We start from the raw sequence: 72089 nt of genomic DNA on the forward strand, positions 1-72089 counted from the left end.
AAAAGGAGGCTGTAATTGTGGAGACCAATATGGGGGTGAGAATACAGTAACTGCGTACATTGTTTTAAGGAGAAGAAGGTAGGGTGTGATCGTTTAACATGTAACATATGCTGAGATGTTAAAACTTTCATTAAAGAGTTAGAAGGGTGGTGGTATGCAAGAGAAAGACCTCCAGAATATAGATAATCAGTGACTATAAAGAGAATCAGGAGGAAACATAAAAATAGTGAATGGTAATACAAATATATTTGTAGGATTAATGGCAGGAACTTAGATACTATTTTCTCTGTAAAGAGATTTGAGTTTTTCTGTTGCTAGAGAAAAATTTGTAGGGTTCAATGCTTAAAGAAATTGGAAAACAATTTAAATAGCTATTGTGAAGAATCTGAATGAAATAGATGATTATCCCACAAGATAGGGGGCACAACTGAGGATGAATCCTCTGAATTCAAACTAGCAATCTGTTTAAAATTTTGTAACAACATACATTTGGAGTTCCCATGACTGGAGTTTTGCCAGGTGACTTTAAGGGAAGGGTAATGTGAAATGAGGGTTTACGTTCTTTTAAGACTGTACCTAAACTGGAAAGCTAAGACATACATAAATAGAATTGTTGGCAACAATAGCAAAACAGAAACAGAAAACTTAGGGGGTCACAAAATTGGAGTTCTCAAAGTTAAGACAGAAAGGTAGTAGGGGGTAACTGAAGGAGAAAAACATGGAACTATAAGTTTGAACATAACATTTTAAAAACCTACAACTTCGTTATTAAAAAGGAGAAAGATCATTGAGACTGGCCAACTAGGGAGAAAAAGTGAATGCAACTATATCAAGTAACTAAGGCTGGGTGTTCTTTGATATTCTGGATGGAATATCAGCAAAGTTGATGGCAAATCTGCAAAAAGCATGGAAGATATAAGCTAAGTTCCAAAATCAACAAAATTGAAGTTTACTTGAAAATGAAGAGAAGAGATGACCGTAGCTGAGTAGCCTTTCTCTCAATGGGGCCCAGCTATTTAAGGATGGGCAGGGAGGGGCTGGGGAGAAGTTTAAAAGCAACAGGGCATCAAGCTGGGCTCAGTCCCCACCATCCAGAGAGGGTAGCAAAAGCAGCAGCACAATGAGTCTAAGTTACAGCGAGGAGAAGAAACAAGTTAGGAATTCGAGTTTATTTTCTAAGGAACAGATGTTCCATAGATTTCAGAGTACATATTGAAATTATTTGGGTGTAAACGAGAAAATATTTGTGTGACATGAAAGGTATTTTAGAATGATATAGGGATGCAAGTGTGAGAGGTGATGACAAATTTAAATTATAGTGCAGTGATTGTAGTTTGGTCAGGCAACCAATAAGAATCTGGCCTCAGACACATTCCTGCACCACTGAGAACTTGAACTCTCTTTGAACTATTGCAAACCCAAGGACACCACCAGGCATATTTGGAGAAACATCCACCAGCTGCAAATTTATGTTCTCAACGTCCCCCTTAGTTGGTTCAGTTCAGTTGCTCAGTCATGTCTGACTCTCTGCTACCCCGTGGACTGCAGCACGACAGGATTCCCTGTCCTTCATCAACTCCTGGAGCTTACTTAAACTCATGTCTGTTGAGTCAGTAATGCCATCCAAACATACCATCATCTGTTGTCCCCTGCTCCTCCTGCCTTCAAGCTCTCTCAGCATTAGGGTCTTTTCCAATGAGTCAGTTCTTTGCATCAGCTGGCCAAAGTATTGCAGTTTCAGCGTTAGCATCAGTCCTTCCAATGAATATTCAGGACTGACTTTCTTTAGGATCGAGTGGTTTGACATCTTGGCAGCCCAAGGGACTCTGAAGAGTCTTCCCCAACACCACAGCTCAAAAGCATCAATTCTTTGACATTCAGCTTTCTTTATAGTCCAACTCTCACATCCTACATGACTACTGGAAAAACCATAGCTTTTAGTAGATGGAACTTTGTCAGCAAAGTAATCTCTCTGCTTTTGAATATGCTGCCCAGGTTGGTCATAGCTTTTCTTCCAAGGAGCAAACGTCTTCTAATTTCATGTCTGCAGTCACCATGTGCAGTGATTTTGGAGCCCAAAATAGAGAAAATAAAGTCTGTCACTGTTCCTCTTACTACTAGGCAACCATTTCAGGCCCCAACGAATCCTAGCTTAACAAGGTCCTTTACTTGTTGCCAGCTCCAACTATGGCCTTCCAGTTGGCACTAGTGGTGAAGAACCTGCCTGGCAATGCCAAAGATATGAGAGATGTGCATTTGATTCTTGGGTCTGGAAGATCCCTTGGTAGAGGGCATGGCAACCTACCCCAGTATTCTTGCCTGGAGAATCCCATGGACAGAGGAGCCTGGTGGGCTACAGCCTATAGGGTCACAAAGAGTTGGATACCACTGAAGTGACACATGCACACATAGCTCCAATAATAATTCTTGACAAACAACTTATTTTGCCTTTATAAGCTGCCTCCATTTTTTAATCCAGGGGAGCACCATTCACGTGTTTCTGGAACTTGTGTCTCTAGGTTACAGCCCTCACAGACCCCGAATAAACATCTGTTTACTTTACCCAGGTCTTTGTTTCTAAAATTTTGATTACAAAAGGGATGTAAAATCAGAGAAGACCCCTCCAAAGATAATAAATATAGATATCAGGAATATAAGGTCTGGTAGTTCAACTGCCACAGCACTTTTTCGAGTACTAATCAATAGTATTTAGGGGGATTACAACACAGGAGGATGTTCAGGACACTCACCAGCAGTAACCGGAATGGGTGGACCCATGGTGGTAAGAGAAATTCCTGCTCACTTGGCAGGGCAGTGGTGTGGATTCGTGGCTTGTCTAGTTGTGTACCAGACCATTGTTAGAGCCAGCATTTACTGCTGCTTATATTCAGGCTTGTGGGGTGCGGGCTCATGTTCTTTCACATCATATATCTGTCTTTATCTGCACACTTTATTCTTTACTTGATATAAATTGACTAAATTTGGTGTGTCTCAAGTTACTGTTCAGCCATAATTTTTAGTTGTATGTACTTAGCATGACTTTTTTTAGCCTCTTTCCCTAGAACATCATCTAAGCACTTCAATTCTCACTGCTAATTAGCACATTCTTCCCATATTTCTTTGTTTAGAGACTGAGAGACCTAGCTCCTTTTCACTCCTTGCTGAGAAAAAAAAGGCCCCGGCAATCCATGGTAACCCTTAGGTTACATCTACTCAAGTGAATTGTGTACAAAGCACAGCTTTAAATCACAGCAAAGCCTAAAGCCAGGGAACATTTTGTCATAGACCTTCAGATCAAAGATAAAAGAATTCACATTTTAAAATACCATATAGAGGATAACGTTTTTGTATTGAACACACTGCAAAATTAGAATTAGACCAAAGCCAGTACCATGGCTTGCAAAAGCTTTAGCTATATAGACTTTTTTTTTTTTTAGAATAATGAAGCAAATTGAGAAATTAATAACATTATCAGATTCCTGGCAGAGGTGGATAAAATAATTTTTCAGGAGGTTATTGTCCACCTAACTATTAATCTGATGGAGTATCAGCCCAAATCCGAAGCTGAATACAGTTTTAAGCTCTCTTATGACTGGATGATAGAAAAGCCATATTCCCTATCTTTTTCAGAGAACACATATTTTACATTACTTCTACCTGGAACTTGTTGGAAACATTTATTTGGGGGAATCATTCTATTAACAATTGCCACTAATTTCTTCAAATAATCTATGTATCTGTTAACGTAAGGAGGACTATAGAGAATTGTGTACAGGCATCTGTTTCCATACAAATACATTTAGTGAAATTCATTTCATGTTAATAACTTTCAACAAAGTGTGTTATGAGTAAAAACCCTAGATTAAAAATCTGTTTCTGCAATAGGATGTTCTTGAAAGAATCATTCTTGCATTTGCACAGAGCGTATCTAATGAAAATACAAGACAGACTTTCACTATGGTATTTTTAAAACTTTATGTATACTGAGAATCATACAACACATGCTGTGGAAAACAAAGCTGCATACTCAGAATTTAAAATAAGACTGTTTTCTGAGAACCAAATACAATAAAACAAAAATAACAGTGTGAGTATATGTTGTCTGAAAGTCACTCAGTTATGTCCGACTCTTTGAGACTCCATGGACTATACAGTCCATGGAATTCTCCAGGCCAGAATACTGGAATGGGTAACTATTCCCTTCTGCAGGGGATCTTCCCTACCCAGGGACAGAACCTAGGTCTCCTGCCTTACAGGCGGATTCTTTACCGGCTGAGCCACAAGGGAAGTCCGAGAATACCGGAGTGGTAACCTATCCCTTCTCCAGTGGATCTTCCAACTTATTGTCTAAAGGAGTTTATTTTCACTCTCCATCAGCTACTAAGAGTACATGGACACCACACAGCAAGTTTCTCTGGCAGACCCTCCTGACTGTTCACACCAGATGTTCCTGGGCCAAAGCTAATCCCCACTTCCCAGCTACCCTCATGGTCACTGTGGCCATGTGATTAGATCTTGCCTTGTGATATTTGCAAAAGTCCAGGCTGAAATTTTAAGGAAGCAAATGTGTCTCCCACATTCTTTTGTCATTGGCCTTTAGGATACAGATGAAAATGAGACCTTAAGAAATGACAGATAAAGACACCACTTATGATCCTTAAATAATCCCTCCCCCCTCCAAATTAGCCTTTCCACTTGCATACAGGCCTTGGACTCTCATGTGAAAGAAATAGTCACTATCCTGCTATGCCCTGATTTGCCAAACTAATTTATTTTATTTTATTTTTTTAAATGTATTCATAGATAAGCTTTATTCCAATGTTTACATAAAAATGAGCTGATGTTGAACAGGAAAAGGTTTTTACAAAGGGTTAAAATTTATCAAACAACAGAACTTGGTTCTTCCCTTTAGTTTGAATTCAGTTGGCATCTTTATTTGTGTCCGCCCTCACTAATCATTATCACACACAGTATCCAAATGTCTTCGGGCAGTTTAAGAGACTTCCAGGGAAATAGGAAGTACCATAGGAAAAACTAATTTATTTTAAAGTTTCTTTTTGATAGGAGAAAGAGGACTGTGACATCATGAGAAAGGGAAAAGGAGGCTTTATTAACACACAATTCTATCTTTTATAAGATGTGATTCTTCCTTCACAGACCCAGCTTCTCTTTCGTTGCTCACTAGAAAAACCTTATGTAAATAGATGACGCATAGTAGGTTCTTACAAGTTCATTGCCTTGAACACTCCAGTTATTAATGCCAGCTGCTAATAAGATGGGTGTTAATTTTGTTTTACTAATCATCATAGTCAAATTTAAAGACTACAACTACACCTGTTAAAGGCATTTTGTTTGTTACACTTAGTCTTTCATGTTACCTTCTGGACCATCTTCCTTTTGTTTCACAAGTGTCATTTTGTTTTAGGTCCATGTTTTGCTATTAGTTGCCTTTACACAAGACGACTAGAAATAAAGCATTTGGTTTCTTCAGGTAGCTACACATTCTACAACTCAACTCCTGTATGATGGAGTTCTCCAGGCCAGAATACTCAAGTGGGTAGCCTTTCTTTTCTCCAGGGGATCTTTCCAACCCAGGGATTGAACCCGGGTCTCCCACGTTGCAGGCGGATTTTTTACCAGCTGAGTCACAAAGGAAGCCCAAGAACACTGGAGTGGAACTGAGCTATCAGGGAATCCCCTAAAACAAAAAACAAACAAACAAACAAAAACTATTATAGATAATTCAAAATTCATTCTGGGAACTTTCTGCAGTGAAAATAGCAGAGATCATGACACTGACCAATAGGAAAGACAAAAAAAATCCTAACAATATTTGTCTATGAAGTAAGTCATATTTAAATATCATGGTACTACAGGGGAACATCACCAAATATCCACTTTTTACAACCAATTTTTATTTCCAATTTAGAGAACATCTTGGAATGTCCTGTAGTGGTTATAATTTTGACAAAGTATAATTACAGCTGTAAGCGTCTGGAAGGTGAAAGGGAATGAGGACTCATTATAAAATGAGAACTGGAATCTGTGGTATATATAAAAGTAGAGCTTTAGTTATATTATTTGAAGATGAAGTGGGACCTGTGAGAAAATGAAAACTATTAATGTACTTCAAGATTTTTTTAAAAAGGTGGAGGGTAGGGTAAATTTTAGCCAACTTTTCTATATGTATATTTAAAAGAACTGTAATTTAAAGAAGGCAGTAAATTTTATAGAACTAAAATATGGCCCAAAGTGCTCACTGCTAGGGAGTAGGTCAGTGGGTAGTGAGGATAGTGATTCTCATTGCCCCTTTATTATATTAATAATATGGTATGAGAATGTGTTGCTGTGATCATTCTCATGGGGATAAAGAGAGACTGGAAAAATATTAATGGATCTAAGTTTTAAGATCAGTCTTTGAGAGATGTCCATTGAGGTTCATAGTTCAGTTCAGTTGCTCAGTCGTGTCCAACTCTATGTTGTAATACCTGCTCAACATTTGAACACATCACATTTACATAAGAGAAATCTGCCCTTGACCTTCAAGGGTAACTTCAGCTTATCATTGGCTATAGATAATACACAGCTATATAACTTCACTATATAAAGGTAGGTAGCATTTTGTGTATGTACAATAAGACTAAATTTATTTTGAAAATTATAACCAATATTGAAAAATATATTTTAATAATTGAACATTGAATATAAATATTTAATAAATATTATAGACATCAGTTAAAACTCTTCAAAAAGGCACATTCTAAACAAAATGTAGGGGTCACAATAGTTTAATAATTTTCCACATTCCTACAGCCTATTTCTATTGTTGAGACCCATAGCATCATAAGTGTATTCTAGATTAATTTGATGAAAAGTAAACCATAACTGGGAGGGGGGCCAGGAAACAACCTGGTACTATTGTAAATACCTAGAAATATAGAAAGACTTCCTAGCCTAGCTGATGAAGACCAAGAGACTGTTTCTTAACCATTAAATACATCTGTGCATTTCCTACCTAATCACACCAAGGCCCTCATGTTAAATGAGAATTCACACCCTCATTAGAACAGCTAGCCATTGCGAGACTCTTCCTGTTACAACGGTACTACACAGGTTGCATGTTTTCCTGGTTCATTGATGGGCGGGTTTTTCTTCAGACTCACGTGTATTGTCAGTACCTCAATAAAAGAGACAATGCTTGCTCAGATTTGCCAGCTTATTTGACATGTACCAGAGCTCTTTTCACCTGATAGAATTCATGATACAGACATGTATGAGGGTCCAACCTAAATACTTAGAGTTAACTAAAATGGATCTTTAATAGTTGAATAGATTGTATCTATGTCTGTTAGTAGAGTAATAGTATTTCCTTCAGGAGGACACTAGAAAAGTTCCAGCCCACATTTTCTCTCAACACGGCATTAGGATCCTCTAGGTTTACCTAATGTCAGACTGGTGTAGCTCAAAAAGTGAAAAGCAACTTCATCTCACATTTATAAGGGATTCTGTGGTTGGCTTTGATGTAAATTGGGCATGAAATAAATATCTTACTGCTAAAGCAGAGAAGCAAAATCTATTATGAACTTGAAATGGATCTCAAAATAGCAAATTATTTTCTACGGTATAGTATTTTCTCTGCTATTGTTTTGCTTTATTCATTTTTAAAGCTTTGCTGAGAAGCAGTTATGTTACCTTTTCTCTTTGCTTTCATTACTTATGAATTCGATATTAACTTCTACTTATTACCACTTGGTTTTATTTTTAAAGAACTATAAGAATTTTAAGGACATTAAAGGCTTTGTTGACTAGGTGACTGTTAATATATTGTCTTTTAACTATCTTTTCACAGATTAGCATGGTCTGAAATTCTTAATACCTTAAAATGCACAAACAATTTAAATTTGTAGAAGAATTCCTTGATGATTACTTAATGACACAGTTATTTACAACAGATGTCAAAAGTAAACAAGTAATCACATTTCCAGAGATTTTAATGTTATGGTTCCTAAATAGCTTTTTGTCATAGTGTTAAGATAACTTATTTAAAATGCAGCAGGTTAGTGCATTTCACTGAGTTTATGTGAAATCAATATAATTTCAGTTTCATTTTTTGATGTTATGAAAAATCAGATTAGGCATTCATGTATATATAAAGTACACCTCCTTCAAATGAGTTAAAGGTACACTAAATTTTAATGATATGTTTGTGATTATGTGAGAAAGTCAAATGGTCTGAGTTTTTAAATTCATTAAAGGAGTATAGGAGTTTCTGCTCTAATATTATTTAAGTGCTTTTGGAAAAGTCTTGGTGAGGAAATACCAATAGATTAGAGGGTCAAAGTTTGAAATCTATGAAACTTTGTATCAGGAGCAATAGCAAAATCGTAAATCAAAATAATAATGCAATAACATTTCTAGTAAATGAAGAATATCCTAGTAAATATAGAATTTATCTTCAAAAATAGACTATGAATTTTGTTTGATAGATAGGATGATGAAACAGGATTGGAGCTGAGAAAAACAAGAGCAGAAAAACTTCCCCAGAAAGGACAGGTGGAGCAGTACTTTCTTTCACACACACAAATGGTGAAATGAACACTTCCAAAGCAGAATGTAAAGTTAAACTAACCCACGGAGATCTGTGGGTATGACATCATGCCACATTTCTATTTCAGTGAGATTTTACTGCCTTTAGCTGTCTGAGGGAAACTTACTTTCAGCTACAGGTTCTTTGTAGTAAAATGCTTGAATGTGCTGAGAAAAAATATATATGAATCAATGCTATTTCTGAATTATGGTGTCACTCATGTATTGTCAGTTGCATTTTATATTTACCTTTTTCTTTGTTGAGTTATGCATTGTTGAAAAGCACACTGTACTTGTTTTACGGAATTAAATTGCATTTTCCTCTTTAATACAAAAGTACATAAGAATTTCGAACAATTTTCAAATCAATGTTGGACTCATACTTATGTTCCCACCGTACTCTCAAGATTAATAATGCTCTTACATTAACTTTGTTTAGGAAAAACTTACCTGAGCAATGTTTTAAAACCTCTGTAACAAAAGCTCTATGTAGGCAATGTCATAAAAACATACACCAATTTCTTTAATACTTTGACTCTCTGTGAAGCACCTTCATGCTCGCTGATAAAGTCAGTGTATACTAGGGTTAAAATTTCACAATACAGAGAAATAGTTATTAACTCAAAAATTTTTATTAATAAATTACTTCTATATTTTTAAATTGTACTATTAATTAGAGATAAAAATGAGTAAAGGATATTTCGACACTCAAGATTGAAAACAAAAACAGATATCAAGCAAACAGTAATTGTAAGAAAACTCCTGCATTTTTTTTTTTTAAAGAATCTTAAAGTACACTTCAAGACCATGAGAAATACAGAGATAAATAAGGTCATTTTGGAATGAATAACCTGGTCAAGTTGTTTATGAAGTTACTAAAAACTAAGTATTTATACAATTAATTCAATTTCAAAATAAAAATGGATTTAAGGAGGGATAAATCCATAGTTACTCTAACATTCTTCTTTCAATAATTTATTCAATGAGTAAATAATCTCTAAGGATATAGAATATTTGCAAAACACAGTTAACCAATTTGAATCAATTGCATTTAGGACACTACACCTAATAGTAACAGAAAACATATCCAGTTTAAGTATACAGATAACCTTTCTCAAAAGAGACCATCTGCTGGACCATTAAGTAAATCTCAATAAATTTCAAACCATACTGAAAGATAGGAGCAAAGTCATATAGATGTTCTCTGACCACAATAGTGTTAAATTAATCAGTAAATAAAAGATGTCTAGAAAATCCATAAGTGTTTAAAAAGCACACCACATAATTTTAAGAATCATAAGAAAAATCACAAAGCAAATTAAAAAAAATGAAACTAAATGAAACGAAAGCACAATGAGTGAAAAATTGTCTCTGCAGATAACTCATTCTATAGAAGGAAAAAGAACTTTCTAGACTAATATGAGATGAGTGCATTAGTTTCCTACAACTACTCTAACAAATTAACACAAATTTAATAACTTAACACACATTTACTCTCTTACAATTTAGGAAGTCAGAAATCCAAAACCAGTTTCACTTCACTGTCCAGAACTCACAATGTGGGCAGGGCTGTGATTTCTCTGGAAGCTTTGGGGAAAAATTCATTTCCTTTGTTTTTACAGTTCCTGGTGTTGTATTATTTGTACCTCTGGCTGCAGGGTTCCTGGCTGTTCTTCCATCTTTAAAGACAGAAGCGCAACACTTCACATGGCCTCTATTTGCCTTCCGTCTCTCTAGTACCACCCCCACCTGCCCCTCTCTCACAAGGATGCTTGTGATTACATCACTGAACCCACCTGGATAATCTAGGCTCTTCTTCCCATCTTAAATCATTAACCCTAGCACAAGTATAGTCCCATTTGCCATGTAAAAGGTAACATTCCCAAGGCCCAGGAAGCAGGACTTGGATGGATGTCTTGGGGGTCACTACTCAGCCTACCAGAGGAGGCAAAGTGGCTTTAAATTAATGATCCAAGATTCTGTAATAGTATGGCAGATAAAAACCAAAAAGAAAAGTCACAATGAAAATAAAAACAAAGATGGATAAAATAAAGGCAGTCATTCAAAACAATATATTAAAGACAAAACTTATTTCTTTAAAATGGTTGTTAATAAACTCTAAGAGATTCACAAAGACAATCAGGAAAAAAAAAAAGAAAATAAGGATGGTACTGTAGATCTGTCAAAGAAAAAGAAAAAGAAAATACTGAGTATGTCATAAGCAAATTAAAAAAAATAAATTTGACAACATAGATAAAATCATTAGTGTTTGTGTTCTTTAGTTATTTTGGAATGTGTTTGAGTTTGGCTATTTTTTTAATTAGATATAAAATAATTAGAGAATAGGAAATGAGAGTAAAAAAAGTTCAGAGGTATTCATGTTTCATATATAAAGACCATCAGGGATCCACCTGTAGATTAAAAGTTCCAAGAAGCCATTCATGCATCACAAGGGACCATGAACCATCTCAATTAAAGGGTGATATTCTATGCAGAGGTCCCCAAGCCTTTGCGTATGGCCACAGCCTGTTAGAAACCTGGTACAGAGCAAGAGGTGAGAGGCAGGTAAGCAGAGCTTCATCTGCTGCTTCCCATAACTTGCATTATCTCCTAAACTACAACCCCCAAGCCCCACCACCCATCGATGGAAACCATGTATACCATGAAACTGATCCTGGTACCAAAAAAGTTGGGGACCACTGATTCTGTAGGGTTTGGGTTTGCACTCAGTGGTTTTGAGTAAGGTTTAAAAAAGCAAACATTTCCTCTGATATCAGAAAGTTGGGGTAATTTCATGACTAATTTCCTAATAAGGTTCACCTAAGAGACATGTGACATGAATTGAGGCTAATGTAATTGGGAAAGGAGTTTTTCAGCACAGGGAGCCAAAATACAAGGATGTTTGGTTACTTTTACAGTTTTCACAGTGTTCTTGTTTCTGAGTTTAGACGTGATTACAGAGTGAGCTGCTTTTGTTCTGCTCCTACACATTCTTGGACTGGTCTGTCTTAATGGCAGCCTGCGGACTTTTCCACATTAGTAAGGAAATATCTTGGTGCAACTGTTAGTGTTGTCAGGAACCAGCTGACAGCTGTCATGGCTGCCTTTTTTTTTTTTTTTTCCTCTCAGAGGCCTGAAATGTCTAGAAGCAATGAATACATTGCATTTCCCTTGTGGCTCAGTGGTAAAGAATCCACTTGCAATGCAGGAAATGTGAGTTCTACCCATGGGTCTGGAAGATCCCTGGAGAAGGAAATGGCAACCCACTCCAGTATTCTTGCCTGAAAAAATCCCATGGATAGTGGAGCCTGGCAAGTTACAGTGACCCATGGGTCACGAAAGAATCTGAGGCTGAGTTAAATGACTGAATGACTAAATAACAACAACAATGAATGCACTGCTTTCAAAAGTAGAGAAATATTTTCAAACACTAGAGAAAGGAGAAACCCTGTGGGTTTTAGAGCAAATTGAAGGTTGAATGGGGTGGTAGCTACATGGACCATTAGCATTTGGTGACATTCACACTAGTTTAGTACCTTCCCAAAAGGTTCTCGTGTCCAACCTGCAGATAATACATTAGACATTATCTAGAAGGAGCTGTGAGGCTGGTAACAAAGAGCATCAGTACAGTAAAGAGTGTGAAAAAATCAGTTACCGATGGCTTTGAGCTGCTTCCTGCTACCCTATTAACATGTGGGCAATTTTAAGACAGAAACCCAAAATTTAGTGGCTGGGGAGAATCTCTATGAAAGACTGTGTTAAGATCTCTTCTATCTCAAGGATTTTGGAAGATTTGTAATCAGAGATTAACTGGTCTCCAAAACAAAAATTACTCTGTGAAACAAAATAAGACAATATGATTTTTAAAAATTTCTGTACAGTGCAGCAATGCCACTGCTGGGCATACACACCGAGGAAACCAGAATTGAAAGAGACACAAGTACCCCAATGTTCATTGCAGCACTGTTTATAATAGCCAGGACATGGAAGCAACCTAGATGTCCATCAGCAGATGAATGGATAAGAAAACTGTGGTACATATACACAATGGAGTATTACTCAGGCATTGAAAAGAATACATTTGAATCAGTTCTAATGAGGTGGATGAAACTGGGGCCTATTATACAGAGTGAAGTAAGCCAGAAAGAAAAACACCAATACAGTATACTAACACATATATATGGAATTTAGACAGATGGTAACGATAACCCTGTATGCGAGAGAGCAAAAGAGACACAGATGTATAGAACAGTCTTTTAGACTCTGTGGGAGAGGGTGAGGGTGGGATGATTTGGGAGCATGGCATTGAAACATGTTTAATATCATATGTGAAATGAATCATGAGTCCAGGTTCAATGCATGATACAGGATGCTTGGGGGAGGTACACTGGGATGACCCAGAGGGATGGTATGGGGAGGGAGGTGGGAGGGGCGTTCAGGATGGGGAACATGTGCACACCCGTGGCAGATTCATGTTGATGTATGGCAAAACCAATACAATATTGTAAAGTAATTAACCTCCCATTAAAATAAGTAAATTTATATTAAAAATTATAATTGTAAATTTGAAGTCTAACCAGATAAACGCACACAGTTCACATTAGATGATACTTGCCAATTTTACATGCATTTATACTGTATATCCCCTGGTAGCTCAACCAGTAAGGAATCTGCCTGCAAAGCAGGAGACCTGAATTCAGTGCCTGGATTGGGAAGATCCCCTGGAGAAGGGAAAGTTTACCCACTCCAGTATTCTGGCCTGGAGAATTCAATGGACTGTACAGTCCATGGGTTTGCAAAGAGTCAGATTTAACTGAGAGATTTTCAGTCACATACTGTATATAATGGATCTTCACTAAGTCATGAGGTTATTTTGGGAAAGTCAGTACATTTCTATGGGCTTTAATTATGACACCTCTAAAATAAGATGTATGCACTAATATATCCTTTGTCTCTATTCTTTTGTTGATATATGTACATTGGTATCTATATTTAACTTCAAATGTTTATTCATATTTGGAAGAACCACAGAAGAACAAAACTCAGTTCCTGAAAATATTAAGCTGTATTTTGAGGCTGACTAGAGAAAGCAAAATAATTTTTTACCCAAGAATAATTTTAAAATAACATTAGCCAAACATTCTATAAATAACCCAATGTCTTTTTCTTCCCCTAGCTACAGCTTTCTCTGTCTCTCCTTTATAGACATCCTTACTGTTTAAAATCAAGACTAATAAAAATGGGTCAACAAAGGATTTGGGAAAGTACATCACTAGCGTCCCCAGCAAAATTGAGTGCATGCTTTTGACCACCTCCTATCTTTCACTCATGGCATCTTAGGAATTTATAGCACCAGAGCACGGCTGCACCATCATATTCCATGTATTTTCTGAATCTACATATGCTATCAAATTAAAATGCAACTAAATGTGTGAGAATGTTAAATGTTTTATTAAGTAAAAATATGTTTATTGTATGAATAAAGGAAATTTTATAGCTCATGAAATTATAGAGAAGAGACATAAAAATACTGACAACATCTATAAAAACTTGATTTGCAACTGATGATTATGAACTCTGTAAGGGAGGTGGCTTGAGTGCTCAGTTGCTTCATTCATGTCTGATTCTGCGACCCTATGGATTGTAGGGGCTAGTCTTCTCTATCCATGGGATTCTCCAGGCAAGAGTACTGGAGTGGATTGCTATGCCCTTCTCCAAGGGATGTTCCTTACCCAGGAATCAATACCATAGCTCTTGCGTCTCCTGCATTGCAGGCTGATTCTTTAAACACTGAGCAACCTGGGAGGCACAAGGCAGGTGGCAGATGGAAAAAAACTACTTGCAGGCCATGGGGTTGATTATTGGCTATCTACCACTGATCAGGTACATGACCCTGGATGGGTTATTTTACCAATTTTCTCATTTGTAAAATAAAAATGTTAATATATACACCAGAGTGTTCTGATTTAAAATTTAAAAGCACATGCAAAGTGATTAAATTATTTGGCAAATAGCAAGCACTCAATACCTGTCAGCTATTAGATTGTTCCTGCCCACTTCTGGCCTCCATGGAAATTCATTTTTCAGGTTTGTCCTTCCAGTGTTTATTTACATTCTTTTTGGCTTGACTTCCTTAGATCTTTGACACTTTTTACGTGAACCAGGAATATTTAATATAATATAAACACTCAAACAATGAATATTTTTAGATAAACCAAGGGGAAAGAAAACAATGGGGTCATCTATTCATTCTATCAGTAGAGTTACTGTTTAAATTCAGTGATGTCAGCTGGTCTGTCCATAATATAATTCACATGCCTCTATTGCAGATGACAACGGCAGCAATGAAATTAAAAGACGCTTACTCCTTGGAAGGAAAATTATGACCAACCTAAATAGCATATTAAAAAGCAGAGACATTACTTTGCCAACAAAGGTCCATCTAGTCAAGGCTATGGTTTTTCCAGTAGTCATATATGGATGTGAGAGGTGGACTATAAAGAAAGCTGAGTGCCAAAGAATTGATGCTTTTGAACTGTCATGTTGGAGAAGACTCTTGAGAGTCCCTTGAACTGCAAGGAGATCCAACCAGTCCATCCTAAAGGAAATTAGTCCTGGGTGTTCATTGGAAGGACTGATGTTGAAGCTGAAATTCCAATACTTTTGCCACCTGATGCGAAGAGCTGACTCATTTGAAAAGACTTGATCCTGGGAAAGATGGAGGGCAGGAGGAGAAGGGGATGACAGAGGATGAGATTGTTGGATGGCATCACTGACTCAATGGGCATGGGTTTGGCTAAACTCTGAGAGTTGGTGATGGACAGGGAGGCCTGGCATGCAGTGGTTCATGGGGTCACAAAGAGTCGGACACGACTGAGCAACTAAACTGAACTGACTCATATCATAAAATATGATCCCTATGCTTCTGATCATCTGAACAAAGCAATTTCTCTGTGTGTCTATATTAAAAATATCAAGTGTAGTGGACATTAGTACATTTTGCTAATATTTGTAGTTTTCCTCCTTCCAATTATACAAGGTATTTGTATCACCTGCTATGTTAAGGTTGTTGCTCAAGTGGCAACAACCTTTCAGGTGGATGCATCTAATGTCTGGTGCTCAACTCTGCAGCCCATACAGTCTCTGCATGGGTGATTGTGGAAAAAAGTGATAAGAAGATGCCATAAGACTGAGACTGTGGGGGCCATTGAGTCTACACATAGACAACAACTATCTTAAATTGAGGCCTAGATGCACAGCAGATTTTGAGTGAGTATATATATTCTGTGTGAAGCCACTGACATTTGGAAGTTATTTGTTACCATAGCATAGACTAGCCCAACATAATTGTATATTATACAAACTAAGCATTTTGATATTAATGTTAAATCTGCTCTTAAGGTAACATAATTTTTTAATTATTAAAATTATCTCTGTACTAATGTTCTTAAAAAGATATTTATAGCACTGATTAAAATATTTAGAAATCAGAGAGGTGCTTAGGAATATATTATCTATGTATAATGATTTGAAAGGGTAGAGGAACTTGAGCTATTACCACTCATTGACTTCAGAATGTACCTTTTTCACAATATTTGTGCAAAGAGATTGGTCTGTTCACAGTGATGCAGATTACCAGTATGATTTTAATAAAGTAAGGTAAACCGATTTAAACAAAATTTAGAATAACAACTTACCACTTTTTACCTTAATTTGCCCTAAATATCAAATACAGAGCTTATTTCATATTATTTCTAGCATATCTTTCCCTGAGATCTTTAAGACAAATATTTGGGACACTTCCCTGAATCTATAGGTTGGCAGAAAATCAAGGAAAGGTAAATCAGATTTGTACTACTTCCTTCCCAGCTAAATTTACTATGCAGGATTGTCCTGACCAAAAGAGTACATTTCCATGATATCACTCTCTTAGGCAAATAGCATAGTGTTACATCAGTATTTCACCAACGACAGCCGAGGTGACTTGAAGCCTCTTCTATTTCTAGCAGTACAGCAGTTTTCTTCTATTTTACTGTTATCAGTACATCAAGATTCCAAGTTTATTGATATATTTTTATTCTTACATTTCCAGCAATCTTTAATTTTATAGGGAGTGATAGTATTTCAGATTGGAAAGCTGCATAGTTTAGGTATATATTCAGGGAAAAGATTACTGAGTGTTATTGAAAACGCTTTTACCAAATGACATTCTTGAATTTCCTACTCTGCTCAGCTCTCAACTTAGCAGGCTTAAAGCAGAGAGTTCAGGACACATAGAGTGAATCCATTTACGAGTCATTATGCTTAATATATCTCATGAGACTAACTTTAACCCTATCTTCCTGCTAATTTTGAACAAGTGACATTATAAGTGTTGGTTAGTATACTATATGTGTTTTTCATTAATATGTTCTTAAGACATGCTGCTAATTTATAATACTACATGTAATATACAGGTCAATTGTATTACTTGTTTCTGAAATATTAGAATACTTTCTCCCTCTTTTCAGGTCTACCTGGAAGCCAAATTAAAATAATAAATTTTGTTGTTGCACAGATTTTCTTGCATCAGCCAAAAGTAACAGAAAGTCCAAATCAGCACTGGTTTTGACAAAATACAAAAAAAACTGATTTCTCTCTCAGAAAATTGAGAGTTAAATTGGGTAAGTTAAATTGAGGCAGCAGCCTCAGGGCTGGAAATGTGCCCAACTGTTCCGGTGGACAGGCTTTTTTGAACTGGTTGTTGTAAGGTCTCCCTTACTCAGTATGTTGCTGATTTAGAATTGCTGTTTCAACTGTAACTTTCATATCCACATTACAATCAATAAGAAGAAATAAAAAAGCAATAATAGACATGGTTCTTCCCTTTAATAACCTTTTTTTCTGTACTTTGCACATACATTTGCAGTCTGTTGCAATGTAACATAGTTATGTAATCATTACTAGTTAAGGCAGTAGAAAGTAAAAGCTACATTCTGAAAGACCAGGTGTCCAACTGGGACATTTTGAAAGAGATAATGGTTTTTAGGGGATCTCAAAAGAAAAATTTTATCATTTAGGTATTTTATAAATTACAGTCACAATGCCTAATATCTGGAATGGGAAAGACATGGGCAGTTATGTTGGAACACACTGAATCTTTGCTCAAGATTGTCTGCATCCTACAAATTGCTTAGATGGATACTGACAAAATGCAACTCTTCTCAAAGCTACTATAGATAACCAAGATCCGTTGGGACCAATATATTTTTACTATATCTAGGATTTTTTTCTTTTTCTCCGGCTTTATTGAGATATAATTGACATATAGCATTGTGTAAGTTTAAGTTGTAACACAAGCTGGAATCAAGATTGCCAGGAGAAATATCAATAACCTCAGATATGCAAATGACACCACCCTTATGGCAGAAAGTGAAGAGGAACTAAAAAGCCTCTTGATGAAAGTGAAAGAAGAGAGTAAAAAAGTTGGCTTAAAGCTCAACATTCAGAAAACGAAGATCATAGCATCCGGTCCCATCACTTCATGGGAAATAGGGAAACAGTGGAAACAGTGTCTGACTTTATTTTTTTGGGCTCCAAAATCACTGCAGATGGTGGCTGCAGCCATGAAATTAAAAGACGCTTACCCCTTGGAAGAAAAGTTATGACCAACCTAGATAGCATATTCAAAAGCAGAGACATTACTTTGCCGACTAAGGTCCATGTAGTCAAGGCTATGGTTTTTTCAGTGGTCATGTATGAATGTGAGAGTTGGACTGTGAAGAAGGCTGAGGGCCGAAGAATTGATGCTTTTGAACTGTGATGTGGAGAAGACTCTTGAGAGTCCCTTGGACTTCAAGGAGATCCAACCAGTCCATTCTGAAGGAGATCAACCCTGGGATTTCTTTGGAAGGAATGATGCTAAAGCTGAAACTCCACTACTTTGGCCACCTCATGCGAAGAGTTGACTCATTGGAAAAGACTTTGATGCTGGGAGGGATTGGGGGCAAGAGGAGAAGGGGATGACCGAGGATGAGATGGCTGGATGTCATCACTAACTCGACGGACATGAGTCTGAGTGACCTCCGGGAGTTGATGATGGACAGGGAAGCCTGGCGTGCTGCAATTCATGGGGTTGCAAAGAGTCAGACATGACCGAGTGACTGAACTGATGTTGTAAGAGGATTACCAAAATTAGAATAAGATGTTAACACATGCTTGCTGCTGCTGCTGCTAAGTCGCTTCAGTTGTGTCCGACTCTGTGAGACCCACCCAGCTCTGCTGCCCCTGGGATTCTCCAGGCAAGAACACTGGAGTGGGTTGCCATTTCCTTCTCCAATGCATGAAAGTGAAATGTGAAAGTGAAGTCGCTCAGTCGTACCCGACTCTTTGCCACTCCATGGACGGCAGCCCACCAGGCTCCTCCGTCCATGGGATTTGCCAAGCAAGAGTACAGGAGTTGGGTGCCATGTTGCTGCTTTTGCTATTATTTTAAAAACATTAGAGTTCTACTTTCATAGTAACTTCTCTGTGTGTGTATGTATCAGTTCAGTTCAGTCAGTCAGTCATGTCCGACTCTCTGCAACCCCATGGACTGCAGCACGCCAGGCTTCCCTGTGGATCACCAACTCTCGGAGCTTACTCAAACTCATGTCCATCAAGCTGGTGATGCCATCCAACCATCTCATCCTCTGTCATCCCCTTCTTCTCCTGCCTTCAATCCTTCTGAGTATCAGGGGCTTTTCGAATGGGTCAGTACTTCACATAAGGTGGCCAATGTATTGGAGTTTCACCTTCAGCATCAGCCCTTCCAATGAATATTCAGGACTGATTTCCTTTAGGATGGATTGGTTGGATCTCCTTGCAGTCCAAGGGACTCTCAAGAGTCTTCTCCAACACCACAGTTCAAAAGCATCAATGCTTCAGCTCTCAACTTCCTTTATAGTCCAACTCTCAAATCCATACACGACTATTGAAAAAACCATAACTTTAACTAGATGGACCTTTGTCGGCAAAGTAATGTCTCTGTTTTTTAATATGCTGTCTAGGTAGGCTATAGCTTTTCTTCCAAGAAGCAAGCATCTTTTAATTTCATGACTGAAGTCACCATCTGTAGTGATTTTGGAGCCCCAAAATTTAGTCTTTCACTGTTTCTATTGTTTCTACATCTCTTTGCATTGAAGTGATGAGACCAGATGCTATGATCTTAGTTTTTGGAATGTTGAATTTTAAGCCAACTTTTTCAGTCCTTTTTCACCTTCATCAAGAGCCTCTTTGCTTCTTTTTTGCTTTCTGCCATAAGGATAGTGTCATCTGCATATCTGAGGTTATTGGTATTTCTCTCAGCAATCTTGATTCTCAGTTGTGTTTCTTCTAGCCTGGCATTATGCATGAAGTACTCTGCATAGAAATTAAATAATCAGGGTGACAATATACAGCCTTGACGTACTCCTTTCCTGATTTGGAACCAGTCTGTTGTTCCATGTTTGGTTCTAACTGTTGCTTCTTGACCTGTGTACAGATTTCTCAGGAGGAAGGTAAGGTAGTCTGATACTTCCATTTCTTGAAGAATTTCCCACAGTTTGTTGTGATCCACACAGTCAAACTTTTTTACTGTCCTCTTTCACTTTCATCAAGATCCTCTTTACTTCTTTTTCGCTTTCTGCCATAAGGATGGTGTCATCTGCCTATCTGATGTTATTGATATTTCTCCTGGCAATCGTGAGTCTAGATTGTGCTTCATCTAGCCTGGCATTTCACATGAAGTACTCTGCATAAAAGTTAAGTAAGCAGGGTGACAATATTCGGCCTTGACATACTCCTTTCCCAATTTGGAATCAGTCTGTTGTTCCATGTTCGGTTCTAACTGTTGCTTCTGGACTTCCCTGGTGGCTCAGATGGTAAAGTGTCTGCCTACAATGCGGGCAACCTGAGTTCAATCCCTGGATAAGGAAGATCTCCTGGAGAAGGGAATGGCAACCCACTCCAGTATTCTTGCCCCCCCCTCAAAAAAAAAGGGGCTCAAAATAGTTTTTTTTTTTTTTTTCCTTTCTGGGCTTCCCTTGTGACTCATATGGTAAAGTGTCTACGTACAATGCAGAAGACCAGGGTTTGAGCCCTGGGTTGGGAAGTTCTCCTGGAGAAGGAAATGGCAACCCACCCCAGTATTCTTGCCTGGAAAATCCCATGGACGGAGGAGCCCGTCCATGGGATCGCAAAGCGTCAGACATGACTGAGCAACTTCACTTCACTTCACACAGTCAAAGGCTTTGATGTAGTCAATAAAGAAAAAGTAGATGTTTTTCTGGAACTCTCTTGCTTTTTCTATGATCTGATGTATGTTGGCAGCTTGATCTCTGGTTCCTCTGCCTTTTCTAAATCCAGCTTGAATACCTGGAAGTTCTTGGTTCACATATTTTTGAGCCTCACTTGGAGAATTTTGAGCATTACTTTGCTAGTGTCTCATGCATTGCAGTGTATTCTTTACCCACTGAGCTATCAGGGAAGCCCGTGTGTATGTATGTATACACACACACACACATATATAATGTATATCAGGAGATGATTAAATCACTATCTTGATAAAATATCTGCACTCCCATATTCACAGAAGCATTATCCACAATAGCCAAGATATGAAAATAACCTAAATGTCCAGTGACAGATGAATGGGTAAAGGAAATGACATATATATGTGCGTGGGTGAAGGAGACCCACACATGAAGGAGACTTGTGAAGATCAAATAGAAGATAAAAGTTGAGACCAGATTATTGAAAGGTTTTATACATTTTCTCAAGTAACAGACTTTATGATTTGGTTATTGAAAAATTTATAACATTGTGCATTATGAATTGAAGAAAATTATTTTTTTACTTTTTAAAAAATAAATAACTCTGGTAGTACTAAAGAATGTATCTGGTTTTAATAGTGGAAAGGCATGCACAAATAAATACCCTATAAAGCTAAGGAAGATTAAAGCAGAGCAGTTCATTTGCATAGACCTGTGCAAAATACTGCAGTGAGTGAAGTTGCTCAGTCGTGCCCAACTCTTTGAGACCCCATGGACTGTAGCCCACCAGGCTCCTGCATCCATGGAATTTTCTAGGCAAGAGTACTGCAGTGGCTTGCCATTTCCTTCTTCAGGGAATCTTCCCGACCCAAAGAACAAACCCAGGTCTCCTGCATTGCAGGCAGATGCTTTACCATCTGAGCCACCAGGGAATCAGAGGGGGTAATGAAATGTTCAAGTATTTATAATTTTTTATAAAATTGGAAAAATTAACCAAAGTTTAACTTAAAACTACTGTCATCACATTGCCTCTTATTTTTTTCCCATTTCTCTTCCACATATCAGACAGTGATTCAGTTTTCTTGGGCATTTTGTCCATTAGTCAAATTCTTGGAAGATGTAGAAATTTAACTTGAGTTATATCAGGACAGGGCTTCTCAGGTGATGCTAGTGGTAGAGAACCCTCCTGCCAATGCAGGAAACATAAAAGATGCAGGTTTGATTCCTGGGATGTGAAGATCCTCTGGAGGAGAGCATGGCAACCTACTCCAGTGTTCTTGTCTGGAGAATCCTAGGGACAGAGGGACTGGCAGGCTGCAGTCCATAAGGCTTCAAAGAGTCAGACACGACTGACACAACTGACCACGCATGCATTATCAGAACCAGAACGTAAGGAGAGCAATTCTGTGGGCATGGTTTGCTTAACACTTTTGGTTTAACCAGAAAACTAGTGAGAAAGAGCTGAGGGATCACAGCGGAACTTCTTTAGTCCTCCAGGTTCTTTCACAGTCATTTGCAATATTGTGATCTTAAAAGAATATTATATTTTGTACACACCATAGAGAAAACCAGTCAACATCGGACATCATGATGGAGCAAAAAGAGTAGAAAAACCACTGCCAATACACAAATAAAGGAGTGATTTTTAAAAAAATAGAAACATGTTGTCATTGACAGTAGCCATTTCAGATGATTCTGCATGAAGTTTGAGCATTCTTTGGCATTGCCTTTCTTTGGGATTGGAATGAAAACTGACCTTTTCCAGTCCTGTGGTCACTGCTGAGTTTTCCAAATTTGCTGGCATATTGAGTGTGGCACTTTCACAGCATCCTCTTTTGGGATTTGAAATAGCTTAACAAGAATTCCATCACTTCCACTAGCTTTGTTTGTATTGATGCTTTCTAAGGCCCACTTGACTTCACATTCCAGGATGTCTGGCTCTAGGAAAGTGATCACACCATCATGATTATCTTGGTCATGAAGATCTTTTTTGTACAGTTCTTCTGAGTATTCTTGCCACCTCTTCTTAAAACCTTAGGTCCGTTCCATTTCTGTCCTTTATCGAGCTCATCTTTGCATGAAATATTCCTTTGGTATCTCTAATTTTCTTGAAGAGATCTCTCGTCTTTCCCATTCTGTTGTTTTCCTCTATTTCTCTGCACTGATCACTGAGGAAGGCTTTCTTATCTCTCCTTGCTATTCTTTGGAACTCTGCATTCAGATGCTTATATCTTTCCTTTTCTCCCTTGCCTTTCACTTCTCTTCTTTTCACAGCTATTTGTCAGGCCTCCCCAGATAGCCATTTTGCTTTTTTGCATTTCTTTTCAATGCGGATGGTCTTGATCCTTATCTCCTGTACAATGTCATGAACCTCCATCCATAGTTCATCAGGCACTCATCTATCTGATCTAGTCCCTTAAATCTATTTCTGACTTCCACTGTATAATCATAAGGGATTTGATGTAGGTCATACCTGAATGATATAGTGGTTTTCCCTACTTTTTTCTATTCAAGTCTGAATTTGGCAATAGGAGTTTTTTGCTTTATTGACTATGCCAAAGCCTTTGACTGTGTGTATCACAATAAACTGTGGAAGATTGTGAAACAGATGGGAATACCAGACCACCTGACCTACCTCTTGAGAAATTGATATGCAGATCAGGAAACAACAGTTAGAACTGGACACAGAACAACAGACTGGTTCCAAATAGGAAAAGGAATACATCAAGGCTGAATATCGTCACCTGCTTATTTAAATTATATGTAGTGTACATTATGAAAAATGCTGGGCTAGAAGTAGCACAAGCTGGAATCAAGATTGCTGGGAGAAATAGCAATAACCTCAGATATGCAGATGACATCACCGTTATGGCAGAAAGTGAATAGGAGCTAAAAAGCCTCTTGATGAAAGTGAAAGAGGAGAGTGAAAAAGTTGGCTCAACATTCAGAAAACTAAGATCATGGCATTTGGTCCCATCACTTCATAGGATATAGATGGGGAAACAGTAGAAACAGTGTCAGCCTTTGTTTTCTGGGGCTCCAAAATCACTGCAGATGGTGATTGCAGCCATGAAATTAAAAGATGCTTACTCCTTGGAAGGAAAATTATGACCAATTTAGACAGCATACAAAAAAGCAGAGACATTACTTTGCCAACAAAGCTAGTCAAGGCTAGACGGTCATGTATGGATGTGAAAGTTGTACTGTGAAGAAAGCTGAGTGCTATAGAATTGATGCTTTTGAACTGTGGTGTTGGAGAAGACTCTTGAGAGTCCCATGGACTGCAAGGAGTTCCAGTCAGTCCATTCTAAAGGAGATGTGTCCTGGGTGTTCTTTGAAAGGACTGATGCTAAAGCTGAAACTCCAATACTTTGGCCACCTCATACAAAGAATTAACTCATTAGAAAATACTCTGATGCTGGGAGGGACTGGGGACAGGAGAAGAAGGGGACAACTGAGGATGAGATGGCTGGATGGCATCACCGACTTGATGGACATGAGTCTGGGTGAACTCAGGAAGTTAGTGATGGACAGACAGGCTTGGCATGCTGCCATTCACGGGGTCTCAAAGTGTTGGGCATGACTGAGCAACTGAATTGAACTGAACTGAGTGAGGTGCACTGGATAGGAACCTCTGTGGACTGAAGAGAGGGATCAAAGAAAGAAGAGGTATTTGGTTTGATATGGGTGTTATTATGGCTTCTGCTACCTGTGCATATCTATATTTTCCCAACCACCCTAGAAGTTTCTGTCTCTGAAAAGAGAGAACTACAGGTAGGGAAGTACAGAGGTTCTGTTAATTATTTATTTCTCATGTTTCAACCACAAACTTACTGACTTAAAACACAAATTTATTATTTGAGTTTCAGAAATCTGGACACAGCTTAGCTGGATTCTGTGCCTGTCTCACCAAGCTGCAATGTATTGGTGGGAGATAGAGTCCATCTGGAATTTGGAGGAGGACAGAAATTTCTTCCTTGGCTCACAAGGCGTTGACATCAATCAGCTCCTTGGGGTTTAAGATTCATAGTGGACTGCTTCATCACAGACAGCGAGGGAGCGAGACAGAGAGAGAGAGGAGACTAGCAAGATGACACTACTCTTACGCAATCACACATACCTGCACCCATCACATCACCTTGGCTGCATTGTACTGGCTAAAAGTGAGACAATGGTCCTTAACATTGCAAATACCAGTAAGATGAATTAAGGCTGAAAGTCTATTGGCCAGAGGCTCTACTCCTCTCTTTGTGAACAATGCTGTGAGTGACTTAATGTAGAGTTCCTGTTGGGTAAATGACTCTCCAAAAAGAAGTCCAGACAAAACAGTAGAATAATAATAGTTCAGTAACTTGGAAAGGTAGCAAATGATGATAGGGTCAACCAATTAGGATTGCTAATAAATTTAAAACCAAACACTTGGAACAATGAAAATGAAGAGAAATATCTGAAATTTCTCTTGCAGTTTCAATCTATGCCATGCTCAATTAAATACGTTAGAAAACTTTACTAAATATAATGATAAATTTTGTGAATATCTTTTTCTTAAGATTTTTAAATTTAAGGAGGAAACTCAAACATTTACTGTTATAAAAATACTTACTCTTCTCAATATATTAAATTGATTAAAAAAAAAAAAAAACACTACAAACTAAAGTGCATTTCTTTTCCAGCAAATACTATTTAAATATGTATGGACAATATTGCAGATAATATGAAAAGCGTTAGAATACTAAGTTACAGTAATACAGTTACAGTATGAAACATTTGCTTCCTAGTTGAAGAATTTTCAGATACTCCCAGAATATCTGAGTTTATGGTATTTTCTGGATTTGGTTTCAATAATAAAATATTCTACAAATTGCCTTTTTAATGACATATTAAAGGAAAGTGAAAGTCGCTCAGTCGTGTCTGACTCTATACGACCCCATGGACTGTAGAGTCCCTGGAATTCTCTAGGCCAGAATACTGGAGTGGGTATCCTTTCCCTTCACCTGGGGATGTTTCCAACCCAGGAATTGAACCAGGGTCTCCTGCACTGCAGGCAGATTCTTTACCAACTGAACTATCAGGGAAGCCCTATTAAAGGAAAGAAGTACTGACAAAGAATATAGTTAAAGATGTCTTTAACAAAAGTCAGTGCTTGGGTTAAAAACTATGCCTGGATAACCACTGATGAAATGGCCACTTTAACTTGGCCAAAGGTTGTGGAATATGGTCCACAGTGAGCACTGCAGCATTGCCTGAAATTTTTCCAATGAATTATTCATAACCTAGTTAATGCAGAAAGTAATTAGTTTTGTCAATTGTTAGCTTTGTGACCAAAAGAAGATTATTTAAAGTCACTAAGGGCTCCAGTTCTCTTGTATGTCAGGTGGGAACACTACCTAAGTGGTGACATTCTTAGCACAGTGCTTGGGTTGTGGCGGGAACTGTCTATCTCCATGTCTACCCCTCACTCACCTTTCACTGCACTGCATGTCTGCATCTTTGGTCCACCCACAGAGCAGACCAGAAGTGTTGGTGAATTAGGCTCCTTGTGAGGAGCCAAACCAGGGATATACTACAGTGGGCATGCAAAAACCTCAGTGTTCTCATTTCTCAAGTAGGATAATTCAACTCATTAAAAATTTTGACTCTGCTTAGGAACTATTAGGTTAGTTCAGTCACTCAGTCATGTCTAACTCTTTCTGACCCCATGGACTGCAGCATGCCAGGCTTCCCTGTCCATCACCAACTCCCCGAGCTTGCTCAACTCATGCCCATTGGGTTGGTGATGCCCTCCAACAATCTCAATCTCTGTCATCCCCTTCCTCTCCTGCCTTCAATCTTTCTCAGCATCAGAGTCTTTTCCAGTGAGTCAGCTCTTCACATCAGGTGGCCAAAGTGGAGTTTCAGCTTCAGCATAATCAGTCCTTCCAACGAACTATTAGGTACACCTTAATAAAAGAATGGATACTAATAGAGCACTCTATGTATTTGTGTATTTGTTTTATTGCACTTGCCACATGAAAATGTTTATGTAGTCACATTAAAATAATAACTTTACTAGATATTTGTTGTTCTTGCTTTCTTCTTTATAAATAATCTTATTTTTCATTTAAACACTTATTTTATGTCTGTATTGTAATCGAGTTTACGGAAGTCTCTTTTTGAAGCAGGCTATATAAAAATTGGATGGACAGTAGAAGGTAGGTAGAGAAAAAAAAAAAAAAAAAAAGAAGGAAATAGTAAGATTAACTATTTGGAGATTTTTCACAAGTCCTGGGAATCCCGAGATATGAAACCTGAGACTTTGGCCAGCTAATATCAGATTTCCTGGGAGGACAAGAAGAGGAGGTTGTGTTCAGTCACTGGCCAGTCAGTCAGCCAAGCCTATGTGATTAAAGTCTAATACAATCTGAACCACACAGATAGAGTGTCCTTGCTGGCGGGTGACACATGTTGGTGTGCCAGGAAATTGACACATCTTGAGGACAAAGAAGCTCCATGTTCGGAACCCTCCTATCCTCACCCTTTGAGTCTCTTCATTTCATTGATTGTGGTTTGTATCCTTTATAATAAAACTGCATTCATAATTATAGTACTTTCTTGAGTTCCATGAGTCATTCTAGAAAATTATCAAACCTGAGAGGACAGTGAGAATCACCACATTTATGGGATTTCTTTGGAGGGAATGATGCTAAAGCTGAAGCTCCAGTACTTTGGCCACCTCATGCAAAGAGTTCACTCATTGGAAAAGACTCTGACGTTGCGAGGGATTGAGAGCAGGAGGAGAAGGGGACGACAGAGGAGGAGATGGCTGGATGGCATCACTGACTCGATGGACGTGAGTCTGAGTGAACTCCGGGAGTTGGTGATGGACAGGGAGGCCTGGCGTGCTACCATTCATGGGGTCGCAAAGAGTCGGACATGACTGAGCGACTGAACTGAACTGAACTGAGTTGTACAGGTGGCTGATGAACCTCAGAGCTTTCAGCTTCACCTCCTCTGAAGAGAAGAGTTTTCTGGAGACTCAGAGGTCAACCTGAGAAGTCTACACTAACTCCAGGTAGTTAGTATCAGAATTACATTGCGGAATTTAATAAAAATGAAGAGCGAAAAGAAGGCAAAATTGTGTTTAGAAAATAGCAAGAAAGAAGGAGGTAGGTATAGACCAAACCAGTGGGAGCTAAGGGTATGCAAAATATGGAATTTGAATGTTTTTCCTAAGTGCATAGAAAGCTTTTTAAAAATTTAAAGCAGATAAATAATGGAAATAGAATTATGGTTAAAACATTACCCTGGATGCTGTGTGAAAAACTGCAGACTGTTTGGTGGCTGCAATGACTGTCCAGTGAAAATAATCCAGGCATGGACGTGTGTAGTCACAGTGGAAAGGGAGATATTGGGATTTATGTTGATTTTAGAGCCTCAAGTCTTGCAGCTGGTTGGATGAGGAGTAAAGAAACTGAGAGGAGACAAGGGGCTATTTATTCTAAGGTATTGACCTGAATCGCCAATGCAGGAGACATGAGAGACAGATTCAATCCCTGGGTAAGGAAGATCCCCTGGAGGAGGGTGTGGCAACCCACACCAGTATTCTTGCCTGGAGAATTTCATGAAGAGAGGAGCCTGATGGGCTACAACCCACAGTTGCACAGAGTCAGACATAACTGAAGTGACTTAGGATGAACACATGAATTGGCCTGAAAGTAGTAAGTACTCAGATGGGGAAAAAAAATGGGGGGAAGAACTGACCTCTTAGGAGAGATGGAGAGAATTTTGTGTTTCTTAAGGTGGTTTATTGTGGCAGCAGATTGATGACTTCCCAAAGATTTTTACATCCAGATTTGGAAACTGTTGAGTACATTACTGTATATATTAGTGGGGAATTGAGTGAACTCTGGAAGTTGGTGATGAACAGGGAGGCCTGGCATGCTGCGATTCATGGGGTTGCAAAGAGTCGGACACAACTGAGCAACTGAACTGAACTGAACTGAAGTATTCAAATAAGTGGACATTAAAAACAGAGAAATTAGTGTGTATTATCTGGATGGATCCAATGTAATTATGTTTTTTTTTAAGAGTGGAAGAGAGAAGTACAAGAAGGAGAATGAGAAAGATGGCAGAGTGAGGACTCAACTTAATGATGCTGACTCTGAATATGGTTAAGTGGGACATAATCCAAGGAATGCAGGTGGCTTCCAGAAAAGACAAGGAAATGGATTTTCTCAGAAAACCTCAAGAAGGGAACTCAACACTACTGACAGGTTGATTTTAGCTCAGGAGTAGCCTGTGATAGAATTCTAGTCTATAGAAATACAATATTATTATGTGGTTGAAATCAATAAATTTGTGGTAGTTTTTTACAGCAGCAATAAAATATTAATATACCTGTTAATCATACAGTTAGAGGTTATCAGAAGGAAGTTATTTTATAAATATTTAGTTCAGAGAAGGTTGGATAAAGAGATGCAGACATGAGGATCAAGGACATATTGACAAAAAGGCAGATAGACAAAGGAGAGGCTAATTTCGATAATACATAGGTTAAGATAGTACAGCTTAGCATTTTCAAAGTCTAATACTACACAGTTACTGTGTAGCTAATGAAGGAATTACTTAACGTATGTTTTGTGTCAAGTCACAAGTGTGAAAACTTAATTATTGTAATTGCTGATATATTTTTTACATTGTGAATTATTTTGTTTAAGGCATTCAAATTTATACTTTTATCTAGTACAGTTTTTAACATGGAAGTGAGCATCAGAATGCAAATAACTGAGAAAAAAAGGGAAGCTCAAGGCAAAGGAGAAAAGGCAAGGTATACCCATCTGAATGCAGAGTTCCAAAGAATAGCAAGGAGAGATAAGAAAGCTTTCCTCAGTGATCCATGCAAAGAAATAGAGGAAAACAATAGAAAGGGAAAGACTAGAGATATGCAGATGACACCATCCTTGTGGCAGAAAACAAAGAGGAACTGAAGAGCATCTTGATGGAAGTGAAAGAGGAGAGTGAAAAAGCTGGTCTAAAACTCAACATTCAAAAAACTAAAATCATGGCATCTGGTTCCATCACTTCATGGCAAATAGATGGGGAAACAGTGGAAATAGTGTCAGACTTTATTTTCTTGGGCTCCAAAATCATTGCAGATGGTGACTGCAGCCTTTAAAAGACACTTGCTCCTTGGAAGAAAAGCTATGACCAACCTAGACAGCATATTAAAAAGCAGAGACATTACTTTGCCAACAAAGGTCCAACTCGTCAAAGCTATAGTTTTCCCAGTATTCATGTATGGATGTAAGAGCTGGACTATAAAGAAAGCTGAGTGCCAAAGAATTGATGCTTTTGAACTATGGTGTTGGAGAAGACTCTTGAGAGTCCCTTGAACTGCAAGGAGATCCAATCAGTCCATCCTAGGAAATCAGGAAATCAGTCCTGAATATTCATTGGAAGGGCTGATGCTGAAGCTGAAGCTCCAATACTTTGGCCACCTGATGTGAAGAACTGACTTACTGGAAGACCCTGATGCCAATAAAGATTGAAGTCAGGAGGAGAAGGGGAAGACAGAGGATGAGATGGTTGGATGTCCACTGACTCGATGGACATGAGTTTGAGCAAGCTCTGGGAGTTTGTGATGGATAGGGAAGTCTGGCGTGCTGCAGTCCATGGGGCTGCAACAAATCTGACACAACTGAGTGACTAAACTGAATTGAACTGAAGCATCAGAAAATAACATAGAGGTTTAGATACTAAAGGAAACTTTTAAAATGTATTCTATATTAGGAAGATTGGAAGATTTTTTGTTTTCTTTTCCTTCTTAGAGATGATTTCATACTTCTTGAAAACTACTGAAGAAATTCCAGGAGAGCACTGACCAAGTACCAGTATGAAGGATTCTGTTTGCCAAACGATAATTATTACGTCTCAAAGGGTTACAAAATGTATATTAATGACTCTTTTAAAATGATTTCTGGACTCTGCCTTGTCAATTATTTTGAGAAATGATAAAAATTATTCCCTACAAATAATTGACAAATGTCAGCAATTAGAGTCCATTTCCCTGTGTTTGGTACACATATTTTATATTATCCTATAGTGACATCATAATTAACTAAAGTGCTTAACCAATTGTACTTTGAGGGTTATTTTCTCTGGCTCTAGAAGTATTTTATTGAGATAATAATGAAATCTCTGCAGCCAATCTTATTCTCTCCGGTTGAAAAGACCTTATTATTTATCACAGATAGAGAAAGGCAGTTTTCTTCACTGAAAAAAGTAAATTAAAGTGAAGAGAAAAAGAGGATTGCTGGAGCAAAAATTTGAGAAAGCTGCTTCATGAGAATAAAGTGGGCTGTGAAGAGAAGCTGGCCTTTTACAGTTAGTTGTTGCCTTTCACTGGTATTTGTTAAATTTAAAGACACCATGAAAATTGTTTGACATTGCATTCAAATGCTTTTAGACCTCTCTTTGGATACAAAATGTAGGTTTCATGTAGCCTTTTATCTCTCCAAGCTAGTGGAGACTAGGGCAAGGCTGTTTGTGCTTCAGAGCACTGCGAGTTAGTTACAGAATCCAAATGCAGCCACACAAGAACTTGGACAGCTTATTTTCAATGGTACTTTTTTAACAGCAATGGTTTAGTATTTCTTCATACTAAAAATTAGCTGCTGTATGGATAGTTTACTCAAACCCAGTCGCATTATTTATGTACTATCAAAATTAATTTTTAAGCTCATCTATCAAAGCATTTTTAGCATTTGCAAAAAATCTTGAAACACTCAATCATATGAGGAGTTTCCTGGTTCTGGAATATCCTCAAGTGTTATAAAAGTAAAACCATAGCCCCTAGACTTCCTAAAAGGTGGAGGGCTTTACTTCATCTCTCTCCTTGATGAGAGTCCTTTTCTGTTTGTTTTCATTCCTTTGTTTAATGAGACAATGCTACTTGAAGCACATATTTAAATACACAGTTTTCAAAGCTCAAATAAATATGTTAATTTATTTAACCATTAAGATAACGAGCATATTCATTATTCCCCCAAATTTCCTTTTGTTTCTTTGCAATGCCTCCCTCCTACCTCTATAGCCAATCCCCAGGCAAAGGCTGATCTGCTTTGTCAAAGTGGATCAGTGTGTATGCTTTCAAATTTCATATGAAAGAGTTATAGAGTATGTATCTTTAATTTTGTTCTTATTTTTTTTTTTTTACTGAGATACTTTTTTTGAAATTCATTATGTTGCAGCATGAGTCAATACTTAATTTATTTTAAATGCAGCACAGTATTCTATCTTATAGTATTGTTGTTGTTCAGTCACTAAGTCGTGTCTGGCTCTAAAGTATGGAAACCTTACAATTTATGTGTCTATTCCATATGTTGATGGATATTGCAAATATTGCTAGGTGGTTATAAGTTGCATTTCCCCAGGGACTGATGATGTCGAATATGTTTTCATGAGTTTGTTGGTCATCTATCTTTGGGAAAGTGTCCGAATCTTTTGCCCATTAAAAAAAAATTGAATCATATTTTTTATGAAATTTATTATATTCGTTAAGAGTCTGAGCTTCTAAAATTATTTCTAAAGACCATATTCTGGATGCAAGCTCATTATGCAATACATGATGTACAAAGAGCAAATATTTTCTCCGTCTGTGGCTTGTCTTTTCATTCAACTCTGAAGGAAAAATCAGAAGTGTCAAATTTAAATTCTGCAGGTGTACACTACACACTTCCTTCTCAGGAATACACGGGAGTAAAATATTATTACATCAAACAACAACCATAATGATAGAATTTGGATAATTAGAAGCTATAAGCTGTTTAATGACAGGGCATAGGTTGATCTCTAAAATCCAGACATCTTAAAATATTGATTTGTTCAAGTAATACTTCCAAGGAGAATTTTGCAATAATAGAAAATAAAACAGAATTGTACGTTTTTTATACAGCCTCCACATTTGACAAGAAAGAAGACTGGCATTTTGAGAATATTCTCAATTTGATATCAGCTCTAAATTTATGAATTTGAATTGTGTCTCTACTTCTCTAGCTGCAAAAGGAGAAACAATATGTTCTCTCTTTGAGACTATTTTTCACTATCATTATTTTCAAGACTAAGCAATGGAATTTCACAGTTAACACTAAAGGAAGATAACAGGTCTAAAACAAATACATTATTGGAGCCTGGTAGCTCCCTGAATTAAGGAGATAGAACTCCATGTCTTATGAAGCCAGGGTGGGTAGAATTTGCAGGACAGAGTACTGCAGAAAAGAGAGTTATCTAAGGAAAGAAGTTCAAATATATTCAGAAGGGCCTCCTTGAATATCCAGTTGATTACTAATCAGAGAATGAAGTAAAGACAATACCTGGTGCCAGGGAAAGGATTTCTTCAAAAAATTAGAGGTAAGAATATCTGGCATTAAAGAGAATATGGAACAACACATGTGCTTAACAACCAAAGTAGAAAACTTTATAATTGGGCACGGGGTGGGGTGCGGTTGGAGGGACAGTTGGTTACAGTATTAAGCAGGATGCTGCCACAAAGGTGGGAGAAAAAATAATCCTTGACTAAACATAGTTTTAATCAAGACTAGAAAAGCAAGATTCAAATGGTAAAACTATTATAAAAAACATAACCGTATTCTGGAACCCAGCTCAAAAATATAGTAACATAAAAATATTTTATTTAAGAATCAAGGTAAAATTCAGAATGTCTCAGTTCAGTTCAGTTCAGTTCAGTCACTCAGTCGTGTCTGACACTTTGCGACCCCACGAATGGCGTTCACTCAGACTCACGTCCATCGAGTCAGTGATGCCATCCAGCCATTTCATCCTCTGTCGTCCCCTTTCCCTCCTGTCCCCAATCCCTCCCAGCATCAGAGTATTTTCGAATGAGTTAACTCTTCACATATCCAAAGTACTGGAGTTTCGGCTTTCGCATCATTCCTTCCAAAGAAATCCCAGGGCTGATCTCCTTCAGAATGGACTGGTTGGATCTCCTTGCAGTCCAAGGGACTCTCAAGAGTCTTTTCCAACACCACAGTTCAAAAGCATCAATTCTTCGGCGCTCAGCCTTCTTCACAGAATGTCTGCTGTTGCTGCTGCTGCTGCTGCATCGCTTCAGTCGTGTCTGACTCTGTGCGACCCCATAGACGGCAGCCCATGAGGCTCTGCAGTCTGTAGGATTCTCCAGGCAAGAACACTGGAGTGGGTTGCCATTTCCTTCTCCAATACATGACAATGAAAAGTGAAAGTGAAGTCGCTCAGTCATGTCCAACTCTTAGCTACCGGATGGACTGCAGCCTACCAGGCTCCTCCGTCCATGGGATTTTCCAGGCAAGAGTACTGGAGAGGTCTGGTAACCCCCAAAATGACCAGGTATGAAAAGAGGGAGGAAAAGAGAAAATATAATGAGGAAAAAGTAAAAACTGACCCAGAATTACGTAGATGGTAGAAATTTTAAAAAAGAATAAACATTAAAACACTGATTATGAAAATATACTTTATGTCCATGTTGGTTAATTTGGTCTTTGGCAGTTTCCCAACTTTTAAAGTTATTATTTCTTCTTTGTGATTAATATCATGTTGATGTATATTGCCAATGTAAGTTTATGATGTGTTTCTAATTATGGAAAAATTGCCATAATTTTTAACATTCAAAGTGAAAAAGAAACCATATGCTCCAAAGGACAATGAATTGGCCTTGCTATTTATTTACATCTACCAGCATTTATCTAGCTACTCATGTTTTAAAGCACAGCTAGTTTTGTAAAGGAGGGGAGAAAATCTTCCTTTCACCCCTTTAAATTATGGACTCTGGGCTTGGAGAACAAAATTTCTCCCTGTATATCATCTACACACTTTAAGGGCTGGGAAGCCTGATGTGCTGCAGTCCATGGAATCTCGCTGGAGAGTCAGACTGACTGAGCAACTGAACAACAACACAGTTTAAGCTACTTGATTCTGCATGGTCACAAGCAGGTGGGCTTAGGACTTAGGGTTCTTCTGAATCTCAATTATTACTTTTTGGTTTGGAACAAATAATGTAATTCCTCCAATGCACCTCATCCACAAAATGGAAATCATAATACTTGCTAAAGAAAATAAATAATATAAAACTGCCAAGAATATAATAAGAACTTACTAAATGTCAACTTTTAGAGAAAATGATGCTGAAGAAGTGAGCATACATATTTAAAAAAAATAAAAATTGAATTTTTAAAATATGTTTAAACAGAAGTCATGTGTTATTTTCCTGTTCTTTGGCTATTATTTGTGTGTGTGTGTGTGCATGTGTGTGTGCACATGTGTGTTTGCGTGTGTGTGTGTGCATGTGTGTAGTGGATTTATAATTTATTTTTTCCTCCTTTCAAGAATTCTAATTTAAAAATGTAGACTGTTAGAATCAATATTTTACTAGGGTGAGAACTTATTACTTGACTCCTGTGTTTGGAAGAGGTATAGTAAATTTTTAAACTCTTTAAAAATTTTGCTATTTTTTTCATTGTTAGGAAATTAAATGATATGTGAGTTGGTGCTCTGTATAATGTGCAAAGCAGTATATAAAGTACAAACAATTTTAACAGTACCTATTAATTTTAATAGTACTTGTTAACACTTTTCATTATGTTGATTTTAATGAAAATATTTAAATAAATGTTATTTTATGTGGAGCTCCATGACTTAATAATCCCTGCAAGTTCCTGCCAACACACAACAGCTTTTCTTTCCCACTTACCATTCCACTAGACAGAATAATAAGTAGCAGTGTAGGTATTACATTTCTAGGGGAAATGGAGGTTAAATAGTAAAAAAAAATTACACTGATATTAATCTCACAGTCATATTGATAGTTACTAAAAAAATAGGATTAATGAATAAATCATACTAATCTGACCTAAAAAATGGATTCAGTTACTTTGCTTTGAAAAGGTCATTTTGTTAATCTTACAACTGTTTACCAATTTATAAAAGGTTACATGAAACATTATTTTCATTAGGTCTCTTCACAGCCATCTGGGGTGATTATCTAGAGGTAGTCAGGCTATGTGATTATTTTGCTTCTATGTAAGGCAACGTGAAATTTATAAAATTTATTGGATATTTTGAAAGACTGGCAATTTAATAATGTTAGTAGCTAGGGCATGCTTAATTCTGAAGATAGACTGTGGAGACTTTGTTATTCCTTACAATGGTTATCTAAAGGGGTCTGGTGAATTAAAAAAAGCTTTCCATGGCCCCTCCCATGCTGGTGAGGAGATGGTGGCGACGATTTCCAGGCCATCCCCCTCCAACTTCTCCCCAGCAGGAGCCAGAGTTGGTTGGCCTGTGATGAGATTTCATTCTCTCCATTCAAAGGACATCCTTTCTGAGCTGCTGTGAATAAATTTGGAATGATACTGTTTATTTCCATCTGATGGAGAATGAGCTGAACCTTGACTAAAGATTGCTGCACTGGACGACTTCAGAATATTATTGGCCATGTCACCCAACAGAAGTCAGAACCCCCACGGACTGAAGCACACTGGCCTCGACCAGATCTGGGATGACCTCAGAGCTGGCATCCAGCAAGTGTACACCAGACGGAGTATGGCCATGTCCAGATCCATGGAACTCTACACTCACACGTGTAACTACCGCACGAGTGTTTGCCAGTTCAACCAGGCTCGAGGAGCTGGTGTCTCTCCTAAATCAAAAAAGGATCAGACTCTGGGGGAGCTCAGTTTGCGGGCTTGGAATTGTACAAACGGCTTAAAGAATTCCTGAGGAATTATTTGACAAATCTTTTTAAGGAAGGAGACGATTTTATGTATGTGGTTGTACTGAAGTTCTACACTAAGCAATGGGAAGACTATCGATTTTCAAGCAAAGTGCTGAACGGGATGTATGCCTGCCTCAATAGACATTGGGTTCACCAGGAATGTGACCAAGGATGGAAAGGGATCTATGAAATCTATTCTCTTGCACTGGTGATGTGAAGAGACTGGCTTTTCAGGCCACTGAATAAAGAGGAAACAAATGCTGTTTTAAAACTCATTGAAAAAGAAAGAAATGGTGAAGCCTTCAATACAAGACTGGCAAGTGGAGTTGTATGGTCTTACATGGAACTGGGGCTGAATGAAGATGATGCCTTTGTGAAGGGCCCTATGCTAACAGTGTACAAAGAATCCTTGCATCTCAGTTTCTGGCTGACACAGAAATACTTTTTACCAGCGAGAGTGCTGAATTCTTGCAGCAGAACCCGGTTACTGAACATATAAAAAGGCAGAGACCCGTTTGCTGGAGGAGCAGTGGAGGGTCCAGGTGTACCTTCCTGAGAGCACAGAGGACGAGCTTGCCATGAAGTGCCAGAAGGTGCCATCAAGAAACACCTGGAGATCTTCCACACAGTTCCTGAACCTGCTGGATGCTGACAAAAATGAAGATTTGGGTCTCATATATAATCATGTATCTAGAATTCAGGATGGCCTGGGAAAATTGAAAAAACTCCTGGAGACACACATGCATAATCAGTCTTGCAGCAATTGAGAAGTGTGGAAAAGCTGCATTAAAAGACCCCCAAATGTATATAGAGACAGTGTTGGATGTTCATAAAAAATACAATGCCCTGGTGATGTCGGCATTCAACAATGATGCTGGCTTCCTGGCCTCACTGGACAAGGCTTGAGGTTGCTTCATAAACAACATGGCTACCAAAATGGCTCGTCTAGTAAACGCCCCTAGTTGCTGACTTGATACTGTGACTCCCTGTTAAAGAAGAGTTCAAAGAACCCATAAGAAGCAGAACTTGAAGACACACTCAACCAAGTGATGGTGGTCTTCAAATAAAGACAAAGATGTGTTTCAGAAGTTCTACATGAAGAAGTTGTCTCTGCTGGCCAAGAGGTTGTCCATCAGAGCATGTGAGCGACAATGCTGAGGTGAGCACGATCTCTAAGCTACAGCAAGCTTGTGAGTTTGAGTATGCTGCTAAACTTCAGCAGATGTTTCAAGACATTGGTTTAAGCAAATATTTGAACGAGCAGTTCAAAAAGGACCAGACGAACTCCGAGCCACTGGACTTGGATTTCAGTATTCAAGTACTGAGTTCCGGATTGTGGCCTTTTCAGCAGCCTTGTATGTTTGCCTTGCTGTCTTGGCTGGAAGGGAGTTACCAGCAATTCACAGCCTTTTACTCCAGCCGTCACAGTGGCAGAAAATTGAAGTGGTTATATCAAGTATCAAAAGGAGAATTAGTAACAAACTACTTCAAAAACAGATACACTTCGCGGGCATTTACAGTCCAGATGGCCATCCTGCTCCAGTACAACACAGAGGATGCTTAGGCCATCAGCAGCTGACCAGGAGCACCCAGATAAAGACGGACATTTTGGCACAAGTCCTACAGGTTTTATGGAAGTCAAAGCTATTGGTCTTCTAAGATGAAAATGCAAATGCTGATGAGGTGGAATTGAAGCCAGATACCTTAATAAAATTAAATCTTGGTTATAATAATAAGAAATGAAGGGTTAACTTCAATGTGCCAATGAAAACGGAACAGAAGCAAGAACAAGAAACCACACACCTAAACATCCAGGAAGATCTCAAACTACTGGTTCCAACGGCTATTGTGAGAATTATGACAATGAGGAAGGTCCTAAAACACCAGCAGTTACTTGAAGTACTGACTCAGCTGTCCTCAAGGTGCAAGTCCCAGGACCCAGTAAATTAAGAAATGCATTGGCATTCTGATCGAGATAAAGTATCTGGAGCTAGTGGACAGGGAGGAGGACACCTACAGTTTCCTGGCTCAACCCCAAAGAGTCTGAGCCCGGGCACAGCCACGCGCCCCCCCAGGGAGGGGAGCCGAGTGCGCAGCGGCGGAGCCTCCAGACTCCTGCTCCGCCTGAGGCCCAGGCTCCCATTGCGAGCTGGGACAACTGGAGCTGCTCAGGATCGCCACACTTTCTGTCTGTCCATACGGACACGATGCCATTTAACCTAATTTAAGACTAGAGGGTGGGACTTTCCACGTTGAGGGCTGCACGCTTCTGCATCCGAATCAACCCATTGGCCACGTGAGCACCGGCTGCCGGCCAGGGACCCTCTTAGGCCAGCAGGCCTGGAGAGTCGGTCTGAACTGACTCACGTGTAATCTGCTATGAAAAGCTATTCGTATAGTGTGTTTCATCTTTTAGTGTGTGAAAATAAAGAAAATTAAAGGATTTCTGTGCAAAAAAATATTTTCCACAAACAAGTATAATTTCATCAAATCATTTATCATAGTTTGATTCCATATGACTATATTTAGTCATATAATATGAAGACACTTAACCAACTGGGATGGCAATTTATACTAAGATCACAACTATCCACATTTTAGAATTATTTGCTGAAGACATCTATAACCAAGACATCAAAATGTCAAATTTTGTTTATATGTATAGTTCAATGAAGTCTCAAACCATTTCCTTATAATCAAATATTTATACTTAAATTTATGAATATTTAATTAGAAAAGTATATTAAGTGACTAAATAAATAACATATGAAATAAATTGAATTTGCCACCAAAGAGATGTTACCAATTCTACAGGAACATTTTTTTTTTTCACAAAGTGTAAAGGGTTTATTTATTTTTTTAATTTATTTTAATTGGAGGCTTATTACTTTACAATATTGTAGTGGCTTTTGCCATACATTGACATGAATTCCCCATGTGTTCCCCATTCTAAATCCCCTCCCACCACCCTCTCCATCCCATCCTTCAGGTCATCCCAGTGCACGGGCCCTGAGCACCCTGTCTTATGCATTGAAACTGGACAGACAATCTGTTTCACATATGATAATATACACATTTCAATGCCATTCTCCTAAATCATCCCACCCTCTCCCTCTCCCACAGAATCCAAAAGACTGTTTTTACATCTGTGTCTTTTTTGCTGTCTCTCATATAGGGTCATCATTACCATCTCTCTAAATTCCATATATATGCACTAATATACTGTATTAGTGTTTTTCTTTCTGATTTACCTTACTCCCTATAATAGACTCCAATTTCATCCACCTCATTAGAACTGATTTAAATGCATTTTTAATGGCTGAGTAATATTTCACTGTGTATATGCACCACAGCTTTCTTATCCATTTGTCTGCCAGTGGACATCTAGGTTGCTTCCATGTCCTGACTATTGTAAACAGTGCTGAGATGAACATTGGGGTACACGTGTCTCTTTCAATTCTTGTTTCCTTGGTGTGTATGCCCAGCAATGGGATTGCTGGGTCATAAGGCAGTTCTATTTACAGTTTTTTAAGGAATCTCCACACTGTTCTCCATAGTGGCTGTACTAGTTTGCATTCCCACTAACAGTGTAAGAGGGTTCCCTTTTCTCCACACCCTCTCCAGCATGTATTGTTTGTAGACTTTTTGATAGCAGCCATTCTGACTGGCATGAAATGGTACCTTATTGTGGTTTTGATTTGCATTTCTCTGATAATGAGTGATATTGAACATCTTTACATATGTTTGTTAGCCTTCTTTGGAGAAATGTCTGTTTAGTTCTTTGGCCCATTTATTATTGGAATTGAGCTGCAGGAGCTGCTTTTATATTTTTAGGATTAGGGTTTCTTTTAATTATCTTTAACATTGGCAAGGTTATTTAAGTGAATAAAATTTTAAGGAACTGCACACCTTCTCATTTTTTCCACTGCCAGTCTCCATGGCTTGCGATGCACTGTAAGACTATAGCTGCACAGCACAGACTGGGGAGATTAGCTTGCAGTAAGGTTAAAATGTCATCTCTGGTAAAAAATAAGATATTACTGCTTTTTGTTCTTTCTTTTTGAAGGCTATAAATACACATTTTATTGGATAGATTGTGTGTTATTCTAAATTTGACTGTAAATGTAATAAATTCTTTCCTTAACAATAAAAAATGTAATTTATTCTGCCATAAACTAAAAATGCCTTTCTGTGGGAAAGCCACATCAAGTTATTATAAAGATACACTGAATTTCAGAATTCAGAAAGTACTAGTAGAATTGTGTAGGCATATCTTTGTATAAAATACTAATATTTTGGAATAAGAAATTTTTTGAAGCTTCTGTTGGCTATGATCCTGGAGTAAGAAATGGCAACCCACTCTAGTATTCTTGCCTGGAGAATTCCATGGACAAAGGAGCCTGGTGGGCTACAATCAGTGAGTCTGCAGAGATCACACATGACTGACTGAGCACATTGGCTATGATATATTTAAAGATAAAAGGATGAAATAGTAATATAATGTACCATGACCTGTCAGTATTGGGTGGCCCTACACGGCATGGCTTAGTTTCATTGAGTTAGACAAAATGTGGTCCATGTGATTAGATTGGTTAGTTTTCTATGATTGAGGTTTCAGTCTGTTTGCCCTCTGATGCCCTCTCTCAGCACCTGCTATCTTAGTGGGGTTTCTCTTACCTTGGATGTGGGGTATCACTTTATGGCTGCTCCAGCAAAGTGCAGCCACAGCTGCTTACATTCAGTTCAGTTCAGTTCAGTTGCTCAGTAGTGTCCGACTCTTTGTGACCCCATGAATGGCAGCACGCCAGGCCTCCCTGTCCATCACCAACCCCCGGAGTTCACTCAAACTCACGTCCATCGAGTCGGTGATGCCATCCAACCATCTCATCCCCTGTTGTCCCCTTCTCGTCCTCCCCCCAATCCCTCCCAGCATCAGAGTCTTTTCCAATGAGTCAACCCTTCGCATGAGGTGGCCAAAGTACTGGAGTTTCAGCTTCAGCATCAGTCCTTCCAAAGAACACCCAGGACTAATCTCCTTTAGAATGGACTGGTTGGATCTCCTTGCAGTCCAAGGGATTCATAAGAGTGTTCTCCAACACCACCATTCAAAAGCATCAATTCTTCAGCTCTCAGCCTTCTTCACAGTCCAACTCTCACATCCATACATGACCACAGGAAAAACCATAGCCTTGACTAGACGCACCTTTGTTGGCAAAATAATGTCTCTGCTTTTGAATACTCTGTCTAGGTTGATCATAACTTTTTTTCCAAGGAGTAAGCGTCTTTTAATTTCATGGCTGCAATCACCATCTGCAGTGATTTAGGAGCCACACAAAATAAAGTCTGACACTTTTTCCATGTTTCCCCATCTATTTCCCATGAAGTGATGGGACCAGATGCCATGATCTTCGTTTTCTGAATGTTGAGCTTTAAGCCAACTTTTTCACTCTCCTCTTTCACTTTCATCAAGAGGCTTTTTTAGTTCTTCTTCACTTTCTGCCATAAGGGTGGTGCCATCTGCATATCTGAGGTTATTGACATTACTCCCAGCAATCTTGATTCCAGCTTGTGTTTCTTCCAGCCCAGTGTTTCTCATGATGTACTCTGCATAGAAGTTAAATAAGCAGGGTGATAATATACAGCCTTGATGTACTCCTTTTCCTAATTGGAACTAGTCTGTTGTCCCATGTCCAGTTCTAACTTGCTTCCTGACTAGCATATAGGTTTCTGAAGAGGCAGGTAAGATGGTCTTGTATTCCCATCTCTTGAGGAATTTTCCACAGTTTCTTGTAATCCATTGCTTACCTTAGACATGGGATATCTTGTAACTGCTGCCTCTCCCTCCTGTCTGCTCCAATTCCTGCATAACCACTGCTCACCACCATGCCAGAATATTATCAAGTACTTTCACTCTCCTCCCATCTCTCAGCTGGAATCCTTGCGTCTTCTGGAGCTGTGAAAAAAAAAAAAAAAAGCCTCGAAAGATCTTCACGACCCAGATAATTACGATGGTGTGATCACTCACATAGAGGCAGACATCCTGGAATGTGAAGTCAAGTGGGCCTTAGAAAGCATCACTTCGAACAAAGCTAGTGGAGGTGATGGAATTCCAGTTGAGCTGTTTCAAATCCTGAAAGATGATGCTGTGAAAGTGCTGTACTCAATATGCCAGCAAATTTAGAAAACTCAGCAATGGCCACGGGACTGGAGAAGTTAAGTTTTCATTCCAATCCCAAAGTAAGGCAATGCCGAAGAATGCTCAAACTACCGCACAATTGCACTCATCTCATACGCTAGTAAAGTAATGCTCAAAATTATCCAAGCCAGGCTTCAGCAATACATGAACCGTGAACTTCCAGATGTTCAAGCTGATTTTAGAAAAGGGAGAGGAACAAAAAATCAAATAGCCAACATCTTCTGGATTATCGAAAAAGCAAGAGAGTTCCAGAAAAACATCTTTATCTGCTTTATTGACTATGCCAAAGCCTTTAACCATGTGGATCACAATAAACTGTGGAAAATACCAGGCCACCGCCTCTTGAGAAACTTGTATGCAGGTCAGGAAGCAACAATTAGAATTGGACGTGGAACAAATCTGTTTCCAAATCGCAAAAGGAGTTTCAAAATAGGGAAAGGCTGTATATTTTCACCCTGCTTATTTAACTTATATGCAGAGCACATCATGAGAAACACTGGGCTAGATGAAGCAAACTGGAATCAAGATTGCCAGGAAAAGTATCAATAACCTCAGATGACACCACCCTTATGGCAGAAAGTGAAGACGAACTAAAAAAGCCTCTTGATGAAAGTGAAAGAGGAGAGTGAAAAAGTTGGCTTAAAACTCAACATTCAGAAAAGTAAGATTATGGCATCTAGCCCCATCATTTTATGACAAATAGATGGGGAAATGGTGGAAAACAGTGGCGGTGTTTATTTTTGGGGGCTCCAAAATCAGTGCAGATGGTGATTGCAGCCATGAAATTAAAAGATGCTTACTCCTTGGAAGGAAAGTTATGACCGAACTAGACAACATATTAAAATGCAAGGACATTACTTTGCCAAAAATAGTCTGTCTAGTCAAGGCTATGGTTTTTCCAGTAGTCATGTATGGATGTGAGAGTTGGACTATAAAGAAAGCTGAGCACTGAAGAATTGATGCTTTTGAACTGTGAGAGTCCCTTTGACTGCAAGGAGATCCAACCAGTCCATCCTAAAGGAGATTAGTCCTGGGTGTTCATTGGAAGGATTGATGTTGAAGCTGTAACTCCAATACTTCGGCCACCTGATGCGAATAACTGACCCATTTGAAAAGACCCTGATGCGGGGAGAGATTGAGGGAAGAAGGAGAAGGGGACAACAGAGGATGAGACAGTTGGATGGCATCACCAGCTCAATGGACATGAGTTTGAGTGGACTCTGGGAGTTAGTGATGGACAGAGAGGCCTGGCGTGCTGCAGTCCACTGGTTTGCAAGGAGTCAGACACTACTGAGTGACTGAACTGAGCTGAACTAAATATAATATAGTATTCTGATTGATTTATAATACTGAATATACTAGTTTCCTAGACCCACACTAATAAATTACCCAAAATAGGTGGCTAAAAAACAGAAATATATTCTCTCATATCTCTGGAGGCTAAAAGCTCTAAATCAAGGTATTGACAGGGCTATGCTCTCTCTCTCTCTCTGAAGACTCTAGGGGGGACTTCACTGATTCTCTAGCTTCTCGTGGTTCTTTTCCTTGAAGGTGCATCATCCCTCCACTGTCATATGTCATTATCCCTGTGTATCTGTGCCTCTCTGTCCAAATTTCTCTCTCCTTATGTGTTTCCAGGTAGGCATGACTCCAATTTTGAGGGGAAATTATTCAACTCAGTACATAACATACCAAAATCCAAATTATAATGCTTACATGAAAGTTCAGTCTTCCAGGTTTGCACTGAGTTTGATGATTGCTGGTCTCATTAAGGGTCTATCAGATCAATGTTAAAATTTATTATACGTTCAGCAGTGGTGGCTAATTGTGGCACGTGCACTTCGTTACTCAAGGCTTGAGGGATCTTCCTGGATCAGGGATTGAACCAGTGTTTCTTGCATTGGCAGATGGATTATTTAGGGCTTTCCAGGGGGCACAGTGGTAATGAACCTGCCTGCTAATGCAGGGGATGCTCCAGATAGGAGTTCAATCTCTGAGCTGGGAAAATCCCCTGGAGGAGAGAAAGACAACCCACTCCAGTGTTCTTGCTTGGAAAATTCCATAGACAGAGGAGACTGACAGGCTACTGGGGTTGCAAAGAATATGACATGACTGAGCCACTGAGCACGCATGAATGCATACATGCATAAAAGGAATGCAATCATGTGGCAGTGCTGAATATATCAATATGATGAAAAGCGTGAAAGAATATAGGAACAATAAGGAGACATTTAAAATGGTGAAACTTAAATAATCATGTTTGTAACAATCACCAAGTATCTTGGAATTTTTGGTATTTATTGCATTCGTGTGTGCTAAATCACTTCAGTTGTGTCTGACTCTTTGTGATCCAATGGACTGTAGCCCACCAGGCTCCTCTGTCTATGGAATTATCCAGGTAAGAGTTCTGGAGTGAGTTGCCATGCCTTCCTCCAGGGGATCATCCCGACCAACCCAGGGATTACACCTGCGTCTCCCTCATTGCAGGTGGATTGGTTACCGTCTGAGGCACCAGGCAAGCCACAATTCATATCTATTACCTGGAGACAATTTGGTTGTTACATTTTGAAAAGAAAGTTTGTTACTACTAGTATCTAGTGTGTAGAGACCAGAGATACTGTTATACATTCTGCAATGCACAGGAGTGCCACACTCCCAGTTCTGGTTTTTCTTATTCCCTTTGTTCTTGACCATCATTCTTTTATGTCTTAAATTTCCCAAGTCTTTGACTTGATGATATTTTTCTTGTCTTTTTCCAGATTCTCAAATTATTCTCAGTAAGAGAACATTACTAGGCAAGAATACTGGAATGGCTTGCCATTTCCTCCTCCAGGGGACGTTCCTGACCCAGGGATCAAACCTCTGTCTCTTACATCTCCTGCATCGCAGGCAGATTCTTTACTACTGAGCCACCTGGGAAACTCTCCTGTGGGAAAGAAAAAAGTTCTTAAGAAGATGTGGAATATGGAAGACTCTGCTTTTGGTAAAGAAGGAATTTCAAGGGATCAATTTGCCTGCTCTCTCCCGTCCCTGAAAAAAAAATATACATATTATTATATATTATAATAATCAATGATATGTTATATATAATAGATATAAATATTGTGTATATATACAATATACACAATATTGTATATATCAATATACAATAATAATATATATATGAGGAGTACCTTAAAATGGCTCTTATTTCTTTGAGAGTGTTTTCAGGCTTTGGTGCAGGGTAGAGGAATTGATGTAGAGCTCTGAGATCCCCTTGAGTTGAACTAGAGCTGAAAGTCCAAGGAAACCAAGGCAGCTAGAGTTTGCAGAGCAAAGTGCCACAGAGATGACAGCTGTACAACAGCATTCTCTTGAGTGTTCAGGAGAGTACTTATCACACATGGTAGGAAACTACTTGAGGCCCCAGGCAGCATCACTCCAGAGAATTTGAGGTAACCCCCCAGCAAGTCAGGCTAGAAAAAATTGTTAGTCCATGGGAGAATGGGCAGAGTTTTGAGGAAGTTCATATCTCAGTTGTTATAGTTAGCTTTCGACTGAGCATTGTTCCAAAACTACGTTAATAAAAATGACCATACCTGAAGGATCAGATTGCCCTCAAGTGCTTAACCGCACTGAGAGACAAAGCATAAGGATATTTACACAAATCTGAAAATGTGAAACACTCAACAAAGTAAACTTCACAACGTTTACCATCCAACAAAAATGTTTCTAGCATGCAAAGAGTCAGAATAACTTTGCCCATAATAAGGAAAGTGATTATTCAATAAAAACAACACAGAACTGGGATGGATGTTAGAAGCATCAGATACAAATATTCAATCTGTTTTCATTATCATTTCATATGTTTAAACAGTTAAGTAGAGACATGGAGAATAGAAGACTGTATTTAAAATTTTAGATATGAATACTACAACATCCAAGAGGAAAATACACTAGATATGATAATCTAGACTATCTGGATGTGGATACTTTACTTAATAGGCAAATTACACACTGCAAGAGTTTAAAAAAAAAGCAAACTTGAAGACATAATATAAAATATACAAAATGGAACATATAGGGGAAGTTTTTTTAAAAAATGAAAAGAGCATCATTGATCTGAGGAACAATATTTCTAGACATCACATCTATAAATGACAAAAAAAAGAGTATCCGTTGGAAGGTAGATCACAACTGCCCTCCTAGCCACAGTAATGGCATTTTCCTCTCTGGACAAATGAAACAATTCTTGCTAATGAGGCAGGAGGAAAAACCTGTTGAAAGATGTATAAGAATGTTTTTCTTTGAAGACCTGCCCAACTATGTCTCCCTTTTTTCTTATGAATGTGGTGTCAAGAAATGCTGGAAGATGCTGTGACCTTGAAGGCAGCAGGCCTGAGGATAAAGCTGACAACCAAAAACTGCAGAGAAAACAAAATGGAAAGGATCAGAGCACTTGCTAATTTTATTGAGTCTCTGAATTAACCAGTCATCATCCCTTGAGACATGGGCTTCCCAGGTGGCACTAGTGATAAAGAATTCACCTGTCAATGCAGGAGATGCAGGTTCAGTTCCTTGGAAGGGAAGATCCCCTAGAGGAGAGCGTGGCAACCCACTCCAGTATTCTTGCCTGGAGAGTACCCGTGGACAGAGGAGCCTGGCAGACTGAAGTCCATAGGGTCACAAAGGTTTAAACATGACTGAAGTGACTTAGTATCCATGCACATCCCTTGAGACAGTCTATGTGACAATTTTCATCATTGTTTAAACCACTTTGAGTAGAATTCTCTGCTACTTGTGGCAAAATATGTTGACATGATTGGGCAAGTCCATTAACTAGAAACCAATATCCATAATAGAATTAAACAACTCACATTCCAAGTGTCTTTTGAATAGATTTCTTTCTCCTTGGCAGCATCTGTACTGTATTACAGATATGTATTATCTGTACATAATTCCTAGATAAAAGAAGTAGCTTCCATAGTCCTTAAACCAAATCCCAGTAATTCTAGTCCAACACACTTCACCAAAATCTTTCTAAATACAGTCCTAGAATAACACATCTAAGCATCAGTATTATAAAATCATTCTCCTGCGAGAAATCTTCCAACGGTTTTGTGCTGACTGAAGGTTTTCCTTAGCTTCCATGCAGAAAATTTCATGAGGTGATATACCTCTCCAGTGTCATTTCCTGTCACCTTCTATCAAAATGTTTCATTTTTAAGCTACCAATTTTGGATAATTTAATTACCATTTTCATTTTTTATTTAAAAAGTGCAGTTATCAACATTTCAAAGATTCTAGATTTAGCTCTAATATACCTGCATTATCCCTAAAATTCAGTCTGAGTCACTTTGCTTATCCTTCAAGAAACTCTTTCTGCATGTTCTCATAAACTTCAATATAAACTTTATCTGTCCACAAAATGACAAGATCATAGTGCTTCCTTGTTTGCACCTGTCTAGTAAATACCTTTTTCTATACTAAGATCTTATTGGGTATCAATGGAAGTAAACCAATAACCTTTTACTGTTCAAATCCTAGATCAGTACATAGAAAACAATAATTGTTTAGTTGTTTAATGAATGAATGAATGATTTATGCATCAATTTATGAAAAACTCTATGATATAAAATTATTAAAATGTCTTAGCTTCATTGGTAATAAAGTACTGAACAAATATTTTTCTTATTTTGCAAACATTTTGTGCTATACAAAAGAAATATTTTGATATTCTGTATGTTGTTTTCTTATGGCCAAAAATAATTTAAGTCAATGAAATAATAAAGCTATGCAATGAAATGGATAGTATTGTTATAATAGTAGAAGGCAATTTGTACTTGCAAAGAAATCCTGTTTGATTGCCCTTGTATTACAGTATGAACTTCAGTTTTCATATGCAAAAAAAGATAAAATTACAATGAGACATTTTTGTGACAATAAAATAAGATAATGTATGTTATACTTCTCTGTAAATGGGGGCTTCCCTGGTGGCTCAAATTGTAAAGAATCTGCCTTCAGTGTAGAAGACCTGGGTTTGATCCCTGGCTTGGAAAGATGCCTTGGAGAAAGGAATGGCTGCCCATTCTAGTATTCTTGCCTGGAGAATTTCATGGACAGAGAAGCCTGGCAGGCTACAGTCCATGGACTTACTAAGAATCGGACATGACTGAGTGACTAACACTTTCTCTGTAAATAATTAACAGTTATACATGTTAGCTTTAGATTTATCAAGTCCTACTTAGTATATAATCAAAATAATTTGTCATAGGCTGTATCTACAATGCTGGTACATGGTATATTCTTTATATGCATCTGACATAATCTAGTACATTTACATATAAGTAAGAAAATAGCAATTTTCATTGACCAGATGCAAACAAAACTTTTTTTTTTTTTTTTTGCTGGACCAGATGACTTGTAGGCTCTTTTTCTCTCTAACCAAGGATCAACCCCAGAGCCCTGGCCCTGAAATCACTGAGTCCTAGCCACTGGACTGCCAGGAAATTCCCCAAACAAAACTTTTTAAAGGTGTCTGAAGACATTGGAAAAGACTCTGATGCTGGGAGGATTGGGGGCAGGAGGAGAAGGTGAAGACAGAAGATGAGATGGCTGGATGGCATCACTAACTCGATGGACGTGAGTCTGAGTGAACTCCGGGAGTTGGTGATGGACAAGGGAGGCCTGGCATGCTGTGATTCATGGGGTCGCAAAGAGTCGGACACGACTGAGCAACTGAACTGAACTGAACTGAAGACATGCTATTGTCTCCCTCCCTTTCCGTGTAGACAGAAATTAACTCATAAATTTTATAATTCCTAAATTATGAAGAGGTTATTTGGTCTTATCTAAAGTTATATTGACATCAGATCACAGAAACTTACATAATCTTTCTCCTGGGACGTTGTAAAAAAGAGTAAACTCCCTTCTATAAAAAACAATAAATTGGTATTTAATGACTGGATCATCAGGAAACTCATGAATCATAAATGATGCAGTACTAAAAAAGATAGCTCTAAAAACAACATTGCATGATCATTTTGTGAAGAAATGTCATTGAGGGCATATGTAAGCTTTGTAAATTATGTACTAGAGCAGTACAGTTATGTTCAATAGAACTTTTTTTGCAAAGATGGAAATTTTCTGGATCTGTGTTGTCTTGGGCATTCAGAAATGACCAGTGTGACTAAAGAACTAACTTAAATATAGCTTAACATAGTGCTATTTAAAATAATTTAAATGTGGCATGCAGCAACTGGCTACTGTACCAGCAGTGATCTAGATATTTAATTTGGTGAAAGAAAAATATGTCATCTTGACTTGAAAATCAGTAAAAAATCCATCATACCTGCCCCACTAAGCTCTCAATGGAGAGAATTCGTAAGTCACACAAACAAGTCATAGGCCCTCAGACTGTCTCAGAGCTGCTAAGAAGAAGTAGAAGTGTAATGAATGGGCTTGGCTTTAAGATTTTCTCAATGTATGTATTTGAAAACCAAATATAGTTTTGAGACTAGAGTATTTGTGGTAACAAAGAAAGGGTGGAGCAAAGAAAATAAAGGCAATGAAATGCAGAAAAATGGGAAGAAGACAGAAGATAAAGCAAAAGGAATGATTAGGGTTAGCAGGAGATAAGGGGATGAGAGATAAATTGGGAGACTGGGATTAACATATACACACATAAAACAGATAAATAAGGAGGACCTATGTATAGGACAGGGAACTCTACTCAATACTCTGTAATGACTTATATGGGAAAATTATCTCAAAAAATAAAATATTGGATATATGTATAATGGATTTACTTTGCTGTACGTCTGAAACTAACACAAACTTGTAATTCAACTACACTCCAATAACAGTTTTTAAAATGTATAAAAATAAATAAAACAAAATAAATGACGAAATAAAACTAATTTGGATCTGTCAAAGATAGCTGAGTATCATAACCATATAACATTTTGCATTGAAAGAAGAAAACAATCTGTGCATTATAGTGATAATTCAGTAGTTGGAGAGAAAGCTACTCCAATGGCAATGACAACCCTGTTGCACCAGTAAAGCTGAGGAATAACAATAGTGATGGGGAGGTGGGCCAGTGTTAAGCAGAACTGCCATGTGCAGTTGTCCAAGTTGCAGCCTGCTCAAAGTACCTGGATGAAGTCAAGTAAGGGCTAGAATTCAACTGATCTTCCACTCACCAAGCTATAAGCCCTGACATTGGAAAGCATTTGTTGGAAGAAAAGACTCCATTTTCCATCTTTCCACCTCAAAGCAGCCTTTTTTTTTTTTTTTTTCCTATCATTCCATGTAGGAGTTCTATCTGTTTATTCAGTCAAAGGCATAGTGCACGTTTAAACAAAAGCTCCAAAATGAAGGTTCCACAACTCACTTCAGAAGTAACATAAATGAAGGGTTATATCTGACAATGCAAAGAGCAAGGAGAGAAAGACATGACAAATATCTTTTCTTCATCTAAGTGATTTGCGCCATTTGAGTTATATTCATCTAAATAGAAAAATATAGGAGCAAGCTAGGGTTGAAAAAGCTTATAAATAAGATTTTATTTTAATGTCTACTGCTGTTTTGCTCTGTAGGCATTCTCCAGCTTATGGAGGCTCAAGTTATAATTGTACCAACAATGTAAGACAATTGTGTCTGTGCAATGGAGGCCTATTCTTTTCCTTTTTTTCTTGTGCAGGTACATAGAGATGCATTTATTCTTTTTCATGAATAGATGTAAAACAAATAAATACCATGGTTCACAGTTAAAATATAATTTTCTTAGGTGCACTACATTATATAAACATTTACATAATGTTTTATACAAGGCATTCTGCTATACCAGCCATATTTTTCACAGAACTAGAACAAATAATTTCAAGATTTGTATGGAAATACAAAAAACCTCGAATTGCCAAAGCAATCTTGAGAAAGAAGAATGGAACTGGAGGAATCAACCCACCTGACTTCAGGCTCTACTACAAAGCCACAGTCATTAAGACAGTATTCTACTGGCACAAAGACAGAAATATAGATCAATGGAACAAAATAGAAAGCCCAGAGATAAATCCACACACATATGGACACCTTATCTTTGATAAAGGAGGCAAGAATATACAATGGAGTAAAGACAATCTCTTTAACAAGTGGTGCTGGGAAAACTGGTCAACCAATTGTAAAAGAATGAAACTAGATCACTTTCTAACACCGCACACAAAAATAAACTCAAAATGGATTAAAGATCTAAATGTAAGACCAGAAACTATAAAACTCCTAGAGGAGAACATAGGCAAAACACTCTCAGACATAAATCACAGCAGGATCCTCTATGATCCACCTCCCAGAATTCTGGAAATAAAAGCAAAAATAAACAAATGGGATCTAATTAAAATTAAAAGCTTCTGCACAACAAAGGAAAATATCAGCAAGGTGAAAAGACAGCCTTCTGAATGGGAGAAAATAATAGCAAATGAAGCAACTGACAAACAACTAATCTCAAAAATATACAAGCAACTTATGCAGCTCAATTCCAGAAAAATAAACGACCCAATCAAAAAATGGGCCAAAGAACTAAATAGACATTTCTCCAAAGAAGACTTACGGATGGCTAACAAACACATGAAAGATGCTCAACATCACTCATTATCAGAGAAATGCAAATCAAAACCACAATGAGGTACCACTTCACACCAGTCAGAATGGCTGCGATCCAAAAATCTGCAAGCAATAAATGCTGGAGAGGGTGTGGAGAAAAGGGAACCCTCCTACACTGTTGGTGGGAATGCAAACTAGTACAGCCACTATGGAGAACAGTGTGGAGATTCCTTAAAAAATTGCAAATAGAACTCCCTTATGACCCAGCAATCCCACTGCTGGGCATACACACCGAGGAAACCAGAATTGAAAGAGACACATGTACCCCAATGTTCATCGCAGCACTGTTTATAATAGCCAGGACATGGAAACAACCTAGATGTCCATCAGCAGATGAATGGATAAGAAAGCTGTGGTACATATACACAATGGAGTATTACTCAGCCGTTAAAAAGAATTCATTTGAATCAGTTCTGATGAGATGGATGAAACTGGAGCCAATTATACAGAGTGAAGTAAGCCAGAAAGAAAAACACCAATACAGTATACTAACACATATATATGGAATTTAGAAAGATGGCAATGATGACCCTGTATGCAAGACAGGAAAAAAGACACAGCTGTGTATAATGGACTTTTGGACTCAGAGGGAGAGGGAGAGGGTGGGATGATTTGGGAGAATGGCATTCTGTCATGTATACTATCATGTAAGAATTGAATCGCCAGTCTATGTCTGATGCAGGATACAGCATGCTTGGGGCTGGTGCATGGGGATGACCCACAGAGATGTTATGGGGAGGGAGGTGGGAGGGGGGTTCATGTTTGGGAACACATGTAAGAATTAAAGATTTTAAAATTAAAAAAAAAAAAGAAAAAAAAATAAACCCTCAAAAAGAAAAAAAAAAATTCTCAATATAATATTAGTGAACATCTATAATATGAACTAGAGGGCTTCCTGGGTGGCTCAGCTGATAAAGAATCTGCCTGCAGTGCAGGAGACCTGGGTTTGATCCCTGGGTTGGGAAGGTCCTCTGGAGAAGGGAATGGCTACCCACTCTAGTGTTCTTGCCTGGAGAAGCCCATGGCCAGAGAAGCCTGGCAGGCTATAGTCCATGGGGTGGTAAAGAGTCGGACATGACTGAGTGACTTTCACTTCCACTTTTCATAATATAAACTGAAATGAAATCAACCTTAAAAAGTTAAAGTAAATGAACTGACACAGGAAAGGTTAATACACTCATCCCACAGGCTTTAAAGAGAAAGACAATAATTTAGGGAAAACTTTAAGAATAAAGTAATATTTGAGGGAAGTACTGAAAAATTGTCAGAACTGATTTTGGCTTGAGATATGTGGATTATCAACCCGAGAAGAGGTATGAGTTAAATGTGTGCATGCTCAGTCAAGTCTGACTCTTTATGACCCCCATGGACTATAGTTCACCAACTCCTCTGTCCATGGGATTTCCCAAGTAAGAATACTGAAGTGGGTTGCCATTTCCTCCTCCAGGGAATCTTCACAACCCAGGGATCAAACCAGAGTCCCTTGGATCTCCTATGTGTTAAATGCATGGAGGCAAAGCAAACAAAGCCAGTGCCTGGTTCAAGGGAGCTCTATTAATCCTGTTTGACCAGCAATAGAAGAAAAAGCACAGAGAAAGAGAAAAGCAGAAAAGGCTGAAAATATATGTTGTTTCACTGTTGTAAAGGGCCTTAATTTTTGTTTTTGTTTTTTTTTTTTTTAAAGAAAAGAACGTATTATTCAGTCAGTGACATGAAATCATAGAATATGATCAAAACTGTGCTTTGGGAAAGAGCATCTACAGTGTTGTATAGTATTGGACTACAAGTGGGTAAAAGATTGTCTGAAGAAGTAAGAGTAACTTTTAATATACAATGTGAGAATTAAGTTTCATATACAGAGTAAACATATTCATTTATAAGGTTAAATCTAAAGTATACATTTAGGGCAGAAGATCTAAAGAGATGTTTCTCCAAAGAAGACATACAGAATGCCAAAAAGCACATGAAAAAATGCGCGACATCTTTAATCATTAGAGAAATGCAAATCAAAACTACAATGAGACACCATCTCATACCAGTTGGAATGGCCATCATCAAAAAGCCTACAATAAAAAATGCTGGAGAAGGTGTGGAGAAAAGGGAACCCTCCTGCACTGTTGGTGGGAATGTAAATTGATATAGCCACTATGGAGAACAGTATGGAAGTTCCTTTAGAAACTAAAAAGAAAAGTTACCATATGATCTAGAAATCACACTCCTGGATGTAAATCAGAGAAAACTATGGTTCAAAAAGATACATGCACCCCAGTGTTCATTGCAGTGCTGTTTACAATACAGAACATGGAAGCAACCGATATGTCCTTCATTAGAGGAACTGATAGAAACAAGATGTGGTACATACATTCAATGTAGTATTACCCAGCCATACAAAAGAATGAAGTAGTGCCATCTGCAGCAACATGGATGGACCTTGAGATAACATTACTAACTGAAGCAGGTCAGAGAAAGATAAATGCCATATGATGTTGGGGTCTTTTTTACAGACTGGGGCCTGGTGGATCAGAGTCGATGAAAAGAAAGCAAAGAGAGAGAGACTAATATTCCCTGGGTTACGTGGAAAACCAATAAAGCCTTAGAATAGGACTTGTACCACTCACACAGGCACAGGGCATCCTCGCGAGGAGGTCTTGAAAGCCCGGGCAGGAAAGTGAGCTCAGCAGGCCTCTACGCTCCAAAGAACTAGCCGGAGAGAGAAAGAAGGACACGGGGGACCCAAGCCTCTAGTGGAAAAAAGGTACTTTATTCATGTTTGCATGAGCTTATATATTGTTATACAAGGAAGCTTTAGGTGAAAAATAAAGTTAGGCAAAGAACAGAAAACCAGACGTATAACAACCATTACCAAGGGAATAATAAGAAATAACAATCATCACAAGGCCAGAGGACAATCCATATCTTGAGTAAGAGGGTCGTGACTAAACAGTTCTGCCTTAGGGTAAAAGGTTACTGAAGGAAGTCCATGTATGTGTTCCATCCCATGACCTCAGTCCTGGGAACAGCATGCAGCTCCACTCGTTCCTGTCTACCAGGAACTGATATGGAACAGAGGGTTCATGAGAAACAGAAAACAACATACAGAAATCCTAAAGTCAAATGTTCCCCCACAATAGGATATCACTTATATGTGCAGAATCTTTAAAAAATGATATAAGTGACATTTACAAAACCATATCACAGACTTTGGTATCAAATTTATGATTACCAAAGGGGAAAGACGGGGAGAAGGATAAATTAGGAGTTTGGGGTTAAAAAATATACCCTACTATATATAGTCAACAAGGACCTACTGAATAGCGCAGGGAACTCTACTCAATATTCTACATTCCATATAGGTTATATGTGGAAAAAGTATGTGAAAAAGGATAGATATATGTATATGTATAACTGAATCATTTGGCTGTACACCTCAAAGTAACACATTATGGTAAATGAACTATACTCTAATATAAAATGTTAAAAAAAATCATACAGAAAGAGAATAGAAGAAATGGATGCAAGTCTCCCTCTCTTTTTAACAGGACAGAAGCATGCCCTAGAAGCAAAGACTGAGGCTACTTTTCTTTAATTACCTATTGAATCAAAGTCCAAGATAGCTGAAGATATGACTATGGTCCAGTTTTTGTTTAAAAAGAGATTGTCTTATCTAAATCTAACACGAATCTCACTGGTTGCTCACTCATCACGTTTCACCAAATATTCATAGATTGAGATAAATTATAAATTGTCCGTCTTCATAGCATTTATAAGCTGACAGTCACAAATATATTCTCATAAATATTGTCATCAGTGGTGGTGTTAGGCTGCTAAGTCATGTCTGACTCTTTGTGACCCAATGAACTGCAGCATGGCAGGCTTCCCTGTCCTTCACGATCTCCCAGAATTTGCTCAGACTTGTGTCCATCAAGGCCATGATGCCATCCAATCATTCTATCCTCTGTCACCCCCTTTCCTGCCTTCAATCTTTCCCAGCATCAGGGTCTTTTCCAATAAGCCAATTCTTCATATCAGGCTGCCAAAATATTGGAGTTTCAGCTTTAGCACCAGTCCTTCCAATAAAAAGTCAGGGTTCATTTCTCTAGGATTGACTGGTTTGATCTCCTTGCTGTCCAAGGGACTCTCAAGAGTCTTCTCCATCACCACAGTTCAAAAATATCAATCCTTTGGCACGCTGCCTTCTTTACAGTTCAACTTTCACATCCATATATGATGATTGGAAAAACCATAAGTTTGACTATACAGACCTTTGTCAGCAAAGTGATGTCTCTTCTTTTTAATACACTGTCTAGTTTTGTCATAAATGTTAACTAAACATAAAATATATTTTTCAAATAATAAATTTGGGAGGCTATTGTTTTTCATTGATTTTAAATTGCTGGCAATCTTAGTTCACATTGATACCATTTGAATTTCAGCCATACTGGAACTCTAAGATTCTGTTTTGTACTCATTGAAAGATTACCAAATTTTAAGTGATACTAAAGAATGTGTCAGAACTCTATGCATTCTTTCAGAATACTTGATCTTATATTACACATGGGGTAATGTTTAAAGATATATATTGATAGAATTAATTTATTTTATTTAATAATCTGTTAAAGTCTAAGTAAACTATGTTAAACCTATGAGAAAACTAGCTAGTTTACTGTCAAGCTGAATAATAGATGTTTAACAGTTTATTATTCACATGATGTATCATATTTGAGAGTGCATTGTTAATGATATTCAACTTCTTGCATGCATCAATCACAGAAAAATGCTACTGCTAATAAAAATGCTAATAATCTCTGTTGACTGGAGCAGGACAGCGGGCAGTTCAACAGTGACTGCCCCAAGCCTCCATGAACCTCCTGTCTGTTTTCTGCGTCAGCCTGCCCAGCTGTCTGCCACAGCCAAAGGAGAGCAAATGGCTTTTTCCTTCCTGCCTTCACAAGCTTGTGTGAGCATCTTTCGACAGCATCCTTACTGGAAACCAGCTGGCAGGATATTGGGCAAATATTATTGAACAGGCTTTTCCAGGGTAAGCACAGAAAAATGGAGAAAAAGCAGGAATGATGCTGGAATGCCAAGAAGCAATCTGTATGCTGATTGTGATGAAACAGAAGAGGAGACAATTAGAGGCATTTGCCTTCTACCCTTGGTGACCACATTCAGGAGAGAAGAGAAATATTAAGTGCTAACTTGCAAAATCGCATAAACATGTGAAATCTGAGGTGTCACCAGAAAATGTGGAAAACTTAAGGACATGGAGAATGAGTTTACAGCAGAGTTGTTGAAAATGTCCCTGACATGAAGCATCCTGCTCCCCCAGCTCACTTCTCTGCCCCATTTCCATGCTTTCAGCTTATTTGCACTGTTTTCATTTTGAAGAAAAGTTGTGACTAGCATAAGAACATTGAGTCTCAAACAGGTGAGCGAGAGGGAAAGAAAATTATAATAAGGAATAGGCAAAAGGATTATACATCTGTGTATAGAGATAATATCAATTGCTTAAGATAGAAACATCACACCGTCTGTTATTATATAGCATGTGAAACAAGGTTTAATGCTGGGCAACACTGTCAATGGCACCCCACTCCAGTACTCTTGTCTGGAAAATCCCATGGACGGAGGAGCCTGGTGGGCTACAGTCCAGGGGGTCACTAAGAGTCGGACAGGACTGAGTGACTTCACTTTCAATTTTCACTTTCATGCATTGGAGAAGGAAATGGCAACCCACTACAGTGTTCTTGCCTGGTGAATCCCAGCGACGGGGGAGCCTGGTGGACTGCCGTCTATGGGGTCGCACGGAGTCGGACACGAAGAGACACGACTGAAGCGACTTAGCAGCAGCAGCAGCAGCAGCATCAACACTGTCCAAGTGTTCTCTGAGGATCAGCTGCTGGGACGCCACCTAGTGGCAGTAGTGCCGCTGACGAGGCAGTAGCACCGGCCCCTGTCACCATCTTCTTTAGGATAGGATTGACTTCCCTTGGTTCTTTCTCATTTTCTAAGCCAAATGATTAAATCTTCCTTTTGATTATGAGAGTCCACTTTGCATTCTAGTAACTTCATTTTCCAAAGTAAGTTAAAGAGGCTAGGTTTCTGGCTCATATAAACATCGGACGTCTAAGTAAATTTCAGGCAAGAGGTTCTGAATGAAACAAGGTTAATTTGAAACGACTTATCAGCATATTTGGGCTGATGGCAGTGCGAATTCACTGCACTAAGACTAAAGAATATGGGAATTCATGGTCTGCAGAGATAAAATGTCTCATTACATTATCGTGCATTGATATCTGGAATAAAGCCCCCTGTTAGAAAGTAAGCTCTTTAGGGAACTGAGAACCTTTGGTGTTTGTTTGATTAGCTAAAAGAGAGTGAGGATCTCTACTTGTGTTACTACACTAAGAAGGAGAAATGATCTTTGGACGATTAGCTCAGGACAGGGGAGAGTAGAGGTCAATTCTGAGAAGTATTGTCTATTTCCATATTCCATACCTGTGAGAACTACTGAGAAATCCTCATTTCACCTTAGAGTAGTACAGGGAAAGATGTCTTCACATGGAGTCTCTTAAAGAATTTTATATGGGTAGTTACCTGTTGATTAATAGGCCTGGGATTTCTTTGGAAGGAATGATGCTAAAGCTGAAACTCCAGTACTTTGGCCACCTCATGTGAAGAGTTGACTCATTGGAAAAGACTTTGATGCTGGGAGGGATTGGGGGCAGGAGGAGAAGGGGACAACAGAGGATGAGATGGCTGGATGGCATCACTCGATGAACGTGAATCTGGATGAACTCCGGGAGTTGGTGATGGACAGGGAGGCCTGACGTGCTGCGATTCATGGGGTCGCAAAGAGTCAGACACGACTGAGCAACTGAACTGAACGGAAGAGAACTGAGTAGGCTATGAAATCAGTTTAGTCAATTCTGATAGAATTTTTAGTGATATAAATAGAGTGTAACAAAAAATATTACTGTCCATCACATATTAAAAGTGGGAAAATAATTACATTTTGAAACTTGAGTATCAGTTGCATCTGTATATGATATGGGTACTTGCGAGAGTGTTTGTGTTTTCCTGTATTGGGCTGTGATGAAAGATGTGTTTCTAACACCTGATCTTGGTAAAAAATAAAATAAAATTACTATCTTAATAGGACACGGGAATGTAGAGGCAAGATGAAGTCATGAGATTTCCTAACATTGCTATAAGATCACTAAGAATGTCCCTTGCTTGTCATCAAATTTTTAAATGTATTTTTTTTTCCTCATGAGATACAAATTGAAGTTGGACAGTTTCATTGGACAAGAGAATGAGTGAGGAGAATTCAAAGGTGATATTATCTGAAAAGACAATCCGTAAAGAGCTGACAAAGGGTTTGTTCTTGAGGGATCATGTACTTCATATAATCTAAAATATTATCTAAGAAAAATAACATTATAAAATAAATATAAATCCTTAGAAAATGTAAAAATCATTTATATGTATTGTTGCTGTTGTTAAGTTACTAAGTCCTGTCCAACTCTTTTGCAACCCCATGGATGATAGCTCACCAGCCTCCTCTGTTCATGGGATTTCTCAGGCAAGAATACTGGAGTGGGCTGCCATTTCCTTCTCCAGGGAATCTTCCTGACTAGGGACTGAATCCATGTCTCCTACTTTGGCAGGTGGATTCTTTATGTCTAAGCCACCAGGGCAGCCCTCATGTATATGTATTGTTTGTTGTTGTTAAATTGCTAAGTCATGTCTGATTCTTTGCAATCCCATGGACTGCAGCATTCCAGACTCCTCTGTCCTCCACCATCTCCCAGTTTGTTCAAATTCATGTTCATTGAGTCAGTGGTACTATCTAACCATCTCATCCTCTCCTACTCCTGTCTCTTTTAGCCTTCAATTTTTCCTGATATCAGGGTCTTTTCCAATGATTCAGCTCTTCACATCAGGTGGCCAAAGTATTAGAACTTCAATTTCAACATCATTCTGTCCAGTGAATATACAGGGTTTATTTCCTTTGGGATTGACTAGTCTGATCTCCTTGCAGTCCAAGGGACTCTCAAGATTCTTTTCCAGCACCACAATTTGAAAGCATCAATTCTTCAGCACTCAGCTTTCTTTATGTGTGTGTGTGTGTGTGTATATATATATATATATATATATATTCATATATATGTATATATTCATATATATATTCATATATATGCATATATATTCCCAGGTGGCTCAGATGGTAAAGAATCCTCCTGCTATGTGGGAGACCTGGGTTGGGAAGTTGGGAAGGTCCCCTGGAGAAGGGCATGGCAACCCACTCTGGTATTCTTACCTGGAGAAGGAGAATCCCCATGGACAGAGGAGCCTGGCAGGCTACAGTCCATGGGGTCACAAAGAGTCAGACATGACTGAGCAACTGAGCACACCCACACACACGCACAAACACACACACACACACATATATATTTATATATTTGACCCTATAATACATTATACAATGTTATAATTTTAAAAGATGTGGAGAAGTATTCAGAAGTGAGAAGTGTCAGATACACTTGCTGTTTTCAAGATAGAGGGGGCAATGTGATGAGGAAAGCAGGTGGCCTCAAATAGCTGAGAGAGGCTGGCTGTCAGCAAGGAGATGGGAGCTCAGCACGAGAGCTTCAGAGATCTGAATTCTGCCTGCAGCCTGAAGGAGCCTAGACGTGGACTCTCCCAGGCCCTCTAAAGAAGAGCTCAGGCCAAGAACACTTTGATTTCTTCCTGGTGTGATCTTGAATAAAGGAACCAGCTGCACCCTCCCAGAATTATAACTGATGCGATTATGACACAGTATATTTGTGTGGTTTCCCACTGTTGAGATCATGATAACTAGTCATGGCAGCAAAGGAAAACAAATGCACATCCTGAGCTCAAATGTTTATCCTTCACATGCTAGGATGATTGCAGAACTACACAGTGAGAACGACTCAATGAAAGTAAGTATTTTTATGATTATTATTGTCTTTAGTCTCTACAATACTCCAAAAGTAAGCTAGACTTTGCAGTAAGGAATCAATAGGGTGAGACGGAAATACTAACACTAATAATTTTTTGTTTAAAAATTCTTAACATGATGAATAGTAAACTATTTACTTCTTAATGATTTCTCCCTTTGATGAGTTTGTGAAATTTCTTCCAGTTTTAAAAATGGCCAGTCTGGAAATAGTGATTTGTTTTAAAATGGATCATGCAGCTATTTCCCAATGCTGAGCAAAACAGGAAGATGATGACAGAATACACAAAACTGTTTATTCTGAGTCACTCGGGTTGAGGTTTCATAAGGTAATAGGAGCAACGAGAAAATTTGCAGTGATTTTTGTTAAATATGTGCTTTGACCTTAATGTTTTTGATAGCATGCTCCCTGACATAAGACATTTATAAATACGTCTCTTATTTTCTGGCCTAGTTAACTTTCTTTTTCCTCTGATAAATATTATTTTCCCTTTTCAAGTGAGAGAATGAGATTTTAAATGAGATATTTTAAAAATGAGTTATATTTCTTAAGTGAAAACTAAACATTATGAAAAACTTACTATAACTTTTACTCGTGTTTTCACTGGATACAAACTACAGAAATAACCTTACATTTTTTTCCTCTGAGTTCTTAAGCCTTCTGATTTGCTATGATCTTTCATGGTCAGTATGCAACCTTCATTGTGTCCTTATAGGAAAGAGAAACTTACACATACAGAGGCTAAATCAGGATTTGGAGAAAAGGAAAAATTTCCTCTGAATTTCATGAATGAAAGAGGTAAAAATTGGATACAGGACAGCACAAGGGAGAAACAGACACTTAGAAGCGGGGTAAAAGCCACACCAGGAGGTTGGGAGTATGTAAAGTTACCTGAGCCTTGTGGCTCATCCAGCCTGTATCCCGAGCTTCCAGGCCTTATTGAAATATTGGCATTGTATTTAATAAGAAATAAGAATTCAAGTTTGAGAAACAGTTCAAACTAATTTGGGAAAGTGAATTAGTGCTTAGCTTTTCTATCCATGCTAAGATACTGGCTGTTGTCCCATGACTGAGAAAAAACTTACTTTAAATTGTTAGTGCATTGAAACTAAACATAAGATTCTTTAAAAATATTGTAAGAGAATTGCAAGAAATGAATAATTAATTTTAGTTCTGTGCTTATTTTTAACAATGTATGCCAAGATAATTTCAATTCACATAATTGATTTAATGTGCTTTCCTTCTTAATCAGTCTGAGACTTATTTTTACCCTTTATATATAATGATATATAATATATAAATATCATATAATGACAAATGTCAATGTATTTGTTTCACATGCAATTTGGAGCATTTTTTAGATCTTTTACCTGTAAGCTGTTTGCCATATTGAAGTAAAAACATGTTTCACTTTCTAAAACCAGAATAAATGACCAAAAACACAAATACAATGCTTGTATGCAAATTATTTATAAATATGATAAGAAATAAATAATAGAAAAGCATATTTAGCATAAATAATAAGTTAGGTATATTCTAAACCAGCCATCCCCAAACTTTTTGGCTTTGTGAAAGACAATTTTCCCATGGACTGGGATGAGGGTGATGGTTTCAAGGTAATTCAAGTGCATTATATTTACTGTGCACTTTATTTCCATCAGTATTATATAAGCTCCACCTCAGATCAATAATCAATAGGCATTAGTTCCTGGAGGTTGAGGACCCCTGCCTAATACAGAGTGGTCTGCTTTATAATAAGAGAAAAAATTATTCCTTCTTACCATTGCTAAAGATAATATTATCATTAGGGTAAAAAAATTGAAACCATAGGGGCACAATGTCAGGAAATGACTTTCTCTTGACCCCAAAGCATCATTTCTTTCAGGCCAGTATACTCCTGGGCAGAAGGATCAATACAGGAATGTGTCTTCCTTTCTCTGGTCAGCCTGCAAGAAAGCACACCTGGGCCAGCAGATGAAGGGAATGCACTGTGAGGCTTTCTTCCTGGTAAGGGATCTCATCCTCAATGCTCCCCTTTATGAGGTGAGATTGGGAAGGACCTTGACAATAAAGCACACACTTCTTTATTGGCACCAAATGTTTGCAGAGATGCTGAAAACCAGTTTCTGAGAAGAAGCTTAGGTTCTGTGTAAACCTTCCTCTGCTTCCATGGGGAACAGAGTTCAGGGCAGCTACTCTTAATGGAGTGGAATCCTCAATTTTTCTATCTATATTTCACAGGAAATCTGGAAAGAACTCCCTGAGACATTTCTGTGTGCAATCCTACAAGTATCCATACTTAGCCCAATAAAAGTTTATTTTTTTGCTTCAGAGAAAAACCAACCAGCAAGGACATAGATGCATGGAAGTTATAACATCTACCCATGGTTTTCTTTACAGCCTGGGTATTTACATCTAGAATCTGTAGTTAACAATTTCTGTTTATGTCTTGTAGGCAAGAACTGAATCATATAGCATCTGTGATAACCAAGAAAAGAAACAAAAATAAAATAAATAAGTTAGTTTACTTATTCTTGTTAAAATAAAAAAAAAAAAAAGAAAAGAAAAATAAGAGAAAAGATAGAATTGAGGCTTATCCAAAAGGATTTTTAGACAACAGACAACTCAAGTGTAGCATGTCACTTCCATCTGCTTTTTGTTGGCTAGAACTTACCTGAGTAAGTTCTAGCCAAGTTCTCAGGTGCTTACACTTAACAGGAAAACACACTTAGTTGCCTTGAGAAAAGGAACATGTATTCAGTGACTAGCTTGAAAATTTCTGCCACAACAAAAGATATCCATTAAAATTTTGTTATATTTTCTTTTCAGGTTATTCTCATTTCAAGTTGGGTGTTGAGACATTTTCTTGCAGTATAAAAACAATGTCTTACCTAACATAATTTCCTTAACCTAAATCCTAGAAAGAAACTGGTAACTGTTGGTGAAAGTGTTACTTGTAAAGAAGTGTTTTGCTTATACACAGTTTTATTTTGCACATGGTATACACTGAAAATGAAACCCTCAACACAACATCTCTTTATCACCTGAAACTGGCAATTCTAGTTAAATTCAAATTGTGGAATATTTTTTAAAACTATCTTCAAAATGCACATCAGTATTAAAAACAAATTTCAGTTGATGTTATGATGGAAACACCTCACCTGAGATCTACTATATATACCTAATGACACATAAAATTTTTACCTTAGAATTGAAATTTTAAAAAAGATTTGTTTTGAACATGCAGCATGCTGGAGGCCAGCTCCAGCAGCCAGGGATTCAACCTGAAGGGGTGAGCAGTGTTGGCGAGAAACTGAGGCAGCATCTCAATTTTCTTGGACTGCCTGTTTATTTCAAGCTTATGATTCCCTTTCATACTTTTACAAAAGCATTAGGTCAGAGGTTTGATATTTTTAGTTCCCATTGACCCAGATTTATTTTTCTCCAAAAATAATTATTGCCCCTCAAAAGGAGTTCCTTCCTCAGCGATTCTCTTATCTACTTGTTCTCATGTGTCCTTGTGAATACACTGTAAGTCATGCTAATGTCTGGGCTGCATACCACATTCTTCAGTTTAATTCTTATCTCTCTAAGTCCTATTTGCCCCTAGTATTCTAAGCTCACTATTTCTAAGAAAGGGCTTCTAGCTATAAATATCTCTAAAATCCCTAATCTCTATAAGCTATAGTAGAATATGCTAGCATTACAGTATCCCTTAAATCTTTTGCTTCTAACTATTTTAATTATTCCTAAGCCCTAAATTAAGCAAACTCCTTTGCCATAAACATTTTCCTCACAAATAGGTTTCAGATAGCAATCCCTCCCATGGTCTCAAGCTGCAGCCTCTGTGCTCACCCTCTATCACTCTTTTGTAAAAGTCCTTGAACAAATGTCGATGATAAACTTTATGAATTATTCTTTGAGCACAGCTGCAGAAGGCTTTATGCCTTCTCATGCTCCTCTCAAAAACAATAAGCACCTTAATATTCTCTTCAGTCAACTCAGCCGAGGAAAGGAAAAAAACAAGTAAGAATCCCAAAGCCTAACTCCTTTATTCCAAGTCCGTGCCTACAGAACAAAGGGAGGGGGTTTAGGGCCATGCCTCCATTTTTTCAGTAATGCCTAACGTGGCTCCCAACAGCAGAGCATTTAAAAAAATGAAAATCATGTTAATTTTTAATAATTCTTCTTAAATGCATGCTAACAAGGTAATGCTAAAAATTCTTCAAGCTAGGCTTCAACAATACATGAATTGAGAACTTCCAGATGCACCAGCTGGATTTTAAAAAGGCAGAGGAAACAGAGATCAAATTGCAGTATCAATTGGATCATAGAAATAGCAAGAAAATTCCAGAGAAAACATCTACTCCTGCTTCATTGACAATGCTAAAGCCTTTGACTGTGTGGATCACAATAAACTGTGGATAACTCTTTGAGATGGGAACAGCAAATCACCTTACCTGCCTCCTAAGAAATCTGTATGCAGGTCAAGAAGCAACAGTTAGAACCAGACATGGAACAACAGAGTGATTCCAAATTGAGAAAGGAGTACGTCAAGTCTATATACTGTCATTTTGGTTATTTAACTTATATGCAGAGTACATCATGTGAAATGCCAGAGTGCATCATGAAGCTCAAGCTGGAATCAAGATTGCTGGGAGAAATATCAATAACCTGAGATATGCAGATGACACCACCCTATGGCAAAAAGCAAAGAGGAGCTAAAGAATCTTTTGCTGAAGGCTGGCTTAGAACTCAACAATCAAAAAAACTAAGATCATGGTATCCAGTACCATCATTTCATGCCAAATAGATGGGTTGCCATTTTCTTCTCTAGGGCATCCTCACAACCCCGGAATCGAATCCATGTCTCCTGTTTGGCAGACAAATCATTTATCATGGAGCCACCTAACAGTAAAATGCATAACAAAGAAATTTGCCACTTGAAATCTCTGCTTTAAAATAATTAAAAAGTTAATATTGAAGGTTTTTAAAATTCAAGATATTTCTGGGTATATATGCCATGCCAATCCCTCTGCATTATTTCTGCAGGAAAAAGCTGCTGATAGTCACATGCATGCATGCATGCAAGATAAGTCGCTTCAGTGATGTTTTACTCTTTGGGGTGCAATATACCATAGCCCACAGGCTCCTCTGTCCTGAAATTATCCAGGCAAGAATACTGGAGTGGGTTGTCATGCCCTTCTTCAGGGGATTTTCCTGACTGAAGCATCAAACCCATTTTCCTTGTGTTTCTTGCATTGGCAGTCAGGTTCTTTACCACTGGTCCCACTTGGGACGTCGTGATAGCCATATGGGTTCCCTTATTTGTAATGAGCTGCTTTTAAGGTTCTCTCATTAACTTTAGAATTTTAATCCTAAAGTGTATTGTTGTAGGTCTCTTTGGGTTATTTTTTCTCACATTCAGTACAGTTGAGTCACTCAGTTGTGTCTGACTCTTTGCGATCCCATGGACTGCAGCACGCCAGGCCTCCCTGTCCATCACCAACTCCCCGAGCTTACTAAAACCTGTGTCCATTGAGTCGGGGATGCCATCCAACCATCTCATCCTCTGTCATCCTCTTCTCCTTCTGCCGTCAATCTTTCCCAGCATCAGGATATTTTCAAATGAATCAGCTCTTCATCAGGTGGCCAAAGTATTGGAGTTTCAGCTTCAACATCAGTCCTTCCAAAGAACACCCAGGACTGATCTCCTTTAAGATTGACTGGTTGGGTCTCCTCGCAGTCCAAGGGACTCTCAAGAGTCTTCTCCAACACCACAGTTCAAAAGCATCAATTCTTCATCAGTCAGCTTTCTTTATAGTCCAATTCTCACATCCATACATGACTACTGGAAAAGCCATAGCCTTGACTAGATGGACCTTTGTTAGCAATGTCTCTGCTTTTCAATATGCTATCTGGATTGGTCATAACTTTCCTTTCAAGGAGTAATTGTATTTTAATTTCATGGCTGCAATCACCATCTGCAGTGATTTTGGAGCCCCCCAAAATAAAGTCTGACACTATTTCCACTGTTTCCCCATCTATTTGCCAGGAAGTGATGGGACCAGATGCCATGATCTTAGTTTTCTGAATGTTGAGTTTAAGCCATCTTTTTCACTCTCCTCTTTTACTTTCATCAAGAGGCTCTTTAGTTCTTCTTCACTTTCTGCCATAAGAGTAGTGTCATCTGCATATCTGAGGTTATTGATATTTCTCCCGGCAATCTTGATTCTAGCTTGTGCTTCTTCCAACCCAGCATTTCTCATGATGTACTCTGCATATAAGTTAAATAAGCTGGGTGACAATATATAGCCTTGACATACTCCTTTTCCTGTTTGGAACCAGTCTGTTGTTCCATGTCCAGTTCTAACTGTTGCTTCCTGACCTGCAGGTTTCTCAAGAGGTAGGTCAGGTGGTCTGGTATTCCCATCTCTTTCAGAATTTTCCACAGTTAATTGTGATCCACAAACGAAAGTCTTTGGCATAGTCAATAAAGCAGAAATAGCTGTTTTTCTGAAACTCTTTTGCTTTTTGATGATCCAGCAGATGTTGGCAACTTGATCTCTGGTTCCTGTGCCATTTCTAAAACCAGCTTAAACATCTGGATGTTCACAGTTCACGTATTGCTGAAGCCTGGCTTGGAGAATTTTGAGTATTACTTTACTAGCGCGTGAAACAAGTGCAATTGAGCAGTAGTTTTTGGCATGGCCTTACTTTGGGATTGGAATGAAAACTGATCTTTTCCAGTCCTGTGGCCACTGCTGAGTTTTCCAAATTTGCTGGCATATTGAGTACAACACTTTTACAGCATCCATTTTTAGGATTTGAAATAGCTCACCTGGAATTCCATCACCTCCGCTAGCTTTGTCCATAGTGATGCTTCCTAAGGCCCGTTTGACTTCACAGTCCAGGATATCTGGCTCTAGGTTAGTTATCACAGCATCATGATTAATGGGGTTGTAAAGATCTTTTTTGTACAGTTCTTCTGTGTATTCTTGCCACCTCTTCTTAATATTCTGCTTCTGTAAGGTCCATACCATTTCTGTCCTTTATTGAGCCCATCTTTATGTTACATTACTTTCTATTTATTGTTAAATATTGTCAAGTTTTAGTTTTTAGTCACCTTTACTTTTAAATTGCGGAAAACAAGCAGTCCTCATGGAGTGGGTGAGGACTCCAATTTCTGGAGGTTCTACATTGCTACTGTTTTTGTAAGTGTGATATTCATTACATCAGAAAATCAAAGATCCACCTGTCCATATTAATGATCTTCACTTATAATACATTAGTTATTAGTGAAACATTAAAACATTTTCTGATCCCAAGAACATACAGAGCTCTCAAAAATAGCTCTCATTGGGACACCAAAAGAAATCTTTGAGTTGACCAAAATATTTCCAAAGTTTTTCGTTTTTCATTTGAGAGTTCCACATTAAAGTTTAAACAAAAAAAAGTTATAAATGTAAAATAATACAAATTAATAATTTTTAATAATGTCTTAGAGGGTTACTTTCTAGTATTCTATGACTTTTGTAGATCCCTAAAAATCTTTTTTAAAAATCACTGTCAGTGAAGCTTGCTACCTCTTTACATGGAGACTAGGATTAGAGGCTCAGGAAGATGAGGTGTTCACATAGGGTGCTGGTTCCCAAACTGTACTTCATGATTTTCAGGGGAACGTGTTAAAAATACAGAAATTTCAGTCCCACTCCAGCCTGACTAAATCATAATCTTTGATGATGAGGTCTTACATCTATAATTTTAACTGGCTTCCCAGGCAACTGTAAATTATTCATACTATATCACTGGCCTACTGATTAAAAATTCAGTTCTAGAACTCAAGATGCATATTGATTGAGCAAAATATAAATCAATTATGTTTAAAGAGTATGAAGATTTTGAATGTAAACAGTAGAGTTTTCTAGCATAAACACTAGCGCTGGAGCTCTTACAGTGCATCATACTTTGGCTGCTTAATATTGAGTTCTGCAAGTGAATCCAAAATAATTTTCAAATTTGCTTATGCAAACTGAAATGCACTACATTCAGGTATCACTACACAGATCTGAGAATTTTATCAGTGTCATATGTTACACAATCATGAAGGTAAAGAAACTTGGAGAGAGTAAATGCATTTATCAAAATGACATGGGTGGTAAATAACATACTGAAGATTTACATTTACAATTTTTGATTTTACTTGCCATATTTTTTTTCTAGTGAAACATCACATCATAATCAGATGAGGAGAAAACAAATCTTTCTATTGAGGTAGTAAAAACATTTACATGAAATTGTAATTTTGGTGATAGCAGTGAATGAGAAAGTCATGCACTTTGAGATGTCACAGTTACCCATTAAAATAACTAGTCATTCATTACATAGCTGAAACATTTCTCTACTTCTCTGTGCCTCGGTGTGTTCTAGAGTGACTTAGCCATTCAGAGGAATAACAACAAAGCAACAGCCAAGTATTAGCTTTAGAAAATTTTCCAGAAAGGAAAAATACATAGGTATTTTTCTATTTCTAGTCATATGAAATGAATAGAAATTCATTAAGTATCAATATGCAGTACATTATTTGGAAATATAGTTGCAAATTGAAAAACTTTATGAGAGTGCATAAGAACAAAATGAGTATAATTTGTTAAATAAAATTGAATCGAAGTGAGTACACTTCATATTGAAAAGTGTTCTAATGAGATGGATGAAACTGGAGCCGATTATACAGAGTGAAGTAAGCCAGAAAGAAAAACACCAATACAGTATACTAACACATATATATGGAATTTAGAAAGATGGTAATGATGACCCTGTATGTGAGACAGCAAAAGAGACACAGATGTGTAGGGTGGACTTTTGGACTCTAAGGGAGAGGGAGAGGGTGGGATGATTTGGGATAATGGCACTGAAACATGCATACTATCGTGTAAGAAATGAATCATCAGTCTATGATTGATGCAGGATACAGGATGCTTGGGGCTGGTGCACAGGGACGATCCAGAGAGATGATATGGGGTGGGAGGTGGGAGGGGGGTTCAGGATTGGGAACTCATGTACACCCGTGGCTGATTCATGTCAATGTATGGCAAAACCAATACAGTATTGTAAAGTAAAATAAAGTACAAATAAAAATTAAAAAAAAAAAAGAAAAGTGTTGTTTAATGGAATTAGCAATCAAGTTGTCTCTGGCAAAAGCTAAAGGGGAATTGTGGGCTTTGAGGAACAGGCTTGATGAACTACCTGAGAAGGGACTGAGTGAAAAGGAAGGAAGAACGCACAGGACCAGAAAGTCATGTGGTAAAGAATAGCAATAGAAAGCATGAAAACATCTGTGGAGGTATTTACAATCAAGGTGTATATGAAAATGAAAGTTCTTGAGAGTAAATTTAGGTTTGCTAATGAGAAAACCTATGCAATATAAACTTACAAGGAATTTTTTTCAAAATGATGCATTTGCTTTAGTTAAGGTAGAGTTGAAGGGAAACACAACTGTTATATTATGGCTGATGGAATGGTATTAATAACTTTGTGCAAATTATTTTCAGGACTCATTCTTTCGATTCCAAACATATGAATAGAAATAACAAGCAATATAGACCTTTTCTGTCTGGGGGAATGTGTGTGTGAAAATATGAGAAAGAGATTGCTCATTTTATCTTGCTTTTTACATACACCAAAAGTTATAATTAAAACTATAATCAAGGTACAACGCACTTCTTGACATTATGTCATAATGAGCAGCAAAATTATATTCACCATGAGAGAGGAAACAGTTAATGAATCAGAACCTAACTTCTACACATAACCTTACATTTCCTTTGTCAAGAAAATCCTGTGCCTTTTGGGATTTAGGTTTTGTTTTTGGTTGTTTTATTTATTTTTGTTTTGTTTTAATGTGAGGAACCACTGCAAATATATAGGCTTCATTTTTTTCAAATGATAATTCCATGTGCAAAAAGTGTGACTAATAAGACCTAGGTTCTGTGATAAATATCACATGCATACTTTACACTACAGTCTTCTTTACCCATGATGAAAACATGAACCTTCAGCAAATGAAGCATTATTGATGATGCTCTGTATCAATACATCATTTCTGCTAGTAACCTTGGTTGAAACAGAAAAAGTAAGAGAAAGACAGAAGTGAAAATACACACACACACACTCAGAGAAATAGAAAAATTGAGACATAGTGAGGTTATCTAAAACCTGGTATATTTAACAAGATTCTGAGAAATAAAGATAGAAAATTGATCTTGAAACTGTGTGTATATAAACATGTATGTGCGTGTGTGCACAGTCACTCAGTCATGTCCAACTTTTTGCAACCCCATGGACTGCAGCCCACCACTTCCTCTATCCATAGGATTTCCCAGGCAATACTGGAATGGGTTGACATTTCCTTCTCCAGGGAATCTTCCTGACCCAGGGATCAAACCCACATCTCCTGCATTGGCAGGCAGATTCTTTACCCCTGAGTCACCTTAATAGCCATATAAACAGATATAATATTTAAAATATAATGTATAAGTATATTATAACATTAAAATTGTGAAGTTACAATTGTGAAAGTCTAAAAGATGTTCTACATTGATTTTACTGACAAAAACAAATTTCTGAATTTTGCACACATTTTGAAGATGCTCGTCAAAAATTTGACT

At 38.0% G+C, this 72089-nt stretch overlaps 1 pseudogene; it reads left to right on the top strand.

Moving 5' to 3' along the window:
* Positions 1 to 36320: 36320 nt before the first annotated feature.
* Positions 36321 to 38647, top strand: LOC128049996 (cullin-1-like; annotated as a pseudogene).
* The last annotated feature ends 33442 nt before the right edge of the window (positions 38648 to 72089 follow it).

The sequence above is a fragment of the Budorcas taxicolor genome, chromosome 6 (assembly GCF_023091745.1).
Source record: "Budorcas taxicolor isolate Tak-1 chromosome 6, Takin1.1, whole genome shotgun sequence".
NCBI lineage: Eukaryota > Metazoa > Chordata > Mammalia > Artiodactyla > Bovidae > Budorcas > Budorcas taxicolor.